The sequence below is a fragment of the Mya arenaria genome, chromosome 8, assembly GCF_026914265.1.
Source record: "Mya arenaria isolate MELC-2E11 chromosome 8, ASM2691426v1".
Taxonomy (NCBI): Eukaryota; Metazoa; Mollusca; class Bivalvia; order Myida; family Myidae; genus Mya; species Mya arenaria.
Genome location: NC_069129.1, coordinates 74,305,100 through 74,377,188, shown reverse-complemented (window position 1 = coordinate 74,377,188; position 72,089 = coordinate 74,305,100). Strand labels below are relative to the sequence as shown.

The 72,089-nt window shown below is 32.5% G+C and overlaps 3 protein-coding genes and 1 long non-coding RNA gene across 5 annotated transcripts in view; 1 reads left to right on the top strand and 3 right to left on the bottom strand.

The window, feature by feature from the left end:
* Positions 1-4,920, top strand: part of LOC128244944 (uncharacterized) — a 12,710-nt gene extending 7,790 nt beyond the window's left edge. The window contains exons 1-5 of one of the 2 annotated variants that reach the window (XR_008263014.1): positions 186-254; positions 675-767; positions 858-934; positions 1,510-1,662; positions 3,183-4,920. The gene's annotated coding sequence lies outside the window, so the exon portion shown is untranslated. Of the gene's footprint in view, positions 1-170; positions 255-674; positions 768-857; positions 1,008-1,509; positions 1,663-3,182 lie in introns of those variants that run through there. The other variant, XM_052963110.1, reaches the window with a different exon arrangement.
* A 27,062-nt stretch (positions 4,921-31,982) lies between these two features.
* LOC128244875 (uncharacterized) lies at positions 31,983-46,451 on the bottom strand. Its single transcript, XR_008263004.1, has 3 exons — positions 45,990-46,451; positions 32,844-32,993; positions 31,983-32,627 (listed from the first exon to the last, which is right to left on the bottom strand). It is a non-coding gene; the product is annotated as an uncharacterized LOC128244875 (long non-coding RNA).
* Positions 46,452-58,734: 12,283 nt separating this feature from the next.
* Positions 58,735-62,967, bottom strand: LOC128244561 (uncharacterized). The gene has a single exon (XM_052962557.1). It carries the CDS (start codon positions 62,965-62,967, stop codon positions 58,735-58,737), a length of 4,233 nt encoding a protein of 1,410 aa, XP_052818517.1.
* An 8,950-nt stretch (positions 62,968-71,917) lies between these two features.
* LOC128244560 (uncharacterized) overlaps positions 71,918-72,089 on the bottom strand; it is a 4,896-nt gene continuing 4,724 nt past the window's right edge. The window contains exon 3 of the mRNA XM_052962556.1: positions 71,918-72,089. This exon is cut by the window's right edge and continues 3,409 nt beyond it. The gene's annotated coding sequence lies outside the window, so the exon portion shown is untranslated.

The window sequence follows — 72,089 nt, the reverse complement described above, 5'->3', positions numbered from 1 at the left end:
GTCTTGCGTTTTAGGGAAAACCGGAGCACCCAGAGAAACCTCACAAGAAACTAATGAATACAATACTTGCCCATCTAACTGTATATTGCGCTTAAATTTACAATTAAATAGTGTTACTACTGTTTTATTAATTAAACAAGATTATTTTGATACAAAAATTGTCTTTTAAGGGTGCATGTAAGAAGAACTGACAAGATTGGTCGTGAGGCCAAGTTCCATGCATTAGAAGAGTACATGAACCATGTGGCTGTTTGGTGAGTATATCTTAAACGTCACAGTTTGGATAAGTAGGCCTTATATGAATCAATAAAATAATTAGAAAATTTGTACATGCAAGACTAAATTGAGAATTTATTTCTATATTGACAAGAACTCATAAGTTTCCTTAATGTTTTTGCATTCGATCATAATTATCTGCATGATAACGCTTCAAGAATTTGTATGTAAACACAGATCGTGTATATTATTTAATTTGTGATACATATATGTAGCTGTCTATCTAGTGATGTATAATTTGACAACATATAGCACAAATTTTCGGCTAAAGTGATACATATGTGTAGCATGCAATATATTATGTATAGATTGACGTACATATTACACAAATAGCAAGATTCAGTAATACATTTATGTAGATGTTTACCTATTGACACACATCTAACTTAAATCACTAGGTACAGTGCATACGAGGCAGTTAACGGTCGTGTAGAGCGCAAGGTTTACTTGGCGTCGGACAGCGTCAAGGTTCTCGATGAAGCCGAACAAAAGTTCGTAAATATTGGCTTTGATCAATCGTCTATTTTGTTTTAATCACCTCTTATTTTATAAATCCTATATGTGAACTTTACTTTTTATAGATACCCTGAGTATGCGTTTCTATTCAACTAAACCATCACAAAGTATTCAACTGATGAGAAAACACATGAGTTCCAATGTAAGTACACTGTATATATCAAATAAATGTGGACTGACATTTCAAATGATTATTGTTTGGATTGTAGTTTTGATGATTGACCCACTTTTAAGTCCGTGAAGTAAATATATGTTTAACTGAAGGCCGACCCATTTCATGTGAATTGAAATGTTAACCTTTTATGTGTAGCAGCGAAATATGCTCTTAAATTCAAGTCAATACGTCATGGTAAATGGCAGTAAATTCCTAATGTATAGAGTAATATTTTCTGAAATTCTAGCCAATAAGGCTTGGCTTATTGAGTGTGTACTACGCATTATTCACAAATGCATATGCTTTCAAATTTCAAAATACAATGTTTTATCATATGATTAAAACTCAGAGTATCAAGTTTCCATATACATCATGTTCTCTTAAACTTTCAGCTGATATGCTCGTTCCTGCGCATGTGTACTGCAAGTTTGAGCAAATTTATTTTTTATGAACTTCATTTGTGCCCAAATTCTAAAAGAAATGATTATACACGAGTAAGAATGAAGTGACATTCATAAGCATTTATTTTATAGAAAAAAATACATGTTTACATGGCTTAACAGGTATGTCGATTGGCGTATGAACTAATGCACGTACATCATGGGGACGCTTTCAACAGAGTGGTTTCCGTAGATGTGGACTGGTTTTATTCTTCAATTATTTATACTGCAATGTTGCCCCATATTTATCCAGTGCAAAGGGAAATTAGTTTTAAGGTAAGAATTTAGATAACAGATGCAAAGAACATATAAATACATAACGAAAAATATTCAAAATCATCTAAATCTCTTAGATGTTCACTAACCTTTCCAATACTGTTACCCCCACATATACCAAAGACAATGTTTTATTTCATTTAACGTTTTGTCTTTTGTTCGTTGTTTGTTTGACCTTGATTATGTTTAATTTAATTATGATTTTCGCGGCTCAATTTTTAAGCTTCAGGGCCTCTTACTGATGTTTTCATTGTTTTATCTGATTCGGAACTAAACAGTATTATAAAATGCATGTGATGTCACACAGGGGGTAGTTCCCTTATCGGTACAAAATTAAAGCTGATTTCGAACGTGATCTCCTCAAGAGTGATCAATTCATAGGTTTTTATATAGGTTCACTCATGGCTTTAGTTTTCAAGCATAATTACGAATAAAATGAAACAAACCACAAATTTACTTAATAATACATGTTCAAAGGTGAAAACAAAACATCAAAAATTTAGGTTAGTTTATACCTTTTTAATTATTTTAGCTCAATTACACAAAAACAGATTTTTTTTTTGTATATATTTAATGGAGACTAGAAAGGTGAATACAAAATAATTCAAGAAATTGGACCGTTCCAAGGCGGTACCTAACAATCCTTGAGAAACATACCTAGTTTTGTTATATATATTATGTATGCACTGTGCTGTTTGTGGAGTTTTGTGCTGTTTGTCCATGTTTCTTGTTTGTGATTTTATGTTATATGTCTTTGGCGTTTACCCAGTGCCACTAAACCGGGGTTATGATTAACCTTTTTGCTACTGCGCTTGTTTCTGTAGCTTTTCGCATAAACATAGTAATCAATATGAGTGATCAATTGCAATGAAGATAAACACTTCCGAAAGACTCGTGATTATATTTCAACTCGTGAAGTTGACATCGTAAAATAATGAAATTGTGAATTTATGAAGTTATATTCTTAAATTTATTATGTTGCAATGATGAATTCGAGAAGTTTTAATCGTTAACTCGTGAACCCATGAAGTTGAAATCGTAAAATTTGGAATTCAAGAAGTCGATTTCAATAAATCGTGAAGAAAAAATCGTAAAATCAGAAATTTATGTAGTTAAAATCTTGAAATTGTGAAGTTTATATCGTCATTGAATGAAGTTGAAATAGTTTGAAATAGTACAATGATCCCACAAGTTACAAATCTTGGTTTAATTGAGAATGTTCATTCGCGTTAATAAAAGAAAGGTAGTGCTACTTTGTAACGGTACTTTTATTTAAGTATCACAATAAAGGTGTTGCGGTATTAAAGACATTATGGATTCGAAATAAAATAGGGTCATGTTTTTTTGCTCTCTACAATGATACAAGTACGTGTAAACAGACTCTAGATTGATTCATATTAGTCCCATATTATCTTCACAGTTAAGCTAAAATTATTTCCTTGTATGTTCTAAAGCATTTTGTTATCTGCGTCACAGGTGTCATAAACGAAACTATCAATAAAGTCGTTCTTCAATTAAAGGTTGGTCACGTCATCATAACGGACACCAACAAGCAGAGTCAAGTTCAAGAAAAGGGATTTATTATTGGCAAGAATAGAAGGACCGGACAAGTGGGATTAGTGCCAAAATACAAGATTGTTGAAGTCAATGTACAAAGACAATACCCGCATCAATAAGTGTTACCATGGAAGTTTTTCAATATTACAGGTTGAAAGTTAAAAGACTCACAATTCGCTCGCATGCTTACTTCTGCAAACATGCGTGAGTGTTGGTGGGTTAAGTCGATCACTGGCTTTCAATTCTTTTTGACAAATAGATAAAACGATAAACTGCATCGAACAGACTACTATTTTGCTCTGCAGTCAATCTGTCATCACCATATAGTAAAAAACGGAGGGTTACCTCAGTTAGAGATTGAACAGTATGTTGCATTTGTTCAGTAAAGAGAGGACACATAAAAAGAAAGTGGTATGTAGTCTTCTTTCTTTCGTCCCTACAAAATGGTGAGGGGACAATCTTTTTAACATAGAGATTGCGTAGGCGAGTGTGCAGGACCTGAAGCCGACATTACCAAAATAGGCTAAGTGTTTTTGGCTTATCATTATAGGTATGATTTAAAACCAGCAATATTGTTTACAGTCTTTGGCTCAACTGGGAGAGAATTACATGCAGATATTATAGAAGGAAGAAATGAATTCAAAAACAAGGATGTGCGGGTTAGAAAACTAGATATAATGGGTGAATTTCTAAGTGTTTTTGATGAGGCTTGTCCTACTGTCTGGGGAACCAAAACCGACAAATAATTTGTTCGTATTTTAACAAGGGGTAACAGGGTTAAACAATCTAAAATGGCCAACAATGTCCAATTTATGGCGGTTTTTGCAATTGTTACATGTAACAAGCGCCAGTCCTCACAATTTCAGTTGCATACTGATATCATTTCAGTGAGTCTCCACCTTCCCGCACATACATATTGATAATTGGTTCAGACAAATCGGTGATTCTCTGTTTCAACTGATATCGCCATGGACTTTATCGTTGTATGACTGTATAGTTTGTCAATTTTCTTGTTGAACAAGAATACAGTTTATTAATTTAGCATTCCTTTTAAATAATGAAAGAATATATTATAATCTATATTTTATTAATCCTAATGATATCATCACTACGGGGAGAATACATGCTAGAGAATTAAATACAATCAAGTTCATGATTTTCATTCATCTACATCTGTAGAACTAAAATTTCAGAGTTTAAGCAAGATATCATACGTTTCTAATGTTGACAGTCAATGTGACGTAAAAAGCCATTAACATGATTTTTGAGAACTATGATTGAGGTATCAAAATCTAACACGTACTTTGGAATTATTCCTTTCCATTCAGCTACATTGTCGTAATTTTAATATCAAAAATGGTACTTGCTATTTGAACAGAAAGTATGTCGTAAGACAAAACATAACCAATACCGTTGAAAAATACGGATAGTGTGGGTGATTTTACTGGTTGAAAGAAACGTACCATTTTCATCTCTTATTTTAAATTGGTTTATATGGGCCCTAACACTTCCTGATCAAAAGCCTTTGTTTGGGAGCATTGTTTAAGTACGCAATCAGACTTTTACATTTTCAGATATGTCATGGTCTGTTTACATTAAAAACTTTATTTTTGCATAAAAAGTAAAAGACCTAGTGTAAGCCTTCCATATGTGCCCCCCCCCCCATATCCGTGTATAGTACAACGCTTTTGTGAATTGATCTTTATCTTAATTGCCTTCTTCAGTTTATCAGATCTCCGATCTAAGTATCCTGCTGGAGGTTTTAGTATGGACATGAACAATACATCTTTTCTTTGATTTGTTGCTGTTGGTTTCAAATAATATTAATATTATTACTATTATTACAATGCCTTAGACTAATAATTATAATTATGATATATATCATAGCCCATTAATAAGATGTAATCAGAATGTTTAACAATGTACACTGCTATCTAAAAACCTATCACTCTTGTTTGTACATTTATTATTTCCAATCGGTTTAATTAATAAATACATAAGCTATGTTTATTTTCAATTTGTATTAGTGAGACAATGAGATTATCTACTCGAAAAGTGTCAACCCTATATGACCCTGAGCCAAAAAACAAATACACACTAAATGCACATATGTACAGTATTGTGACACCAGTGCAATTAACAGGAGATGCACAGCAGAAGATTATCATACCAAACATTCCTTTAACTAGGCCTTTAAGCAAGAAAGAGTTAAACAAACTGGTTTAAAACCCCAGTAAATAAAAAGGGTTAAACAAACTGGTTTAAACCCCCAGTAAATTTACATTTTACTGACCGTTCGAAGGCGGTACCTAACAATCCTTAATAAACACCCCTAGTGTTTTTTTTTAAAAATAGTTAGTATATATGTACAGAGCTGTTTGTGTAGTTTTGGTTCCATGTTTCTGGTTTGTGATTGTTTTTGTGTTCATTGTCTTTGGCGTTTACCCTGTGCCAATAAACGGGGTTAATGTTTCATCAAGTTAATGCATACGTTGACAAGATTTGCAATTTATTCAGGATTCTTGGGATAAGAGTGAGGTTGTGCACACAAACTGGTTTAAACCCCAGTAAGTTTACATTTTACTGACCGTTCCAAAGCGGTACCTAACAATCCTTGATAAACATACCTAGTTGTTTATACATAGTACGTACGCCCTTTGCTGCTTGTGGAGTTTTGTGCTGTTCTTCCATGTTTCTTGTTTGTGATTTTATGTTCAATGTCTTTGGCGTTTACTCAGTGACATTAAACCGGGGTTATGTTTAAACTTTTTGCCCCTGAGTTTTTTTGTAGCTTTTCGCATAAATAGTGTTCTCTTCAATAGTTAAATATTTGTATAAAGACTTCATATAGAAACCATTTCTCTACGGATGGATTCAAAATGAGAGTGTCAAGTGGTACAAGTGTACGCCTATCACTCAAGACGTCGTGGATACCTACTACGGATACTTTCTGATAATCTCGTAAATAGTACACAAATACGTGTTTGTACACAGAAATATGGATTCTAAAGAATAAAACAACACATCGCGAATTTCCACTGTTAAGTCATGTTTTGAAAATTGAAAAAGACAGTCATGACATGAACATGGATTTCAGTAGACCCTTGCTGTTTTAAAAGAAATGTTTATATTTTTTATGAAAAACTCGTTTTCTCTGATTGTGTCGATTATATAACTTTTTATATAAATAAACCTGTTTAACAACTTGCAATATACATTGGATTCCAGTGATTGAATGTTGGAGACTTTCGCAGTTCAAACATGTAACAAGCATAATTTTAAAACATGTTGACGTTTTATTATCATCTGTTACTCATTTAACATCAACTTAACAAGGGTGTAACACTCTGTAACCAGCCCAGTTACATCTCTGTTACATCCCATATGTAACACTGTATATCAGGGTGTAACACTATAAAAAAACATTTGCCCATTTTTGCGGTTTCTGCAACTGTTACTTGTACAAGCGTTATAAGGTGAACAAATTAAAATGTTTACGTTTTTTATCATCTGGCACTCATGTAGCATCACCGTAACAAGTGGGTAACAGCCTGTTGCAGGCCTCACAAGCTCGTTTTTATAGTGTTTTGACACATTACACGTTATACCAATATTTAACAAAGTGTTACCGGGGAGAACAATCTTTAAGATGCAAGTTTTATTGCAGTTATATACAATAATTATTAAGGTTTGTGGCGTGTAAATGATTCATTAAAAGAGCGAAATCATCGTTAATTGTCATAGTATTTAAACAACTGCCTTGAACTGACGCTTGAATTTAATTTCCATACAACATTGACGATAATTATGTATGAATCTGTATAGTTATATGTATCATATTGAGTCAGTTGGTTTGTAGTCAGAAGATTACAGTGTTTCTGATGAAATTGTCACCGACACTGATAATATCTTTGTTCAGGATTTCTGTAACTATGGTCTCAAAACTCTTTAGCCAAAACCCTATCCTTATTTTATCAGCAATGTACAGTACATTTCCCTTTAACAAATGATACAATTTATGTATAATAGAGTGAAATATGATTTTAACTATAGTTGTATAATGTTTGTAACCATAGAAAATCATTCATCTGTGAATATTTTACCGATTGCCTTATGCTTAAATCCTTACATTTATATTGAGCTAGATAATTTTGAAATTTATTTGTAAGAAGTCTGAACTGCAATGTCGACACAACATATATATTGAAATGTGTATATTTAAATTGTTTATTAAGCTACTAGTATTTGTGAGTCGTGTTATGCAGTATTTTCTAAAAATGTTTTAAGAATTGAAATGTTGATTCCTAATATGTAATGCATTGTAAAGGATACTTGTTGTTGCCATGGTAACAAATTGATTGTTACTTTTGTAATTATTCATTATATATAATATTGCATTTGGTTATAATATGTCATTGTGTTGTGTAATAATGCTGTAATTAAGATCAAAAACATGTAATCATTGTTATTTATACGTATTTGTTACGTTTATTGTTAGTTTAGCTATATTTGTAACTTTTTGAAATTATATTGTGTTTAGTGAGCATAGCTACAAATTGCCTAAAAACAAGACATTACCTGTACATTGTACTACTTTTCAATGTCTTTTAAGAGTCTTTGTGCACAACACAAATCAACTTCGTAATTCAATCGCCATGGCAAAGTTTTAATCATTCTGCATCATTTTTCCCAATATATATTTGTAAATGACTGCGTATAATTAGGTGATTCGAGTAGTGTTTTTAAGAACTGTATATTTGTAACATGTAACGCCATATTGATTCGCATTGTAGTGTAGCTGTCATGGCAACATTTTATAATTTATATTATCATGAATTTACTAGAACTTTGTCATCAGTTAAATAATATAATATTTATAACCATCTCTAAAATTCACACCGAAAAAAATATCGACCCTTGTGCTTGAAATAGGCATTACATTGAAAGCACGAACATTTTCGGCAAAGGTTTCTTATTGAGAATTCTTTTCAATAACTACCTAAGGCCACACCAAATTGATAACTTGTTCATCGGATTTTTTTCAAAAAAATAATGGGGCGAGCGAGCGAAATAATAATAAAAATATTTGTTTTGCAATTAGCAAAAAAGAGGAGCGAGCGAAGAGCGAACAAATATATATATAGTCATCTAACTCACTTTTGTTCACATTTTATTCACTTATTAACTAAACAATGACAATTTATTGTAAACAGTACATGGATAACATCCAGTGAAAGAATGATAACACTAAAAGATAATTCTATACAAATATTAGTTTTGAGATCAAACAAATGCTATTTGAGATCAAGCAAATGTATTTCTTTAAAATATTCAATGAGAAAACTCAAAACAACAGTTTTCCATTTTTTTAAACCTTTTTGATTTTTTTTTTCAAAATACCCTATGCATGGCTAAGTTAAAGCCCTAGGAAAACGTGGTTAAAAATAATTCTCTATTAAAACACATTGTCATATCTCATACCATAAAATTGAATAGACAAGGTGACTTGAAAAATAACTCACAAAATAAATACAGGCATTTGCAATCAAATATAAACTACAGCTATCACTCTTGCAATGACTACACGATTGGCCTTGGTAGCCATCTTAGTTCTGGAAGAGAATTTACAAAAATTCTACACCGTATTGTAAACCATTTCAGCACCAAATACGTCACAGAAAATTCCAGCCAGCGCCAGATTGATTTTAGGCTTTCTCAGAATTTAACACCTATCTTTTTTATACTTGCAGATATTCCTTAAAATTCTTTTAGATATCTTATTTAAATTTAGACAAGTAATAGAAATACAAAAGACACTTTTACTTCTTTTTTACTGCAAATACTGATTGTGTCATAGCGAAAAATATTTGAAGAAAATACAAGAATATGCAATATTTTTTCATAGACAAAAACCAATCAGCATAAATATTTAACACTTGAATGATTTCCATATATAGTTTAAATATACACATGAACATCAAATAATCTACAAACATTTACTCGCAACAAAGTGTGATTAATACCTTTTTCCAATCAAACAGTCTGACACCATTTTTTATCCTTTTTGACTAATATTTACAAAATATACACAATCCGGCTTGTTTGATGGGTTTTTTGTGAATGGTAGAACTCATGGGATTGCATGAAGCACATAGGAATGTCAGTCAGGTTAATTTTTAGCATCATCCTACTGTCCACGAACATTGACTCATCGGCGACCAAAGTATCCACCACGAGCACGCCCCCGTTGCCTCATGGGGACAGGAATTTCATGATCCGCTGCATCGGAGGAATCTGAATTTTTAATAAGATATATTATACATAAATGTTCATTGAAGTATAATGCAATATGCATGATGCACCAGTTAATTGTAACCACGCCCCCCCCCAGTTCCGGGGAATAGCGGGGACTTTGACTTTTGGTCCAGCCAACCCCGGCTAAAATCCCCGCCCTGCAGGGACGAACAGGTTGTAAAATCCCTGCCAAATAACCCCGCACCCCAGGGACCCATGTAAGGCTCATTCCCTGCTATATTTAAAGTGAAGACAAAACCACACTCCACAGCATTCACCAGGCACTGCGGGGCAACTTGAAATGTAAAAACAAGGCCCATTTCGCTGGCTATCCCCCGGACCTGGGGGGCCGTGGTTACAATTGACTGGATTACTGAAACAGTTTGATGATAACACAAAAAAGGGGTGCTCGTTTCTTGGCCAAACTTGATTTTTCTATACTGTACATGCATTGCATATGAATAATACATTCGTTGTAGTTTTAAAGAATATTTTGACTTAGAGATTTCATTCAGTGAGAAAGAGAGAAAGTATTTAAAGTAGAGTATTGCTCAATTCCTTTTTTTATATTTGCACAAAGTTTCATGAACACATGTCTAGAAAAGTTGTTTTTACGAATAAAAAGATAACATGAAATCTTTGCTTGTATTATTATTTGGGACATTTGAATATGCTCATTTTAGCTTCATTTGATTTTATTCAAGAAATCATTTATTTAATTGATAATATTTTAAGTCGGTAGGTTTTCAATATGGTTAGAAAACGTTCACAAGACTCTGTGAATGCCTGAGTAAATCTGTTGCGAGCTATATCGAAGATCTCGAACATCAGAGCTATTCATGAGCCTAGGTGAGATAACCTATTTAATCAGTGTCTGGTAGCCGGAAGAAACAACGCATTTATGCTAGTACTCAGTCTCAGTCTCAGTGGTCGGTACACGACTGCTACAATACTCTATATTCATTAAGAACAATGTTCTGAATGAAAATGATATGGAACATTCACATATTTATTCCATTAGAAAATATCTGCCCTGGTACCATACGACGTTTAAAAGTTAATAGAAGACAAACTATCGAATATAAACATTGTTTTTCAGCTTCGGTTCATCTAAAAACCTCAAATAGTCAAACCATCGAACACACTTTGCATGATAGTAAAATGTACGTTTCCACTGAATCTTCGCCGGGAAGGTCCTGTGCTTATAAAACTTGATAGTCTTAGGTTAAAGGCCTAGTTTTAGGAATGTTTGGCATGACAATCCCCTGCTGTACATCTCCTGCTCACTGCAGTGATGTCACAGTAGGGGCCAATTTTCTATTTATTTGTTTATTGGCTGAGTGCCATTTAGGCACCATTTCTTTAATAAAAACTCCAAAACTGCACAGCAGGAAATTCAGATCAGAGATCTGATAAGACGATTAGGCAATTAGATTAATATCAATACACAGAGGTTGTGTACATAACACGGTTCTGTTTGGGAGGGGTGTCACTTATAGAAGTATAAAACTAGGCCTTTAAGCTTTTTTTGGCCAAATACACGAAATGTATCAAAAACAATTATCGATGCTAATTGTCAATAAAATAAAATCGCACAATTTTAGCAATTAAAATTTGCTTCGCTAGGTATTGAGTTGAGAGCCGGCATATTTGTCCGCAAAATTGTAATTTTCTATAATCAATAATATTGCCAATGGGTTTTGTATTTAAGGAACATAAAGTAAATTCGATGTTTATACTTCGATGAATTCTTCTGAATATATTTGACACAAAACTGATAGGATTGTTCAATGCAACGAATTTCTTCTTGTGAGTATAATGTCCAGGTTTCACATCCGAATCGAACATTAGGAATTACAATGATTTCATTTATTATTTTCAAAGTCAGTTGGGATACTGACTTAGGATGAAGATCGCAATTGCAACCATTCAAAGCATCCCCATCAATTTATAACAACCTGCCTTCAAAGAGTCTCTTTACGGACTCTTGGAAAGCAGGTTCAGATGCCCTAATAGTTTATTCCAAGATAAGTGTAGACATAGGAGCATGATATTGTCTTATCGAAGCACACGTTCAGAACTTTGTGCACTATGTCTATTAAAACACGTTGACACTAAATTTGTTAGCATGGTAGTTCGCATCCTTATTTGCACAAATAAGGGTGCAAATAAGAGCTCGCAAATATACAATATAATTATTATTATTAGGTATAGTGTACACAATACACATTTATTTAACATATTGCATTAAAATAAACTTGAAAATGGATAAGGTTAAACGTTAACGTTAAACAATTAAAATTTGAAGCAATATGTATTGTTAAAATATGAACATATATCTGTAAGTGCAAATTTTAACAAGTATTAGTTAGTAATATAATACCATGCATGACATGAAGTGTGTGGAGAGTATATTTATGTATGTTTTTTTTTTGTCTTATAACAGATAAAAGTCTACAGTCAAGAACAAATCAAAACTCATATGTATGCGCATAACACGAATGACAATCTCTTAGCAACGGGCTTATCCATCTGCCTGCTTCTTCTTGTCATCTGCGTGCAGATAATCTTGTTCTCGACAAAGGCATTCTTTATCTACTTCGTCAAGGTATAACGAAATTAAAATGAAGATAACAGTTCTCCCTGATGAATCCTTAAAAAAAATCCACATACCATTGTCACTGTCATTTTACTGAAGACTTGACATTCAAATACATTGAATAAAAAATTATTCAAATTTTACCTCTTACACCAAGTTTATTGATTATACCATATCACGATTTCAAATGCCATGGTAAAGTCAACAGATGAAGTATAAAACTTTTATTACTATCCGCGAAGTAATAAATAACACTATGAAATACAAAAATATTATCAACAGTTCATATAATTTGTCTAAAACCAGTCCGGTCTTCTTTATATACATGATATTACTCATACTTATTTAATTAAGAATATAGTTCAAAATGCTAGTGAATAAATTATCTTAGACTTTTCGACAACGTTATGTCTCTATAATTGCTTTTACTAGTGACATCTTTCGTTTTGTGTAAATGACAAATGTATCCCTTTGACCATTTTTTTGGAAAATAACCAAAATCAAATTTGTTTATCAAATAATGGAGTTACAACTATATTATTTGATCCATCCTTGATCCCACTCATTAATAAAACAGCCAGACCACCTCATTCACCTAGTATGTTTATCGCAAGCCCCTCCAAATTCTTTAATTTTGAAAATATTTATTTAGTCCCTCAAACATAAGGGCTACAAAAGTACATTTTGTAAGGGTACCCCGACCCTACCTACGCTACAGTTTTTATAGTCAGTTGAAAAATAAATTAAAACCTAAAAAAAAAAGTGTGTTTTAATGATATTAGTTTAAACCCTTGACCTCTTTTTACAGAAGATTACTTTAACACATACTCGTATTATAAAATAAAACGTTTCTTATATAAAGCCCAATGAAAACAAGAAAATAAGATAAAAGACCTACTTTCCCCACCTATTTTTGAAAAGGATGTAATCTTAAACCAGCCATTTTTTAGACCTACATGCGGTTCCTTCAAGGTAACTTTCATTAAAAAACACCATCATGCTAGAAAAAACACTGAATCAGTGCCAAAAGTTGATTTTAAAAAATCTGAAAAATCATTTTATGTAAATGAACATGAATTGTTAATTGTTAATATCCTTTAAGCATTTTCCAATAAGACTATGCATTAGATTTTTGCCCCTCGTATTGGAAAAAATCGTATTTCAGAAATAATTATTGTGCATAATAATATATATCGTCACCTTAGTGCAAGAACTCAATATCTGCTTCTATTTCTATATGCAGTTATTGAGTTATTGCACTAATGTGACGATATGATACATGCCAGAAGATATTATATAAATCTTGTTAGCAGAAAGATATCTATATATGACGAATCAGAAACATATAATGTAAATGAGGAGTTTCAACTATTTACGGAATGGAGTAATTACTTGTCGCAAACGAAACAAAACTATTTCAAGGTGCTTTAAAATATTTATATCCTGATCATTATTCGATGCAACTACGAATATAGCATAAATTGAGATAATTTGAAAAAAATGTAAATAAGAAGATTGCATATTATTGCCATTGTTCAGCGAAAATAGTTTTAAAATGATATGATAAAATATTCTAATACGATGTAGTTGAAAATTTTTATTTTGTCTATAAGTTATTTCTTTCAATTTCTGAGTGTTTTAATCATTTTCTGATTATTATGTTTAATAATGTCAAATTATGTATTTATTCCTGGAAGAAAAACACAGTTAATTTCGCATTGGAAAGTTTTTGATAATGTTTATTTTATCTTACAATGGTATCATCTGGTGCCTAGTCCCTTTAAACGTATCAAGTACATTTTAATATAATAATTAGTACTTCATCCTTCGCATTGATATATTTCCAACTACAACGATAACCACCAAGCGTCCAATTCTAACCACTATTTAAAGACTCCACCGCTTTCTGATACGTACCATACTTTACTTCATCGACATGTTTTTCATTAACTGCTGGTACGTTAACGTAAAGCCGCAGTGTTTCGAACCATTCAAATATGTACTGATTGTACCGCGAATGAGGCGTGAAACCTCATCTTTTGGCAACTCCGGTCAAGGCCGCTATTTCAAACACAAGATTTCCAGCCCTACCTCGAGAGCCTTTGGAAGAAATATAGGTGTTACAAGATTTGTTTCTACAAGCAACGTTACACACTCGATGCGTTTCACCATTTATGTTCTCCCCCTTCCGTTTAGTTGATAGAATGGTTGTGTTGCAAGATTTATTTTTACACTCAACTTTACTGTCCGATTCTTCATTGATTAATTTACGTCGTTTTCCAGTAAATTTTCGTTCCCTCTGTTGTTCGTACTTCATCCAGAATATCTCAAAACATGTCATATTACAAACACCGTTCTGATACTCGCGATTGAAAAGTTTTTGCATTAGTTGCTCTGAATTGTATTCCTCCGTCCGCAGATAGAGTTGGGATCTCTAATCATAGAAGTACTTGTGGTTTACCTATAAGGAAATTACTATTTGTTGTATTGTTAAGTTTTCTCAAGTTAATGCATAATTTTGATGAGATTTCCCTTTACTGCGTTTTTTTCTTTATTTAGGATTGTTGGGATAAGAGTAAGGTTTGTGCACTTAAACTGGTTTAAACCCCCAGTAAAATTACATTTTACTGACCGTTCCAAGGCGGTACCTAACAGTCATTGATAAACATACCTAGTTTTTTTTATATATATAGTATGTATGCACTGTGCTGTTTGTAGAGTTTTGTGCTGTTCTTTGGTGTTTCTTGTTTGTGTGTTTTTTTTGTTTTTATGTTCTATGTCTTTGGCGTTTGCCCAGTGCCATTAAACCGGGTCTATGTTTAAACATTTTGCTACTGAGCTTGTTTCTGTGAACTCTGGGATGGGTATGATGCCTTGCTATGACTTACCAATTAGCTAAAGATCTACACAATCCAGTTAATACGTTTCAAAAAAGAAGAGTCTACATCACTGGTATCAATGAATTTTGGGCTACTGATATTGAGGACATGCAATGACTTTCCAGAGAAAACAATAACTTCAAGTACTTGTTGACTGTATTTGACATTTCTTCAAAGTATAGTTTGATCTTGCCACTAAAAGATTGGGTAGTGAGTTGCAGATGTATTATAACAAATGTTGAAGAACCGGAAATCGAAGAAAATAAATTTGGACATGGGTAAAGAGTTTTATTACAAGGATGTACAAAAACTTGTTGTGATCTACAATGCGGAGAATGGAGAGAAATCATCTGTGATTAGAAGATGGAACAGAACAATGAAGGGGATTGTGGAGGTAATTCAGCGCTAATTCCACCAGGAAAAAATTGATACATAAGATGATCTTGTAGATCAATATAACGACACATTCTTCGATAAAGAGCAATCCCATGGAAGCTAGTATGAAAAAGAATGAAAATCGTGTGTATAAAATTTGTACACGAATATGCATGCGAGTAACCTATAACCAAAATTTGCTATTGGTAATAAGGTTAGGTTTCCCAAGAAAAAAGAAACGTTTAGAAGGGGTACACATCGAGATGGACTGAGGTGGTGTTTACAGTATCAGATTTAGTATACCAACCCTGTAACATACACAATTAGATCAGAGGAAATTTAAGTTACAATCTTCGAGAAGGAGCTTCGAAAGACTGACCAGAGATGTTAAGAATTGAGAGGTAATTTGAGAGAAGGATAAAAAGGCTCTTGCAGCCAGAGTCACCCCCGACCCCGTCAGCAGCCACTTTATAAGTAAATAGATATATTTTTGTTATTGAGCTTCTATCAACCAACGACTTAAAGAAATAAACAAAAAGATAGTATCTATTACATGAACATATTAGTTGACAAGGTAGTCTTACAAATCGGTAAGCAATCTAGATTTGATAAATACTTTCTAGTTATTAAAAATAAAAATAATAAGTGCGATGTATATCGCAATGATTTGAATGTTCGTCTTAAAACTCGATTGGTATCCTCAACTAGATGACAACGACAACCTAAATTATCAATACTGAACTAGGATTCATGGTGGTACACATTTCATTGCATGGTTCAAAGATGGAACGAAAGCAAGATCTATTTTGAAAGCTTCAGCTTACAATCACCTACTAATTGATTTAATATCTAGCGCTGGCTAACTGAATTAGGGAAATTATAAAACAAAAAAGCTTCAGAAAGGCACTCAAAATTCACTATTTCACTGAAATATATGGGAATTGATTATATATACAATACCAAATTGTAATAAAAAGACAATATAGAATGTTCAAACTTTATTATTTATCTAGTTATTTTATTTAAAACACATCAACTTTTACAACTGTTTTAATTATCTTGTAATGATTTTTGTAAAATGATCTTTGTTTAAAATGTTGTATCTGTTTTAATTTACAATTACGTATTGGGAATTTATTTAAAGCATTATACATAAAGAATTGTAATTCCGGTATCATTTCATGTTGCATTGTTTGGCAATAATCTGTGATATGAAGTTTGAAAAGCGCTTTTGAACGTGTATTTTGTAAATGAAATGAGCGCTTTAAAATCTGGTATAGAATAATAACTGGTAAATGAATAACGAAATATTTAAAATATTAATAGAAGTTCCAAACATTATCATACATACATTATGCAATGACTGTTTTTACCACTTTTATTGAAGCCATTTAACTAGTAGGAGATGACGAGGTAGCACACAGCTTATATAGAAAAAACATTTAAAAACATAACATAACATATTAATACTTACATATTTTCATGTAGATACTATTATATATACCATATTATTATATACATACAGTATATTAAGTTACTTCATGGGTATGAATAATCGTTTTAACAACTGACCAGGTAATATTTTTGTTTTCTTTTAAGACATGCATTTTTATAATTATGCCAACCATATCCAACAAAAGATGGTCTTATTTTTTTCAATCTTAAAGATAAATGTATTTTTTGTTAACATAATAAAGTATATTGTATTTATCAGACTTTGCTCAAGTGGATCCAAACATAAAAATCTGACAGTCAAATAAGGGAGGTTCATTTCCAGTCAATAAAACATATTTTTCACAAGAAGATCGAAGGAAACAACAAAGATTTAAAATTGAAATGGAATATGACGGAGGTTAACCCAATTTTGAAAATTTTAAGACGTTAAATAACCAACTCGAGATGGAATAAGTGTAGAAAGATGCAGTAGATGTAGTTAATGCTCCGGAAATGATTCTCGCCGTCACTTCTTTATCTGCTACACTTATCCAATCACGACTTCGTACCCTCTTTCAAAGTCGTGAAAAACAGATTATTTTCGGAGTATTTCTTCCATTTACAATATCGTCATGGATGCGCTCCCGGAATCATTTTTTTCTCCAGCCTTGTCCTCCTTCATGAACCATCTGAATAAAACATCTGTTCTAAATTCTACTATGAGGATGTACGCAAATTGAAAGTCGATCATGCAATGCTAAATATGCACTATACAAATCTTAATGATTTTTAAAACAACAACTTTCCCCTTATTTCTTTCTGGTTCTTCCGTTTCCTCTACTTTCTGTCGCTTACCTTACCATATTGCAATATACTTATTCATACATTTATTATATATCCTTCACCGGATCAACCATAGTTTTTCAACGGGTTGGCTTAGGCCTATATTAATTAGGCAAGTAAATGTTCCGGATTTACTCATTATCTGTGCCCACATAACTCACTAAACTCGTGTTTAGTTTTGGTTTGAGATAGAAATGGTTGCATACACACATTATGCCTTGATTGTCAACGAAATTTGTTGGTTAACACAATATGTGTGTCTGTTTAGGTTAGAATAACTGTTTTATATTTTGTTATATATTTTAATACAAACAAGATAGAACGTTTTCGAATACATAGGTAATTTGATTATGCGTAGACAAGCAGTAAAACATTCATATGTTAGTATACAGTCAATGGACGTCCAAAAATCAAATTATGTAAGTACAAAAAGAAACTCTTTAGTAAAATAATTAAAAAAAACATTCATCAGATAAAGAGCCAAGGTATAAATAAATATCTGAAATAAGTATAAATGTGTTTTTGTATTAATTACGTACATCTAGATTTCTATAAACATTGCACTTTAAGAGGTTAAACATTCAACAAATATTATAACATTTGGTAAATTATTATTTCTTCTATATATGAATGTTTTTCTGATATCAGTATAAAGTTTATATACTACATGAAATGATCTTATTTTCGATAGGAGATCTCAAATAGCATACTTCATGTTCTAAACCGACCACTACTCGCTGTGCTGATATTGTTATAAAAATTGATATAAACACATATTTTCAAGCTTTACTAGACACTTCTGATTAACATATCCGTAGCTCACTGCTTACATATATTAATATGTCCAATTCCTTTATTTAACCATAAAGCATTTAAACCAATTATTTGTAATACGCTTTTAACCATATATACTTACGATTTATTATTTGCAAATAAATACAATATATAAAACAATGCGGTGACGATACAACATAAGTGTTCACTGGAGCTTAAAATAAGAAAAAAAAAGTCAAAAAGTGTCACATTATCTCATATTTATTTTCATAAATACCAAGGTTTACAAATATGTACTCATTTCATATAGTACATATTGTTTTTAAAGCCACAAATTTAGGATTAATCAGAATAGGCCTTTAACGAAGGTTCAAGAATGAGGCAGGGATATCGCACAAAAACATCACAAAATAGGATATAAACCAATAGGTAAATATTTAAAACGTTTGCAGTTTGTTAAATGGGCACCTATACTCTTTAGATGCATTATTTGGCACAAATAAAGAAAACATTATCACAGGTCAAATTTTTCCCGAATCTACATCAATACCAAAGTTTGACACGTGTGTAGAACATTAAACAAACACTTCGAGTGTAAAATCTCTCATGTCAATGATCAATTTAATAGTGAATTTTTTAGATAATTTAAAAAAAAAAAACGCAAACATTTTTAAAATTGATTTATTATCGCATTTCCATCAATACTAAACCTTTAACGCGTGCAATCAGTTAAATTGGAAATAATTCAATAGAACTTCAAGGACAAGCCGAGTTTTCGAAAATGGAAAGTATACCCTATTTAGAGGCAAAAGGCAAGGGCTAAAACAACAATGACCTAGGGACACGCACGTTTAAACTCGTCAAACACAAATTAAATCACAACAGACAGATAACAAACTCATCAACAAAGTCCTATCAATAAATGATGGTATAAATAAATATATTTAATCCAAGTTAAAAAATACACTCACGAACAGGATCATTTTACATTGATGTACATGTATCTATATTAAGCGAAAATTTAACACATGTGAAGTAAATTATCGGGAAACATGGTGAATCGGAGCATTTTTTGACATCCCTGGTATTTAATGCTGGTCGAAAAAAACACGATATTCAAATAATATAAAAATTGTCACACGAACCCTAAATTTACCGTACGTAGTACATCAGCATAAACTTTAATTACCTTTGTAGTTCATTTGACACACATTTGGTTAGATAACAGAACTAAAATATTATGTTTAGATTTCAAACAATATGGTGATTTCGCTTGACTGATCCAACACATCTCAAACTATTTAGTACGCTGTATTTTGGCCTTTGATTATGTGTTCAACATTAAGTTGCGATGAACTTGACCTTCATATATTCATGACGTAGTCCCAATACTAGTATTTGGAATAAAGTGAACTGACCCAATATATAGTGTTTACGTATATAACTATTACACGCGTTTATTTATAAATAGAATTAGGTTTTTGCCCCAATTATATTTTTGGGTCGGACCCAGGTGTTATTGTGTGTTTATAAAGCTTATATATTAAGTTATTAACATGAAATCACTCGTATATATTGCTGGCATCGCAAACAAAATACCATGCAGCAGCACTTTTGACAGGTTTTAAAGCTCTACGTGTTCTCCTTCTGTGTGGCACTAATAGTTGTGTTTAAAACGCAGACCCAATATGACGGCAGTTTTAAGTATATATATATATATATATATATATATATATATATATATATATATATATATATATATATATATATATTTATATATATATATATATTGGATATTTGAATTCAGCATCAAACCCTATAATTTTGATATATAGAGCTCGTCACATATATTTTAAAGTATTTGATGCGGAGTTCAAATTACCAAAACAAATATGTTCCTTGAAATATGAGCATTAGCTTTTTAAAAGAATATATAATGATTTCTTCCATCGTCGATTAAGCTTATAATTCATTTTGTTCTGTGATTTGTTGTTATAGTTTTGCATGTCTTTTTTTCAAATTCATCGGACACTTGGGTTCACTTCAGTAGACGGTGGGTGGCAATCATTGGATCCATAACGTTTAAATAATGTTTAAATAAACTCCAACGCGGCTACCGTTGCAGTGCCAATGCGTTTAAAATAAACGTAAACAACTGAGTATGGTCTTTTATTTTTTCCTATTTGTACGAGTTAATTAAATCATCGAATGAGTATGCGAAAACCTACAGAAACAAGCTCAGTAGCAAAAAGTTAAAACATAAACCCGGATTAATGGCACTGGGTGAACGCCAAAGACATAGAACAAAAAAAATAAAAATCACAAACAAGAAACATTGAAGAACAGCACAAAACTAGTACATCTCTGACAAATATTGTCTATGCTTAAATGGAGTATCATCTTTTATTCCGACGTATTGTTTATCTGGTATTTGAATTGCAAGAACAGAAATAATAATATTTACAATATAAGAATATTAAAAGCAAAGGAAAATCAAAATATATTTTCTTTCTTGCCCAAAACACGGGAACTAGTTATACTATAACACGATTTTGTTTGCCGTCCTTCAAAAGGTCAATCAACATTTCCTGTGTAAGTACTGCTATTTAATCATGTTATCATCATTCAAATATTTGAAGCCGAAGCAAGTTATAATCTATGTAAATCGAATACGTGTTTTTTTTTTTATTTAAAAAGGTACTTCGAATTATAAGAAAACTTTGAATAACGATAATCCTTTATCATAAAAACACATGCATTGCAGGAAAAGTATGTTGAAAAAGCTGAATCACTATTTTTGTTCCAAATTGACGTATTGTTAAATTTATTGGTTGATCTTATTCGGCAATTGTATTATAGAAACTAGCCTTTGTTTTCTTGTGTTCGTTTATATTTCATTGTATGTGTAAATTCTAGGGAATCGTACTTGACAAGTAAATTCTTTATATGGTATTAAACAATTGGTTTTATTTGTTTGTATTACTCGACCGAACTAACTGGAACTCTGTTAGCTGACAATTACAAATTAATTATTTTCCAACTATACTATTGGAGTATTACGTACTGGTCAATCTCATAAAAATAAGTGGTAAAGTTATAACATGGTAATTGATTTATACTTAATCGGTAACCACCTATCAGCTGCTTCAATATATAAATTGGTAAAACACTTGTACCTTGATATATATATATATATATATATTGACTTTGTTGATTCTAGCCTGTGAGTTAGAGCTCCACATTAATAGATCTTTAATTACATGTTTCGCTAATTGTTGTTTATCTGATGATTAAAAATATGTAGTATAGTCATGGTTGGATTTAGCTCTTTGTTTCTGATTTTCCTGTTTACAATTATCTGAAATATCCACCAACAAGCCTTGCATTTAAGTATATTGTTTCTGTTTTTTTAGTATAAATAATTAAACATACAGCCAAATAGCATAGAAAGTGTACATGTTTACTAAGTGTTGTTACATGAATATGTATTTTAAATTAAATTCTTTGTCAGTGCTGAATCTTTTTTCTTGGTTTTTCCTTAATAATTTAGTTTCACCTGCATGTCGAACCAGATTTACAAGAATAATGTTTGACTTCCCCTCCATTTTTCACCAATTTATCACTCATCACTTAGATTTTTTTTCTACAATACACAGAGAGGTTGCAAACTGTATTTGTTGTATTTTAAAACACTGAATAAAACTTAACATAATCAAAAAGCGACACAATCAAACATCTGAGATCATAAAAAAGAAATCAGTGATCGATTAAGATTTTCCCAACACTCGAAAATCACTTACAAGATAAGCGGAATCATATACAACGTATATCTACATAGTGTATGCATTTTATACAATAAACTGTTATGTCAGTATCTGGTGTGACCTACCAACATTCTTTAATGAACATCATGCAGTAACTTGGCTTGAAATTACATAATTGCAGAGCTCCCGTTGAGTAAGAAAGTGCCACTCATTATTTTAAAATGTATCGCTTTAGCCCTCAAAGATTGTACTAAATTGAGCACATGCAAATTCGAGTTTTAAGCTTAACATTTCATTTGATCAACAAAAATACAAGACATTTTAAAAGAAAAAAAAACATTTAATACTTTGAGCAAAAGGGCAATTTTATTTTCATGCTGAAATAACAAAACAGCAATCTCTGTAATGTAACTGCCAATCGTGTTAAAGCCCGAATAAATACCATTGACGCGACGAGGATGATGGACTATTTTCTACCAGTTTTGGTCTAATGTAATAAGGAATTTTATAAGTGGAACGACCTCAATACCTCGTGTAACAAGAGCACAAAATATCTCAGTTGTTAAGTTAAAATCATCGAAAAACATAAATAGAATAAACACTGAAGAAATGCGCCAATGCCATTCTAAAATTTGTAACTAATAATAAGGCGTTCTGAGAAATAAACTCACCGATAAATCGTGATGCGGATGTCACAGATCAAGAATTAATCGGCACCTTGACAAGTTACAACAGCGTTCTATTTATAAAGTGAATGTACTTCGAAATCTATAATCATTTTAGTGCATTTTGGCACGTTTACCTTTTTTTTGTTTCAAAATGCGACTACACAAAGAACGTTTTCATTTTCTGAATTATTTCTATAACGTCAATATTTGTCCTGAACCTTTCTTGATAACAAACAAAGCCTTGACTTTGCAAACTGTGAAATAGACCTAAGAAGAATCTACTTTTGTGCGGCTTGACTGATCAAGTGTAGTTACTAATGGGAATACTTACTCCTTGCCGATCCTACTTGTTGTATTTCATCATTATATCTTTAACTGACTGGTTCATTCAACGTCTAATGGAACTGCTTGAAGGGTTTTGGAAAATTTAATGTGTGCTGAAATTGCTTTCCTCTTAATCCATTCCGGAGTTCTAGCATTGCATTTATATTCGCACGCAATCAAATTTCAATGCTATTAACTTGTTTATTTTTTTCTGAAATTCAAGGTAGAACAAACGTTGACACAAAAAAGACAATAAGGCCATTGATTTCTATGAATTAAACACTAACCTGTTGTTATGGAGGACAAATGGTATACTATATGAAAGGGGGAGTAACTGATCATTCTGTTCACTATATACGATAATGAAATGGTTATTCTCTATCTAACTGAAAGTTTTTTTGTATTAAAAAGTATAAGAAAAAATAACAACAACAAGTAGCGAATCTTTCTTCGGGATTGGTATGTATTATGAATAACCATATCTGGACATGAATGTGATTTGCCTAACAATAATTGCTAAAGAAGAAATTTAAAAATGGCCGACCTAAAATGACAACAAGAAATACATGAGATTACCCTATATCACCTGAAAACTTAGTTTAAAATATATTATTAAGTTATAACTACATTTATAATTATATTATAACTTATTACCTAACTTCGCAGACCTTACCAATATTTTTAACTTAACAAGCGATAAACAACAAAATTAATCCTATCAATCTGTGATAAAGACCAATGTACTCATGGTATAACCATTTGATGAAAACCTATAACTAGCCTAATACATTGATTTCAATACATTTGAATGCATTCCCAATAGCAGCCAATTGTATAAACAATGGTAAATAATTACCACGGTAAGTAAAACCACCGGTAAATTCCGTGGTAATATTACCATGGCGGTAAATACGTTGTATAAAAAAAATTACCAAGGCGGTAAATTTACCAGGGTAAATTTTACCAAAATGTCCCATAATGCAATAGAGTGACGTCATTTTCCCGCATAGCTGTCAGATTGGAGGTATCTTTTTTTATAGAAAAATAAATGTCCACATTCCATTTTTATAAAAAAAAAACATCTAAAAGGTAGGTTTAATGACAAGATTAATTAAATCGGTCCAAAAAGTTACATGGTAAATATTCAACAAAACAGTACAAAGTATTTATAAACTACTCCGTGGCTAATCAATAAAACACATGCGACACATTAAGGGGTAGGTTTATTCTGTTTTAAGGGGTGTTACTCTTTACTTCATATAAAAAGGGTCAACGAATACCGCAGGAAAATGCGAACATTATTGCAATGATGTGCAAGTCATAATGACACAATATATCTGAATAATTTGAAAACAGAAATTAACTGAGTAGTAATCATACTTGCTTACACAAACTACAAAAAATATCTTTGAATAAAATTTAATAGCATCGTCCGTTTTTCTCACGCTGACACCTACGGAATTTTTAGTCAGTTTCTACTTGCTATAGAAATTATGCACTGAGTTTCATAGAATTGATTCTCATTAAAGTGATCAATAATTCATATCTTTAATCTTAAATGTACCATTGTTTCAGTTTTCCATGTATTTGTTAATTAAAGCTAGGGTCCATTGTTATATTTTAAACTGAAATATTGCTGAAGTTAAGAAAATATGTAAGCAAACACCACTGATTCTTTTAAGACACATATTTTAAGTGTACTTGATCTTTTCTATACCTCCTATGTGAAATGTCAATTCTTGAAGAATTTCATTTATTAAATGCTGCATCCAACCACTTTGCAAATTCATAAGATTATTAAACTACATGCGACATTTGTACAATTTATCAGTTATGATTATTATTAATGACCAAATGATCTTAAATCCTTTTCTTTGATCTTGTTTGTAACATATATACATATGTTTGTATAATTATCTTCCTACCCTAAGGCTTTTAGTAACCTCAACTTGGCACTAAAAGTGCAATCATGTATAATTAACATAATGAAATTATTTTTAGTGTCTGCTTATTTATGTAATCATTGTTTCTGTTTAAAATAGAATGAAACATGATCTCTTCATGTTGTTGTCACCACTAGTTAATTATAATTTTTAACAAATTAAAAAACTAAGCTGTCTCATTGTGGATGTCAAATTTAAGTGTTAGAAGTACTTACTCATATTGTCACCAAATCTCCATTTTACAGGAGCATAAAGTAAATATACAAGGAGTGTAACATTTATTTTCTATTTTCATTAAACTATAAATGGTTTTAAATTCAAAATCAAAGTCAATTCGTATGGAGATACCAATAACCAGAACCAGCAATGTTAAACCACATATAAAACACTAGCAGCTCCATGAAGTTCATTTTTGATGTTATCTTGACAGCACATTTGTCATACAACCTTGGTCCTCCACTGGTGGCAATCTAAAGAAAAGTAACATTATTTAGTAATCGTTAAAATTAAATGTTGTCTGTGAAAATCAGCTTCATATCTTAAATTGCCGATTAATGAATACCATTTGGCGCGGATATTGAAATTTGGGGGGGGGGGGGTGACGGCGTTCCGGAGAGGCCAATGTTTCTTTAAATTTGAAAGATAAGTTAACAAGAGCGTCGGTAAGAAATGATGGCTTTAACAATAAACAAACCAGTTATTAATATTTTGCTTTCACTCAAATGACAGTACTGATAATTTACAGAATAAGAAAAAAACATCTTATTATTACCTCACTGCTTTTGGTGTCTTCAATCATGTTTCTGTTATATGTTCTAACATCACACTGGCTCTGCTGGCTTCCGCTGATGAAAAGCTTAAAATGATTATTCACATTCATTATCACAAACTTTTATGAAATAGTTGTGTACAATTGTATTGAACATAAATGTGTTAATCACAGAACTGTACAGTATATGTAACAGTATAATTTATATACATTTTAACAAACTCAAAAAAATCATACTTCGGTATGTTGTCATACCACAGCTGTTGTTTTTATCAAATATACAGTTAACTTTTATATTATCAATGCACTCTATACAGTATTTGGTTGTGTGCCTCTATATTAAAGAAAACTGTAGAAATAGACTATAGACTGAGGGTATTCTTCATAGAAAATGACGTCATAGCTGTCATTTATTCAATGTTTACAGGCGGTTCAATTTGATAGTAAATATTTTTATCCTGTCACCTGCATACAAATCGGTCCAATAACAAGGTGCCGTGTAAACTTTAGTTTATTAGGATAGTAGACCACGTGATGTTTATCTACAGTCAGGTGGTCATGTGACCGCGAAAACGAACTTCTTTTATATATTCTGCAATGTCAGAAAAAAAGCAGAACTGCCGTTTCAGTATCTTATCAATGGACCACTAACAGCCGACCTCAGCAATCACTCGCCCATAAAGTCCCATCATTATGCAAAATAATGACACTGGCAAAACAATCGACCTGAAATCTTCATGAGATGTGAAAATCTTACCCCACCCGCAAATGCTGGAAACTGTGAAACAGCATTCAACGCTACTCGTCGATAGTTTATTCCATTTCTGTGGTGAATGACAAAATCTCACTTACAACAGAAATGAATGATCTCTTTGCCGGTGCAGTTATGATCATTCAACACTATCAACATCATTTAAATCCATTTAATATGTTGCGATTGTTTGTAAACACTCGTGATCTTGAATTTTGACCTGTGTACTGTACTCTGACTTGCGGAATAATTGTTACATCATCAGATAATGTTCAGAGACTGATCCATGCTTATGCACGTTTAAAAGTATTTTTATGTTTTGAATTGATATTGACGTATTAAAATGCAATGACTTTGAATATAAACGTACTAAAAAAGTTGAACAGTTTTACGAACTATTTTGGGGGCGATTTAAACATGGATACCGAGTGTGATGACGTCAACAGGGAAAAACAGTTGTCCCCCTTACTTTTAAAGATTCTTATTAATTCTAAGGTTTTATAGTGTTTAATTAAACAAAGTAACAGGATAAATAGAATACTAGGTTAGTGCCGTGGATGGAGAAAGTTTATCTGGCTCGGCTGCGGATTTTATCGGGTTCGCCTTCGGCTCACCCGATAAATTCCTCCACCTTGCCAGATAAACTTCCTCCATCCACGGCACTAACCTAGTATTCTCTATATTTGCATTATACTCAAAATATGTGCAAAGTGGGATACACTTCAACAAAGTAAGGTCGAGACCTGCAATCAAGTGTTGGTCTCGAACCATTGCATTGAAGATTTTGGAATTATTTAAACGCGAAACAAGGTAAATACATTCTTAAGCTTCCGATTTCTTGTGTCACTGTTTTTGTACATGAACTGTTTTCGTTGGAATATTTTTAATGCAGTTATTTGTTCAAACGGTGGTTATTGGCGATTTCTTACCTCTGTATTCCTGTCTTCTATTGATATGGATGTAATGGAACAGTTTTCTATTCACGAAGTTTCAATTTGTCATTAAATCGACAAAATGAGTTGTGAATCGAGCGTTTGTTTATGTCTGGTCGCCCATCTTGAATATGGTAACTGAGACGGTAAATCAATTTACCAACCTCTTGGAGGAGGGTAAATATTACCACGGTAAATAGCTTGGTAAAATCTTAATTTGGTTTTATACAATTGCTTACCGCCAATTTACCAGAAAAATTACCGCCGGTAAAATATTACCCTGGGTAAATCTGTTTATACAATTGGCTGCAGATGTATTTTAATTGATAAATATCACTGTATTTCGAAAAACCAAAACAATAGAAAATATCCGTAGAAGGTACTTGCAAAGAAGGAAACATTTTTTAAAATGTTTTGCTACAGAATCTATTCGCAATAAACACAATAAAAGAACTGTTAGGACATACTCGTCCTACTATGTTTGTATGGCTATTCTTGAATTCAATAAGTACCTTATGATTGATTTTCATAACAATTACTATTTAACGAAATATGACAGAGATATTGTAAATTTACTTTTTACAGACACTGACTGTCTTTGTTATGTGATACAAACAAATGTATATGAGGATTTGCTGAAAAATATAAAGACATTTTAATAACAGAAATTACCCAATCATATCAAAAACCACTCGCATCATAAAAACACTTATTGGGGGAAATGAATGTTGAGGCAACCGGTATTCCTATAACGGAATATGTTGGACGTCGGTCATAGATGGTATGAAAAAGGTATCAAACACCACTGCCATTAATCAGCTTCTGCACAGACGGTGACGACATTTCGATAAGTAACCTTTTTATTGCATTGATGACATTCTACACCGTTGATTAAAAGAACAGAAAAACAATACCAAATTGTATCCTATGAATGACTTTATGAAGAAAACTTTATTGCAGTAAAATATAATAAATGATCACTATACTTTCTAAGCAAACTTGATCGTTCTTGCGCAAACAACTATTGCGTTTCTCTCCGTTTCTACTCTCTATTTGTATAGTATTGAATTATCATTCAATTATTAATATTATTTATTTAAAATAAATCCTTGATTTATGTAAATGTATTTATATCATTTACTAAAAATATCATGGTCAAGTGCCATTATGGTTTGATGTGTCATAATCAGTGTTATATAAATTGAATACCAATATATCATTTTTCACATATTTGAATAATGAGAACCAGAGTCTCACTAGTAAGGTTCATGCTTTAATCGTCATATATGCTACAAACAGATCATTATGTATAATGTTTTGCTAGAAGTTTCAATTTTCACGTTATTCAAGTTTTTACTTTGATAGTGCATATATGCCATATAGTGTCAAGTTACAGAAGGGTCACCGATGATACATATTTAATTGATTGTTATCAAGAGTACTTGACAAGATGTCTTTCTTCTTTATTAAATGTAAACTATACAAATTCCATTTATAGAAGAATTGGCGGTGAACAAATAAACTCTTTCGTTATCAAGAGTGTTTCGAATTTGTTAATAAACAGTTACTTGGGCTCAATTAATATATTTACATAATTATGTGTTCGACTGATTGAAGAGTTTTTAAAGTAGAATATTACTTAACTTGAAAATGACCAGAGTTTGTACTTCAATGTCTTTAAAACATAATATAGCTCCGTAACAACAGCAATATATAAGTGACTCTTGCATGAAATGGTGTTGTTTGCAAGAATATGATCTTAACATAAAGTAAATGTGCTTTTTTCAATAAAATTCCTACCTAACCTGCCTAATAATTTTGGGGATGTTACCCTTTAAAAAAAAATGTTTTGACCATTTCAGTATAGTGCTGTGGTTTGGTCTTTTATGGTGTAGCAAATTGACAAGTGTTTTCAAGAAACGTTTTGTCTACAACCTTACAGAAGCCACATAATTCATCTGTTGATATTAACTTTCATAATATAATAAGCACTTCAGGAGCAATCGTCACATACCAGCAAATCATACTTGCTGACCAGTTCGAACAACCCTTCAGGAGCATACAGAGCCAGCTCTTCTAATAGTATCGCTCTTGCAAAATATATCGGTTACGTCAAATTTGAGTTTTATTCAAGAAGAAGTAAGAAAATTGTGGGATCTTCATGGTTTTGTTTCAGTTATTTTACCTGTTGTTTTTCTTTTTGGGAAAATGTTTATTGAATCATTTTATTTTATACTTAGGCCAAAAAAAACCTGTGCTTCCGGTTATATGGCGAAAAATAATAGGGTAGGAATAACCACTTAAAACTAAAAAAATTCTTTGCAAAACATACCCTCTGCCTCTTGCTATTATTAAAAAAGTATATACATGTATGTACATAGCAGTTCTACGTACAAAGCAGACTGACAAGCTTAAATATCTATTCTTAACATCGTGGTACTCCCTTATTGAAAATGCTAGCAATAGTCAATTTTATAAAATCTTCAAGACGTCATTTGGCTATGAAAAGTATCTTCATTCAACACCCAAATCATTATTATATCCACTTATCAATTTTAGAACAAGAAACCACAGACTACCAATAGAAACGGGCAATTGGAATAGAACACCAGTCAATGAAAGGAAATGCCAAACATGTAACAAAATAGGGGATGAATTTTATTTTTTATTCGAGTGTAACATTTTTGATAACGAGCGTAAGCAGTATGTAAAACCATATTTGAACAGACATCCAAACATATATAATAACTAATAAAAAGGAATTTTTTAACATGTGTAAAATGGTATCTGTTATTCTTAAACAATTTCGTTAAACATTACTATTCTTATATATTTTATGACATTTCTGCATATATTAGTTGCCTCTCTCATTGTACTTAACCCATTTTATAACTCGTAAACCATAACACTGCTTGAATCCAATGATCCATGTGCAATACTTATCCTGTTAAACGGGACTATCTGGTCTTTAAATATTTGATTCACTTGAATGTATGTTATGTACTTGAATCCTCAATTTGAGCCTCTGAAATGTATTGTCTTTATCAATTACCTCATTTTTTTCATGTTGTGCATGCATTTGAGTGAATAAATGTGTTAAATTGACTTGTTGACTTGTATCCGACTGACCGATTTAAATACAAACCATTTCCGCGTGCCTTTCATCTAATCACCGCTCGTGCTCAGGCGTCACAAATTGTACCGTTTGATCTGCAGCCGACTCATTCCAAAACATGTGTTAATAAGCTAACTTTTGCAGTTGTTTGTTTGAATTTTAGTTGATGGGACTTTAATTAGGCGAAAGAAATAGAAACTGATAATTGCGGATATGGTAACGATTAATGACATGTGTATTGAAACCTGGCAGTTAGCCAGCATGATACACGCAAAGCCTAATCGATAGAAAGAAGTAAATAAATAACACCGCGAACAATGTCCGAAAATTTGATGATAACGGCAGCAAAATGTGTATTCTGTAATCAATAACGTGTCTGGACCGATAACAAGCGTTTGCCTATAAGAAGATATCGGACAGGGTGAAATGTTCGCCGAACTCCGCTTAAAAGTTTAATGCTGTTAAAAAAAGATCCGCAAAATGCGGACATTCTATGACGTCCACAGACAGTATTCACACCGCTATTTTGTTTTCCTGTTGACAAAGCGTCTTGGTCATACATATCAGGAATGAAAGTTTATTCTCCGGATCGCAATGGATCCGGGACAGAGAAACAACGAACATAACGACGATATATAGTTTTGAAATTTTAACCTTTATGCCTAAAAATAAATAGGGTCGGCGAGGAAAAAATAAGGTCGGTCGGGTTATCGGAAACACTAGGTTTTTTGGCCTTAAGTAATGGGCTGTATCAAAAATGGACCTGTCATAAGTCAATTTGATTGTTTCTAAACAACGTTGACAAAGGTATCAGACACATTTTAAACATGTGCAAGTACGATCCATACGGGCATATCACTTAAGTATCATTTGAAAGAGCTTTTGCGCAGAAAAGAAAATATTTACAATAACATGAATATACATAAAAGGCAGGTTTTCTGGCAAAAAAATGGAAATAAGTATGATCAGTAAATGACATTTTAGCAACCAAGGACAGTACAAAATTTGTATTTAGAAAAAAAATCCTTTACAAAAATATACATAAACATGGCATGGTCATTATGTTTTTAAATCATATTTCAACATTTTAAAAATGTCTAGAGATCCTTGATAGTTTATGCAGAAGTTGTGTTCATCGAATAAACCCGACCTGGCACAAAGCCAGTGCTTAGTCCACAAGGATCCGGGAAAGTTTCCCAGATTCTCCATACACCAAATGAGGGATTTCCCTCCTGTCACAGCCCCAACATAACAATGCGTCCACAATATAAATGGTCTGTGAGCCTGTTGGGGGTTGGATCATCGCAGGTCAATAGAGTCAAACTGTGCCAGCATTTAAAATATCTTACAACTGTTTAATACAAGAAAACTGCCCATATTTCATATCTTCCAACAATTCAATTTGTTCTATCTGTGTGTGACTACATGCCTGTTAAGATATTTTAAGCCATACGATGATACTCAGATTGCTGTTCTTTGAAAATTCACAAGACTACGTTAGCAGTAATCAGTAGAAAATGTGTTCTCAGGTATCCATTTGTCAGTTAAAATCTCAAGAACTGACCAGCAGTATTAAACAATAGACAATTATCTTTTAATGACACATGACATTAAATAAAATTGTTTATCTATATCTACTTTACCTAACGTTTAGTTACACTCGTGTCTTAGATAAATGTTGAATTTTAGTTTCGATAAGATTTTAAAAGCAGTATAAGAAAAACGAGCTTCCCGACAAACTCTTTCTCTTTGTGTTGACATGTCCCGGCAGATGCCGCACACATATTAGCGTGGAGTTCTAATCCCTTTCTCGGGCTCGTGGGAACTACCTCCAAGTTGATTGCCTGGGGCTGCTAAAACAAGTAGCATGCACACTGGCTCCATTTCGATTGCCCTCGTAATTGCTGCCTGAAGTTGCGGCTTTGTCAGCTTGCTCACTTGTTTCTACAGATAATTTTATAAGATAACACGTACAAAATTGCAACTGAAATAAGCGACTTATAAACAATTATTCCAAAATAATGCTAACATTTTCATATTTCGATCGCAAATTCGGACTCTACTTGACCTATGTGGAAAAGAACCCTAAACACAAAACGAAGTCATTTTTGTTGAAAGAGGCAACAAGATTATGAATTATAACTATTCAAGTACAAATACCATACTGTCATCCTTCTTTCGCTAGAACTTTCCTGCTGTCCTTTCCGATCGCTGGTGTTTTGGACCGGAGAGTACCAGTTGTTGTGTTTTTTTTTCTTTTGTAGGCAGCACTTCCGGAACTTCTCTCTTTGCAACGCCTAGCAACAGTACCTGATTATATCCCTAATATATATATACTATCTTTTGAAATAATAATGGATACATAATTAAGGGGACAATAATGAGTAATTAGTATGAATCAAACTGATCTTGTCTCAGCAGTTTGATTTCACATCATTTAATGTGACATTGAAGAGGCAAAATCCAAATTGTGACATCTTTACATCAGATTTAATTCATCAAAAACACTATTGATAACAATACATTAATTATGTTTCAACACAAACCATGTTTTTATATATGGCGCATATTCATTACCAAAAGAGGTCTTCCTAAGTACTATTGTTAACGATCATTTATTACGATGCATCGGTGACTCTTCGGAAACTTGAAGCTATTTGGCATAAATTCAATATCAAAGAAAGAGCTTCAATTACGTGCAATTTGATACTTTAAGCAAATATTAGTACAATATGATATTTTTTGTTTATCTCATTATGTTTATAATAGTAAAAATGCTTTTGGAACATGTATATGGCGATTAAAGCATACATTTCATATGTTATAGGCTGTTTAGGTTCTCATTATTCATTTTTGTTGTAAAATGACGTGTTGGTATTCACTTTGAATAAAACTGATTCGAACACATCAAACAATTACTGTACTTGACCAGATGGAATGTTAGAAATTACTACAAATACATTTACAAAAAGCAAGGATTTATTTTAAATAAATGTCATTATTTAAATTGGATATAATTCGATACTATGAAATAGAAAGTAGAAATGGAGGGACACGTAGTAGCTCTCGAGAGATAAAATAAACGAAGTTTATAGTCGTATGGGCAGGTACTGATAAGTTAGATTATAAATAAGAATAGTGGTTATTTGTAATTTATTAGTACGATATAGTTTACTTCATAAGTAGCAACAACAGTATGCCGTTGTATTTTAGGCTTCCATATTCTGCACAATGCTAATACGACCCTTCGATCCAATGAATTTAACTCCCGCAAACATTTATACTAACTGCTGAAAACGGTACCAGAATAATCATGAATAAATTATCTATCAACTGTAGTACGGTGTTTATTTCATGCTGTGAGTCAATGTAATAGGGCCTAAGTTTCACAAGCATTTTTTTTTTAATTTGCCGTTTTTCCGTCGGTCTTGGGACATTTTGACTGACATTTTATACTTCCGTTTTCGGCTATTTTAAGAATCGTTTTGATTGTCAATGACTTTACAAGCATACGTTGTCGTCTTCTGCATCTGTGGGTATAACTTTTATGAACTAGGTTTTTCTGTTTCTATTTTTTTCAAACTAAAACTTAGGATCAAACATGCTTATTTACATGTCCAAATCAAAAGAAAACACTTATGCATCATTGACTTTCTGAAAATTCAATCATTATATCTACAAAGTGATAGCATCCATTTGATTCAGTAATCTATCGCATTTTTCCGCAACGGCTATTTATAAACTCATCGTTTCTGAGAGTGGCCAGAAGTAAGAACAATTTTATGACTCACAAGGCATGCAACCTTACAAGCCAAGATCATCCAAATTAACCAAGGAAGTAATTCTTATTTACTTAAAATGCCAACCTCTGTAAATAGTTAATTATTTAGAGTAAACATTGAGGTAGGTTTAAGCATATCATTGTTTTATTAAGTTTAGATTGCTTTTTCTTAGGTGTTGTCAATTCTTGTGCATGACATTTGGTCAAATGCTTTATAACTCACATACATTAGTCAATTGCAATTGTTTTTATTTTCAAATTGGATATTGTGATCGGTTTTAAAGAAATCAACAGACCGGGTTCTTTATCTATCTGGTCACTTTCAGTTTTAAAACAAGTTCCTGCTTCAATTTCAAAGAATAATAAGGCATATCATGATGAATAGTGCACAATTATATCTTATTACAATTTTAGAACAACAATCAGGTGACTGCCCAAATGTTTTTAATGCTAGACAGGATGTGTGCTTGAATGCTTAAACACTAATTGATGACTAAATGGAAATTTGCAGTTATTTTTATGTGAGCCATTCTAAAACATACATAAAAATCTGTCTAGTTATAGTTAGTTTGTTCAGTTCTATGCCTCCTCCAATGATCCCAATACCAGGACTTGTGGTTGAACTACTCAAAAATAATTTAATGACTTAATGAAGATTTGGCGGTTATTTTTTTAAAGCCATTCCAAATAATTCATCTGAATAATACATAATTATCTTTAATATGTTTCGTTTTACTTTCAGTTTCACTCTGACCTGACTGATGCAGATACAGTACCTTACTTGTATGTTCAAATTGTACCTTTTTTGTTCTATTAAAATATAATATGGACCTTTATGAGGAATAAGCTGGAAAGAAAAATTAAATTATAAAGTTATAAAAAATCATAAAAGTAATTTGCTATACAAAAAGTGGACAAAAATGTTGAACAGAATGAAGTTTTAAATTAGAAAATCCTTACTCATCTCTGTATGTATGTCAACTTTATTATGATGATATGTGGTAACATGATGTATTCCATTAATTAATTGTGTTAAAACCTTTTTTACAATGTATGTTTACATTTGTGTATGTATGTTGCCATATGCACTGAATTCATATAGTTCTTTTTGTATACATGTGTATTGGAATCAACACATTCCTTTGTTATAACTTCAGGCTCATGAAAAAAGGCCAAAAGGTTCCAACATTTAGCCTTACAAAATCAACTTGGTGTAATTTGACAATATTCTTCAGAATTTGACGGTGGTTGTATTATGCAGCAGTCATACTATTAGGTGTCTCACAGATTTATTTTCTAAATTCTGCAATATTGAAGTACAGTTTAGCGCAAAGAGGATTAATCTTCTGGCAATTAGAAGTAACTGTTCTTTTAAAATAACATTAACAGTTCCTGCATTTTTTAAGTGATTATAGAGTGAATATGTTTCCATATTAAATGTTATATTTTACGTGTAATATTTCACATGTTATGAATGGTTACAAATACATGTACGCACTTTTTGGTTCTAAATATATGCACATTTTGATTCCAATAATTAAACACTTAAGTATATTAAATTTGGTTTGAAACAGAAATGTCGTCCTGTTGTTTGTTTCTAAACAATTAGTAGTATGTATTCGTTTTTATAGTTACAATGTCAATTCATAAATGAGTAAATTTCTTAAACAGCTACCAAGGCAGCCAGAGTCTAGTGTTCTAGGGAAACTGTCATTGTTGTCCTGAATTTAATTACCCTTAAAATTTGCTGACAATGTCTTTCTTATATTAAATTGTTAAGAATTGCTTGATGGTGATAAGATCACGTTTTTAACAATTGTCAGGAAAATAATCAAAGATATACTTACAGAAATTTCCTTTTTAACATAAAGTGATGTTTCTTAGCATTTTTTTTATTTTTATTGAATGGTTACCATGGCAACTATTTTTTTGTTTGCCTTTAATCTTCTTATTTATAATACTATTTATTGTGAAAATGCAACTGTTCATCAGTGAATGTAAGAAATTAAATGTTCTGTAATTTTTACTTTATTGCTAGCTCATGCTTCAAAATATACGGCATTTTTAAAATTTCCTAAAAATAGGTTTGTGAATTTGACCTTTTTTGGCAGAAAAAAACCCCATAAAAATGCAAAATTAAAAGGGCCATAATTCTGTCAAACTTTGATGAATTTTTAAAAGATATACATATTTGAGATTGTTATGTCCAAACCTTTAAAATGATACACTACACCACATTAAATTATTTATTTACGTTGTTATTGCTATCATACGGTTATATAGTGAATAACATTTGATATTGTTTTCCTGTACTTTGAACTAACGATGAAGAATGTATTTAATGCAACAACCAGGTTACTTATCGCAATGTGTTATTTGTGACTGTCTATATGTGCATTAATATAACCATTTTTAAGAATCTATTAAATCAATTACATAATGGTTGAACTTTCGGACAGCCTTAAAACAAGTGCCTATTTTGTAACAATAATACTTTAATAAAGTCCTTGAGACTTTAGAACGTCAGTCAGTTTATATACATATTTCCTTCTCCATATCATTTGATTTATATGGGTTTGTAGTCATTCTATGGGTTTTTAGAGAAACGTGCAACACATTGCATTTCAACCAAAACAAAATGATGAAAAGAAGCACTAAATTTTAAAGCTGAAAACACACAAAAATATAATAAATCAGAAAATATCAATGTCTTTTATTTCATCGTATTTTGGTCAGTAGCAACAATTGAACACATTTGTACTTAGTTATTTGGGAAGACAGTGCGTAAAACCACACAGTTTGATAAAACCTAACACATTTCTGTATTTCAGAGCGAAACATTTTGAAAATAGTCCCAACAATTGCACAGTTATGACAGAAAATGGGTTAAATTTCGTGTCTTGGTCAAAAATAAAAATTAGAACATGCTCGATCAGATAACTAGCATACATAGTATGTGATTCAATTATAAATAATGTTATCGAAACGTCGTAAATGTGAATACATGTCACAAAACGGTGTCCAAATGCAAAAGACTAATGGTAAATACGTGTATAGTAAGTTCTATTTGACAGACATAGTTTGTAACATCAAATCATTCGATGACAAATAGCCAGTGTCGTTTTGTTTTCGCAATGCGTGTGGCTAAGGTAAGACCTATAGGTGACACGTATGTAATACATTAATTTATAGTGTACAAAACAAACTCATATAAGGGAAGAACGAAGATTTTAATTGTAGCTCGAACATTGTGAAACGCAGCCAAAAACTAATCGAGTTAAGATAATTAGTCGAATATAATATGCAAAAGAAAGCCTTTTTTCAGAACCTAAACATTTGCGAAAGGTTTCAACAAAAAAGAAAATATCAACACATAATTCGAGGGAAGAAAGGTATTTTTAAACATAAAAAGCATATGAAAATCTGTTACTTACACATTTTTTGTATGTATGTCAAAACAAAAAGTCAACATTTTTAAATATGTTCACTGGGCAGGTATAACTTGCAATACGACAAAATTTTGTCAAAGCGTACTAATTCTACTTCGCTTTTTAAAGTATTGTTTGTTTTTGTTGTGTATTAAAAATAATTGTTCGTATGGTGCCTTTTTGCACTTCTTATCCTATCGCATTTGTTTACGATAAGAATGCACTTCGGGCTTACTTCATATTACTTCTATTTTTTCAATTTAGATATCTGTCAAAGAACGATTCCTTTTTTCCCTCTTAAGTCATCTATACTTAAGAATATCCTTATATAATGCAACACAGCCAAATAATTATTCATATTATATCTCTTAACGTTCAAGGTTTATGGGATGGTAGTAAACGTGCCCGTTTAATTCAATGGTTAAAGAACCAAAAAGCAGATATAACCTTCCTACAAGAAACACATTTTACTGATAAAATCGACAAAATAGTTAAATGGATTCATTGGATGGACTTATAAATAGTTATGGTGAATCGATTTGATAATACATACACATTAGTGAACTTTTATGCCCCAAATGGTAAAAAAGAAAGAAATGACTTTTATACTAAATTATCAAATATCATATATGAAAATAGTTACAAAAGTCCGAGATCAATACTTTTAAAAACTTATCGAATCTAATCAAAACGCATAAATTGTGTGATATTTGGAGATTACTTAATCCACAGAAACAACAATTTACTTAGAGGCGTAAAAAATGATATTGAGAAAAGTAGAATAGATTTCTGGCTAATTGAACATAACTTTGTATCCCAAATATATTCCACGGATATAAGACCTGCCATCATAAAAACAATGGATCATATGGATATCTCAACGAAAATCAAAATACCTAATAAACGAGGTCCTGGGTATTGGAAATTTAATAATTCTCTCCTTGAAAATAATGAGTACAAAACTATTATCGGCATTTCTTTAGATACAATAATTCAACAAGATATTAAACCTCAGATAAAATGGAAAATTTGCAAAATAGAAATTAGAAATCGAACAGTTGAATTTTCGAAACAACAATCGGGAACTCGCCATAACCCTATTAATGAATTAGAAAAAGAACTTAAAATATGATATGAATCGAATGACAATCACCCTGTGGCGGTGTTTTTATTTTAGCCACATTAGATTTTAGGTCTTAACTTTATGAAAGACCACAAACACAATTTTTTCACTGTTTCTTTCTTTATTTATACAGTTTAACAATTTTAATTCCAATAACAATTCACAGTAAATGTCCTAATTAGTGAATAGTAAGTACTGAATTTATTTCCAGATGTCCTAAATAGTGAATATTAAGTAATGAATTTATTTCCAGATGTTAACACTTTCTAACTATTAAAATCTAACAATTTGTCAAATAATCCAATTTATAATTGATAGTCCGATGTTATAAACCTTTTTAAATTCTTTTTATTTAACTCCTTTTAAATCACTTTTAACTCTTTTTAATTCTTACTCCTTTTAATTCACTTTTCAACTTTTTTTAATTCTAACTTTTCTCAACGCCCAACAAAGGCCTTTTATACTATTATTTACCGCCAAAAAACATGAAGTGCACGAGTATTGTGAGTAGCACGAATTCATGTGTTATTCGTGCGACTCCACCGGAGCAATGATACCGTTGAATAACACCGGTAGATTCATAGCGCTTAGTTAAAAGGTCAACGGTGCAAATGAAAAAATGTTATACTTGTAAAAAGCTTAAGGTAATACAAATTAAAGTTTAAACAATAAGAATCATTCTCAAAAGTATTGTATATTTAACTAACTCATATTAAAATAAAAGTCTGTTATTTCGCGTTGTTCGCGACACACCCGGACGTTGAAATTTCCGCACGTATTATTCGAATTGAAGGAGAAATAAAGCGAAATATATAAAAATGAAGCCATAGGCGCAAAGATACGGTCAAAGGTAAGTTTTATTGAAAAAGGAGAAACTAATTCAAAATATTTCTTTAATCTTAAAATATCACGTCAAAGTAAGAAAGTCATTATTTCACTCAAGATTGAGGGGACCAGAATACTTATACTCAAGATATACTAAATGCAATAGTCGAATTTTATAAGAATTTCATCAAACTTTAAAAAAGACGAAGATTATAACCAGTTTTTAAATGATATCGAATTAGATTTAACATTGGATTCTCAATTAGCCGATAATTGTGGGGGAGAAATTTCTTATGAAGAAGCTACAATAGCACTTAATGATATGAAACTTAACAAAAGTCCTGGACTCGATGGTCTTACGGTAGAGTTTTATCAAACGTTTTGGCATTTAATTGGAGACCTAGTTATTTCAGCTTTAAATGAGAGTTATGAAAAACGTAAATTATCTTTTACTCAAAAAACAAAGTGTAGTTTCGCTTTTATATAAAAAAGGAGACCCAGAAGATCTTGAAAACTGGCGACCTATTTCTTTCTTAAATATTGATTATAAGTTAGCAGCAAAGGTATTAGCAAAACGACTTCTATCCGTTTTACAAAGCATCATATGTCAAGACCAACAAGTATACATAAAAATAGAAATATATGTTTAACATTAGGCAAATAGATGATATAATGGATTATACGAATTTAACTGATTTGGACGGTGCTATTTTATTTTTAGATTTTAAAAAAGCTTTTGATACAGTCGAGTGGCCTTTCCTGTTCGAAATTTTGAATAAATATGGATTTAAACCTTCCTTTCTTAATTGGGTGACAACTCTGTATTGTAACATAACATTGCAAACAATGGATGGATCACAAACTCAGTTAGACTACAACGTGGTGTACGGCAAGGTTGTCCCCTTTCTGCGTTGCTTTTTATTATAGTAGCTGAAGTCTTATCAACACAGTTAGGAAAATGTGAAAATTATGAAGGTCAACTCGCTGATGACGCAACTGTCTTTTTAAAACATCACAATGAAATACCAATTGTTCTTGATATAATCGATCAGTTTGGAAATTATTCTGGACTGAAATTAAATAGGCAAAAAAAAACAAGGCCGTTGGATTGGCAAATCAAAAAATAATATAAGTAATATTATGAATAACATAAAGTTTACGTCAAAATACGTTAAATCACATGGAGTATATTATGGAAATGATAAACATGAATGTATAAATTTAAGCTGGAATGAAAAAATAGATAAATGCAAACAATTGATAAATAATTGGAGTAAAAAAAACTGTCTTTGGCAAAATAACTGTTATAAAATATTTGCTTTTTCCAAAACGTGTGTATCTTGCTCAAAATATAGTAACGCCTGATTCAATTATAAAGACTATAAACTCCATGGGTTTTTTAATTTATTTGGAGTGGAAAAAAAGATCAAATCAAGCGTAAAACAGTTATGGGAAACAGATATTAAAATGGGTGATTAATCTGACTTATACAGTTGATGCAAATTGGAAAATTATACCATCAGTAATATTAGACCAATTTGGAAAGAATTTTCTTATATTTCATATGAATTTAGACTCCATTAAATCTATACCTATTAAAACAAACAAAATCACTTTGTTCTATAAGCATTTGTTATTGCATAATCTTGTAGCAACGAATTTAGATTTATTTACTAAGAAGTTGAAGGATTGCCCTTTATGTATTTATTGTAATGAAGTAGAGGACTACGAACACTTCTTTATTAAATGTCCATTTTTGACAACTCCTGGAATGCTACACATGATATCTTTCAAAGATGCAGAGTACAGAAAGAAATTAAGAATTTAAGATGTATAGTAATAGGTTACAAAATTAACCAAAAAGAGTATTATATCGTAAACATTGTTTTAAGTAACATTGCCTATTGCATCTATAAGACCTACTTCATTTGTTAAAGGAGATCAACAACGAGAAATATTATATACAATTTATATAATGATTTGAAAGTTCTTCAAACACTTTTGAACAATTAAAGCATTTATAACTTTTTTTTAACGATTTTGTTAATAAAATAACAATATAATGTTAAGGCAGTTTCAAAATGTTTAATAATTGCCTCAATGGTTAAATGATATTGTTCCACTTCGATATATATATATATATTTATATATATTGTATGTAATGTTTGTTTTATAAAATAAATAAAATAAACGGGTTGTCATGAACTGGCAATTCCAAAAAAAAATAAAAAAAATAAAAAAAAAATAATAATAAATGCATTTAAAATAGTTATATATGGCATCCATTTAATATCAATGGAAGAGCTTAAACACATGAAAATTGACACCGTAGGCAAATGTGTGTAAACTATGATGTCTGTTTATTAATAATAAAGGTTTCATTATCATTTTAGCAGAACGTTTTGTAAAGATTTCAAGAGTGTAGGTTCGAACTTAGGCCCATACTATTTAAGAATGGTGATTTAATCAATGTCCAAAGCTGTGATTTCACTTTCTAAACATTGATTATATGTGTGTATGTCTATATTAGCTTTTGGATTTATAACAAATGAAACTCCATTACTGTGTGTAGCATTTCTACTGAAAAAAGCAGGTTATAATAGATCATTTTGAACGATGTATCTCTTGTAACAATATGATATCATACTTATTACTAAAAGTCCATTTGAGTACTTGTTTCCGTTTGTCTATGTTACCTTAACCTGGAACATAAATGATACATGTATTTGTGTTTCCATTTTACAAACTTATACAGATGTCTGAATCCTACGACACATTCTAGTCATAACAAAGAAAGGGTTAATATGTATGAAACAAAAGTGAATGACATTTGCAAAAATGTTTGTAGTTGCAAACAAGTTAGATCGATAGTTATGTTCATTTGTTAAATTGTGTTTTACATATATGATGTTTTTGGAAGTATGATGTATGTGTAATAACATTCATTAATGAACATAGTATTTTTGTCATAATTTTGACAATGGTAATAAAATACAAACTTACAAACATTTATGTTTTGTGCCATAGGGAAGTAGTAATATTTATTTAAAAAAAAAAACGAAAATTGTTATTAACTATTGGCGAAAAAAACATGTTCACTTTTCAATTAACTATCCAATTGTTTTAATTGTTTACATTCATTTACAAATTCATAGGCAAATGTTTATAACATTGGATTTATATTTCTCTCTCTTTGATAACAAATTTAAACCTCCTTTAATATATTACGAATTACGCATATACATCACAAGTAACGGACATTATTTGATTGTTTTAATAAATTGAATATTGAGGTTTTTTTTACAGATATTGATAAATTACAATACAAATAAAACATATCACAATGGTATTTCATTTTATCAGATGGCATCTTAAGTTGCTTATACATATATTTGAAGTAAGGATTTATTTCTAAAGAGTTGTTTTTCATAATTGGACAAAAAATCGAACCTAAAAAGAATGATGGACGGAAACGCCAAAACATCCAGGGATATTATATAATCGAAGTTAAAAATTGGTTGGGCAGGTACTGATATGTTTTAAGAGAAAGTTAATTAGTCATTTATTATCTATCACTGCAATTCAATTTTATCTATTCAGTGTAAGATTTTGTTAAAATTGGTATCATCTATTTTATAATTTGAACCAACAATTAAAATTCTATCAAGGTTTTTTTCATCGCATTAAGTTTTTCGTGAATGTCTATTCCGAGGCTAAAATCTAATCATGTTCATTCTGCATCAATATAGCAGTTTGTAAGAATCGACGTATTTCATTCAATAAATGTGTACTTTTTGGAACCTCCTTCTATTCTGATTAATATAAATTTGGCTTATAACTCTGTTACATTAAACGGGTTGTTAGTTTAAACATTCGACTACTGTGGTTGTTTCTGTAGTGTGTTTTTTTATATTAATATTGGAGTTATTGTTTGTTTCTTTATAATTGTATGTTATTAGATGTGTCTTATAGTATGGGGTATAAAGGAGTGTTGTATATTTGGAACAAATATTAGAAATAGTATGTTGATTTACTTCATAGTTTTATGTTGTGGTTTTAAATAGGACAACCATAGCTACAGTGGCAAGCCCTGTTTTCTTTTCAACCAAACCTTTATTAGTTGCCATATGTTTTTCAGTCGAACAATGTAAAAATGATTATTTTTCATCATAAGAACCATTAGTTAATGAGTGAGTTTTTAGTTTAATTTGGATACATGTTTCTACAACCTTCAAATTACGAGTAAATTTCTAAGATGATCTTGATATGAGAGGAAGCAAATCGCTATATCCTAAATATAAATCAATAGGTACCACAAAATTGGATTTTGCATTTAGGCAAGTTGACATACCATAGTTAAACTGAACAACCAGCATCAAAGTTAATGAATAAACAACATAAGAAAATAGTATAGTTAGAAATGCGTTTGATTTATTTAAATGAAACATGATTAGGATAGTTGACTAGGTCTAGGTGAAGTCCGGTCGTGAATAATTATTGATTCAATTTAATTGGGAAAAATCTAACAAATACATAGTTGAAAGTTACGAAGTCTCAATTATTACAATTAATTGAAGATACATGACTGTAAAATCACATACCTCGTAGAAAACAGAACTTGTATTGAGAATAAATTTTTGAGGTAAAAAATAATTATTTGATAAATAATCTAATTTCTTTTTTAAATATTACACATAAAACATTGTCACACAATTGTATATTGATCGAATTTAAGTTAATGCACAAAACTAGCTTTGGATAAACAATTTGATTTTGCACGTATAGCTTGACAAACCAGAACATTCGGTTACAAAATAAAAAGGTGATATGATTGCAGCAGGGAAAAAAATGAAAGTAATCCAAAACAGTATAATGTTTTCGCGAAACATTTTTTGGAGACTTTGAAGTGTACAAAAGTGTACAATATTTAAAAATATAATCAATTAAAGTACTCATTTATCAGTCGCAGATATGTTATGCAAATGATTGAAGTAAGCCCGAGCAACCGATGTAAATCATCCAAAACATCCGTGATAACGATAAAGTAAGTATGTTTCAACGACAACCTTTCTGTAACTTGAAACAATATGGCGTGCAGCCAGTATCATAAAAAGAGCTTGAATAACGTGAAATTTGATACCTTAAGCAAATGTGTACACTCTTTGCTTCTGTCATCATGTTTGTATGAATCAAAATACCTTTGGAACATATATATGACGATTAAAGCATAAAATTCATACGTAAGGGTTTTTTATGTTCTTATCATTTAAATGTTTGTAAAATGATCATTTGGTACAGCAGATTTAATTGTAAATCTGACACCATATCGGTATGTATCTGTAAACCCAGATTTCTATATGTCAAAAGAAAGGCTTAGTCTGTAGTTTATAAAGATGCATTTTGTAGTTGTGAAAACAGTGGTACAACATTGCTTTCCAAGCTGATGTCCAACACGGCCGCTAAAATTTATGCGAAGCTTCAACTATTGCCTACATATTCATAATGACTATAAAATGCAATTAATACAGTCAGAACAACATAATAAAATGCATTTATGCATAACATTACGCTAAGTGCATGTGGGCTCAAGTTTTGAATATGACCAGACCAACAAGGGAGGTGGACTATTTACAGCAAAATTTTCGATGGCAAATTTAACGATATCTTGCTGAACTACACTCTGAAAGCTACAGATAATAGTTTTAAAGGACACCGGCGGAATCATTGGTCTAAGATTTAAAGAAGGTGCTTTGGCACAATTGTTTCTCTCAGCATCATTAGCATCCAGATACACAACTGTGTGCCAAAATAATTTCTGTCATCAAATTGAAAAGAAAGGACCACATCATGCAGACACCCAAGCGAAAAAAACTATTATAGAAACGTGAACACAATTGTATCAGTGTTTGACAGTTCGTTTGTTTAAGACAAAACGTTTACTCGAAGCGGCGTGTTGTCGAAAATCAATAGCATTTATGAGCCCTAAGGCTTCAATGCACTTGTAGTAGTGCCAAAAAGACTCATTCTTAAAGAACTTATGCAAAAGACGATTGATTGGGATAAACCTCTCTCGGATACCAAAAAACGGGAAAACTTGAAAGTGTCTATCGAGAGTTTACAGAACATAGAAATACCTCGGATGTACTTACCAGTTTCTCTAAGTGTTATCAGGAGAAAGGAGCTGCTACAAGTCAACTCCTATGCTTCAGAAAAGCTATTGCTGCAGCTGTCTACTTGTTTGCGATGTCAGCTGATTGTACATTGTCTCATTATTTAGTTCTTGGAAAAGCCAAGGTTGCTCCAAAAGGTAGACATAACAATTCCCAGATTGGAACTTTGTGCGGCAGTTTTGGCTGTAGAAGTATTTGATATTGTTTCTTCTGTAAATGTGTCCGTCCACTTTGATAGTGTCTCATTTTTCACTGACAGCAATGTTGTTCTAGGATAGATTAAAAACAAGACTCGTTGATATATGTTGGCAATAGCATTGACAGGATTCCCAGAATCTGAGAGTTGTTTTTATGGCAAAACTGATAGTAACCCAATGGACTGTGCTACTACAAACTTTGAGACTTCAGGAATAGTTGATAGTTTATGGCTTCGTGGTCCAGTTACAAACAATGTTAAACAAGAAGATGTACCGGAATGCTTTCCTTTGATAAATCCTGATGTTGACAAACACGTTCGTGCTGAAGTAAACACCTTCGTCACTATTACGTCTGAAAGTGTTTCAATTAGTTCTGGATGGAGCAGACTAGTCGTTGTTATTGCTCTCTTGAAAAATGTGGCGAGTGAGGTTTGTGCCCATAAACTGGTTTAAACCCCCAGTAAATTGTACTGACCGTTCCAAGGCGGTACCTAACAATTCTTGATACACATACATATTTTTTTATATATATAGTATGTATGCACTGTGCTGTTTGTGGGGTTTTGTGCAGTTCTTCTATGTTTCTTGTTTGTGATTTTGTGTTCTATGTCTTTGGCGTTTACCCAGTGCCACTTAACCGTGGTTATGTTTAAACTTTTTGCTACTGAGCTTGTTTCTGTAGCTTTTTGCATAAAAATTGTTTTTATTCCAGTCGTATGTCTCCTTGTGCTCAAACTCGTGACTTCACGATAGACACAGAAACGTTCATTTAACAGCAAGTACAAACGTTGTAAATAAGGAAAGGTTAGATTGCTTCATAAACATTACACCAATTCAGCAGGATAGTTGTATTATTAACCTAACATTAAGGTGGGTGTTATATTGAGAAAAAGTAACCTGTCGAACCTTGAAAAACATCCAGTGATTCTTCCCAGAACATATCCTATTTCAAAACAAAGAAAAGTTATTTTCTCGAAAAGTGATAAAACGAGTATGTTCACTTTTTGTCGTTTTCAAGATTTCTGTTTCTTATTCTGAGGTTGGTACGTTATTAAAGCACTTTAAGTACTAACACTCTCTTGAATTGACAATGCATTTCTAGAAACTTTTTATGTAGACCAATTCTACATGGTTATTTGATCAAAAATGTCTTTTTTAAATAGTTGAAAATTCACCGTTTCTGTTCTTTATTCCTTATTCGACTTATTTTGCGCTATAAGTACTTGAAACACTCTATATCTTTAAATAAGTCAATGCATTTATTCAAATAGATTAATAAGATCATTTTTTTATATTTCGTCAGAAAAGGAGCATATAAAGCACTTTGAAATCTAGTTCTTCTTTCGTGGATTATGTTACTTATTCGGATTTTGGAGCGTTTTTAAAGCACTTTAAGCACTAAAACTCTCTTTAATAGACAATGCATTTCTGTAAACTATTTATGTAGACCACTTCTGCATAGTTATTTGAAATAAATATATTAATTGAAAAAAGTTATTCCTTATTCGAGTTTGAATAAGGAATACGGAACTAGTTCTTAATTCCTTATTCTATTTTTTTCGTGCATTACTTTATTTAAAAAGTTGTTTGACTTTCAAAGAAGGCAGGTGTCAGATATATCTACGCCCTATTTCTGACTGTATTAAGCTGGTTTCAGAGTAATGAGTGTACTGTGGCAACCCTTTAAGAGATTTCTTTGAAAGAATCATGACATTCACACATGATTTAATATGAGACTGTATTGTGGAAATATTGATAAAAGATCATTGATCATATTTGTGCAAAGATCTTGAAAGGTTTGTAAGGACAATTTTTAATTAATATTTTAATTCTTTTATAATTTCAGCTAATTTATACAGTGATATTTTCAAAATATCAGATGGAGGGAGTTATTGTGGACCATCAATCTCGGATACACTCAAAAGATAATTCATGCTATAGACGTTTAAAAATTCCGTCTGGACTAGTTTCGAAATATTACCAATAGTGTGCTGAATTAGGGTAAGGTTTAAGGTATGTATGCAAATCATACCAAACTTATCCAGTTTTGTGACATTTACCGATTGTATTTTACCCCATAGTGTTTTAACTTCATTAAGTATATATATATTGATTTTCAAACAATGAGGGACAATTGTTTTGTCTTCGAGGTGATACAAATATAATCTATGTGACATTTTTCGACTAGTTTGTGATTTTTTACCTATTATAAGTATATTTGTTATTATACCATTGCATGTTGTTGTTTTACACAATGTTTCTGACCATTAATGTTACTACACACGTGTCAATTTCTATATGGATATACATACAGAAACATATCCATTTGCGTGACATTTTTCGACTTTAATGCGCTTTCCTCTGCATATTACGACCAGCAATGGCTTTTGTTGTTTAGTCATCCATTTGATTGTCGTCTTGTCGCAGTTCCTATCCGTCGGTTAAATAATTGAACAAGTATAATATTTATTTCATCACTTGCATACATAAAAAATTATGTTATCAGGTCCCGCTGCTTTTTCAGATTTAAGGTGTTTAATAGAAAGTCTCACTTCATCTTCCTTATTGTCAGTATTCAATATAATATTCTTTAATCTCATCCAAATCTTCATCTGTTTCAACATCTATCAAATGTTCATTTTTGTCCGCCGCTTTATCATTTTTTAATAAACTACCAAAGTGCCTAACCAATTCTTTGGTTGATATGTTGTTATGGATGTCTCGACATTGTGTTAAACCATCAACGTCGATAACCTGACATCATTAGAATATATTATAGTAACAAATATCTAAAAATTATATATCCTAAAAGAAATGGATATCTTACAGCCTCAGGTGACAATAATGCGTGAACTCTTGTGTATAAAGTGAATTGGGAAGACATAATATGTCAATTATAAAATTGTTAATTTAAAAGTGTTAAATATGTGGTTAAAATCACAAAACTCATAAAAAACATTGTTGAAAAAAGGATAAGGGCCGAAAGTTATTCGAGGGCAAAAACATCACAAAGAGCTCGAAAAATGTCACAACGTTGCCTATATGTCGAACCTAAGTCAAAACCCAAGTTTAACATTGGTCGGGAAATCATAACTTGAAAACAATCGATGTGAGAACAAAAGATGCTTTTATTAAAGCAATAAAAAGGGTTAAATCAATCACCAGCAAAACAAATTAGTCAACAGGATAGTTTTAAAGACATTGAATCATGAAGTCGAATCAGTTTTAAAAGCTATAATCAATTTTAAAAACATATCAATCAGTCCTAAACATCGTCTGTAAATGTATGAATTGAGCATGAGCAACTGTTCTAATTTATCAAAAACACACTTGATAACCAGAAATCAAATATGGTTCACCCGTCTATAGCATGAAACTATATAGTGTACATGCAATAACAAAGAAACGAGGTGTGCGAAGTACTCTTGATGACGATCAATTAAATATAATTCATGATAGTCCAGTGACCCTGTGGCTGAAAATGCAAATAAAGGAAAGAGAAATGCACTGAAATAATTTTTGCACAATTTTGTTGTTTGATATCTGCTGTGTGTGAAAAAAAGTGCAAAATCTTTCTCTGAATCAAATGTGGATTTAGAAATAAAACCCCAAATGTAACTCTATTTAATAGATATTTTACAGCATCATAACATACCTAATATTAAGTCACGTCATAACGTTGTTAAACGTGATTTTGCATGTTAAAAAAATCCCTATTTAATACGTATTATACAGCATTATAACATACCTAATAATAAGTCACATCATAATGTTGTTAAACGTGATACAGAGTTAAAGAGATCAAAGTTAAAAACTGTAAACATAGATATGAATTTCTAGAATTTGTCTGTATCAAAAGTGGATTTAGCAATAAAACCCCTAAAAATACTCTATTTAATAGATAATATACAACATCATAACATACCTCATATTAAGTCACATCATAATGTTGTTAAACGTGATTTTGCACGTTAATTTTTTTTTGCTATTTGTCTATATCAAAGTATCCTTTAGCAATAGAAATATCAGAATAACTTTATTTATTAGATAGTAAACAGCACCATATCATATCTAATGTATAGACTCATCATATTTTGTTAATTATTATTTTTTGGGGCAAATGTTTAATGTAAACAAAAGTATGAGTTTCTGGGATTTGTCTCTATCAAAATTGGATCTAGCGATAGAAATATCAGAATAACTATATTAATTAGATATTGAACAACACCATAACATATCTAATGAATAGACCCAACATAATTAAAATTGCTAATTGTGATTTTTTGGATAAAATGGTAAAAAAAGTGAAGTATGAATTTCAGGGATTTGTCCATATCAAAATTAGATATACATATATAAATATCAGAAAAAAACTATATTTATTAGATAGTATACAGCACCATAACATACGTAATGTATCGACACATCATCTGTTGTGAAATAGGAGGTAAAAAGTTAAAATATGTAAGCAAAAGTATGAATTTCTGGTAATTGTCTACATTGAAATTAATTTTAGCAATAAAATGTACCTAATAGATAGAATACCTTATATATTGACACATCATCTTTAATGAAGTATAAGTTTTTGGGAAAAAAATAGAGTGGGAATTCCTTGAGTTTGCCAAGAACTGGACGAAATTAAGCTGAAAGGGTACCTAAGTAACTGTATTAAACTGCTCTACAACAAACTTAAGTTGCAGATTATCATAGAATGAGAAAGGTGATTATTTGGTTAAAGTGTTATATACTAAATAAAAATGAGCGTGAGAATTTCATGATGGAATTATGCGTTGACATATCAGAATAACTTTATCGTATAATTATCTTATACATGGATATAAATTGTAAAGTAATATTGCTAACTGTGAAAATTAACATTTAGGGAAAGAGGTTAAAATTATAAACAGAAGCTAATATTTCTGGAATAATTATTATTATTCTTATTCTTATTAGTATTATTTAAACTTATTCATCATTAGATATATAATCAATCATGACAAGGAAGTGAAGTCAACGTCATACAATGTTTAATATAACGGCGCATCGTTTTGCAGCAAAACCAAAGACGTTGAGATAAACAGAAATATGATATACGCACAACAAATTGGACTAAAAAACATTTATATGATTTTTAATCACGAGGACTTAGTTATTGCGTGGATGCTCACGAGAAATGAGCATATGTTAATGTGACGTCTGAACGTGTTAGAGGTTTGACAAGTGGTCGGGGTATGAATAAGACTTTAAATGTTGTTGGGATTCTGTCGCGACCTACATGCTGTGACATAAACAAAGATAGAAGTTTGTTACAATGCACTTGCAAGAAACATAATGTGAAGCAGATACGAAGAGAATAACCAGTGTAGTATCATCATATCAGGGTAATGCTAATGAAGCAAAACAGATTGGTGAAAATGTGGTAGCTAGAGTGTTTGGCAAAACTATGAAAGAATTCACGCTTATAAAGAAAGACACCGTTGTGCTTATGAATGACAATGTTGGTGTCAAAAGTTATGATGAAGTACTATTTGTTAAGTACGGTGTTGAATGTCATCAATACATAAAAGAGTTACTTATCGCAATGTGTTTTCATGACTGTCTGTTTCGTAGCTGATAAATAGTAATGTTCCGTTTGCTCGAATATAACCATTTTTTGAAGAGTGGTGTCCCCTTGACAAATACACAACTTTTTGTAAACAAATCTGTTTTGGTGATTTAATAATGAAAAATAGAATGGAATACTTTCTTCTTTAAAATATAAAGGACCCTTAGTTACAAGGTAACAATACAAACAAAATATTGGTTTGAAAACAGTAAAAATAATGACTTTGTAAAGCATTTCGTTAGACGATTAGATCGAAGTCACTGATGCGAATCGATGTTGTAAAACAGCTTACGTAGCAATTGGTTATCGATAAAGTTTGTTCAGTCTAGCAATATTATACTATAAGTATACGAGAGGGTGAAAGCAGCGTGAGTGAATTCGATAATAGCACAAATAGTATCAAACATTGTCGACAAAACGACGCAAAAAGAAAGCGAAGAAAGAAGGAAGCTAACACGGGAATACTGGTGAGATAGACGAAGCCTCAGAAATGACGAGAAACCCCCCAGAAAAGTCCATAGAAACACAAGAAATAAAAACTGTTTTAGAAAATGACGATTATGGAAATCTTACGGATTCACAACTGCTCTCTCTATTAATAAAAGTCAAGCAGAGCTGAAACATATGAATGAAAAATTGAATGAAGATGTATTAAAAAAAACCAGGCGTTAAAAGAGATTATTAAAGAGAACGTGAGTGAGGTGAAATCGGAACTCACCAAAGCGTTTGACGACAAGAAAAATCAAATAGTAGTTGGCTTATTGCTGGAATAAGAGTGAGGTTGTGCACACAAACTGGTTTAAACCACCAGTAAATTTACATTTTACTGACCGTTCCAAGGCGGTACCTAACAATTCTTGATAAACATACCAATTATTTATATATATATAGTATTTATGCACTGTGCTGTTTGTAGAGTTTTGTGCTGTTCTATGTTTCTTTTTTGTGATTTTGTGTTCTATGTCTTTGGCGTTTGCCCATTGCCACTACACCGGGTTTATGTTTAAACTTTTTGCTACTGAGCATGTTTTTGTAGCTTTTTGCATATATATTCAGAACGAAATACCTTTCATAATACATGTAGTTACCACTAGAATTCTTCCGGGCTATTTTTAGACATCAGAGCGTAATACCCTAAATGATGCATACAAGTAACACTAAACCCAACAATCCTTGATAAACATACCTGGTTTTATATATATAGTATGTATGCACTGTGCTATTTGTGGAGTTTTGTGATGCTCTTCCATGTTTCTTCTTTGTGATTTTTTTGTTTTTATGTGCTATGTCTTTGGCGTCTATCCAGTGCCATTAAACCGGATTTATGTTTAAACGTTTTGCTACTGAGCTTGTTTCTGTAGTTGTTCGCATAAACATTTAGAACATACGGTGTTTACACAAGAAGGTAGAATAAAAAAAACTTAAACAATACTCTAGAAGAAACAATGTTATCATTACGGGCATTTAAGAAAGCAATGAACCTGAAACTCCAGAAACAACAACACAATCTTTTGTAAAAAATTTAAATGAGAAACTTGAAAGTTTAAATTTACATAAAAACTATATTGATATGTGACAGCGACTTTGTAGGTCTGGACCAAAACCAAGTCATATTATTGTGAAGAACGTCTCAAAAATAAAACGCAATGACCTCATTAAACGCAGAAAAGAATTCAAAGGGACGATTAATTTTATAAACGAGTACCTCACAAGCCTGAATAGACACCTCTTGGGTACTATTAGGAAAACCCTACAAAACCCTGAACGTGGGACTGAAAGAGCATGGGCATGGGAACGGAAACTCTTTCATAAAAGACAAGACGGGAATATTCGCCTGATACAACACCGTTTTTGCAATAGTTGGATAGGTATCAAGTAGACTACACGCGTGAGGAAAAGTATTGGGAGCCACTATCTGTGACGCTCAGTGTACTCATGGAGGCTATCGATTGACTATCAACAGCAGTACGCTTATAAATACATGTGATTTAAACCGCTTAATATATTGAATAGTACCTTTTGATGTTATAATATAATGTTATTAATTAGGTGATTTCATATTGGCCTAGTTATTTGTCCGTGGTTAGCTGACCGAGGACAAATAACTGGGCCAATATGAATTTACCTAATTAATAAGTATTTTATTAATTAACTATTACTATTTTGGTTAAAAACATTCTCATAACTTACCTTTAGTCAACATTGAAGTCGTATTTATCCCTTATTCATTCATGGTGTCTGCAGATACCTATGAATAAAGCACTGTACATTGTAAGGAAGTATGTCTTTTCGTCTTAATTTCGTAAATCGTTTGCCACAACGTCAAATGTTTCACCTTCTTCGTCCATGTTGTCGGTGTACAAACTCATGATACTATCAAAACAGTAGGAAAACGAAAAACAAAATGGCTACCTTTAAAAATATTTTCCAGCATATTTGTCAAGTAAGGCGAGTTTCGACAGCCAATGAAAATGGCCCATTTTTCAAATCCTATATGAGGCGAGTTTTGTAGCCAATCAAATCGGAGGAAACTCATATTAGCCGACTTTTATTGATAATGGCCGAGTTTGATCGATATTGAGCGAGTTCTAGCATATATTGCCTTCAGTTGCCTGGTATTGGTACCGCACTTGTCTCGGTATCTCGTCAAAAAAGTGATACTAATATTTGATTAATAATATACAATACAATGAATGGGCTATAGAATTGTACGCGTATACAACTTAAAAAGGGTATTCAAAAATGCATGTGAACGTGTAAATGTATACAAGAATGACTTAACATTTTAATATATTTTTTTCGATACTTTTGTTTTTACCCATTATTGATTAACAAATATGCATTGTGCAATCACACACACCCAGCTTTAACTTTCCTTTTTTGAAAGGTCATGCTTAATTTAAATGAATATAGAATACGCTTATTTACTGACTGCAAATGACTTTCTAAATATAACACATTACAAATGCATGTGCAGGAGCCATACATGAGTACGACCTAAGTTATATGGACACTACTCTAAAAATTAACAGATAGACATATTTGAAAACTGTGGTTATATTCTTTCATCATATTGTCAAGAAAACCTTTTTCTGTGTAGTTTATAAAAGGATATACAAATGGTTTATACCAATGCCATATTGTAAGAAATGTTAGTTGTGTAACGATTCTGTGACAATTTACACTACCTTTCGCAAGGAATAGACGCAAAAATCAAAACCTACCTCGCATTACTACGTATTTATAATGAATTTGTGTGTTTACATTCTTGTACATGTTGTTCATTGACACACCTTAAATGAAAAGGTTATTTTACACAATGCATGTAATATGTTTTAAATGTGCAATAGAGCATTATATACTAAAATGACATACTTTTGTATATGTATTTCAGATTTTGTCTTTATGATTGAAAAAACTTAAGAATATCATACATTGCATTTTTTTCGTGCGGCAAATTAACAGCCCACATCCATTTTTCACCTATCATTTTTAATATAAATACATGAACATACTAAATGAAAACTAAAATATAACATCTTATCTAGAATTAAGGTGTTATTACAACAAACGCATCTAAATCAATTTGCGCAATGCAGTAAGCATAAATCAATCGTATTTAATGATTTCTAATACAACTGTGATGTAATTGACATGCAGAGAAATACACAAAAAGTATATAAATTAAAAAGTAACACAGTATTCAATCTGATATTAATTTGACACTATTATTCTCACACTATTTTTAACAACACTACATCGTGCTTTCTAGTTTACCTTTTTTGAAAACCCATATCATACTTCCTTTTAAATGAATATAAACATACGTTTACATACACCCTGAATAGATATCAATAAAACTCACCTTATCTCTTATATAAATAGCTAATATTTGTTACGCATAGTTTAAAAAGCAATTAAAAATAAAAAAGGATCTAGTGGTTTTAAGAAAAAACACTAATACATACAATCTACATTTTTTATAATGCGTTATGATTTCTTATTACAATGATTTTGAACTTGATATGTTTTGGCATATGGAGACGAAAATAGCAACACTTAATGTTTGTGGTTTAGGCAATTATCAGAAACGGAAACACATGTTTGAATGGCTTAAGGGGACTGTACACCAGATTGGCACAAAGAAAAGTTTTTTTCTGTAATGAATCCCAGGACAATTTTTAAATAAAATGTTTTCATCTTTGATATCATAATTGTAAAAAATAATACCAAAATGTAAAAACAATCGTGTCGGACACCGGGTTTGAACCGGTGTCGCCAAAACTGCAATCCAGTGTTGTATCCACTGTGCTACGAAGGCTTACCCGTAACGTTTGGAATACTTAAGCTATATACCTTACTTGGTAATATTACGTGATAACATCGACCAGCCAATCACGCATAAGGAATGAATTCAACTAGGTAGACATACCTTGTAATATATTTTAATGGAAAAAATACGAAAAAACTGCGAAAAATGAATTAATTGTAAACTATGTGGTACTTCAGTTAGTAAATTTCAATGCATTGTACACATCGATACCAAGTTTATGTCAGTTTTCGATAATTTTCATTTGTTTTCGCTATTTTATCATCTGTGAGACAGGCCTTCTGTAAGTTCATTCACACATCTTTCTCGCTATTTCATCGTACGGAGTACAGCCCCTTTAAAACAAACCATTATGATATATGTATGCTTCATGAAGTACAATGTCAAAAGGAATAGATTCAAATAATGAGAACAGAATGGGGGCTGATTTCATATTCAGCGGAAACAACTCAAAGAGTAAGGTTGTTACTTTTATCTTTAACCCCCAAAACAAGATTGAAATAAAACCAGAAACAGAATTGATAGAAGGTAGATTTTTTATTGTTGACAAAACAATACATGACCCAGAACTTTCATTGATAAACACATATGGGTCAAATAAAGATGAACCACAGCTGCTCTTACCGCTTGAAAACAATATTCTTAACAACAACGACAAAACAGTTATTATAGGGGGAGACTTTAACACAGTTTTAAACGAAAACTTAGAAAAAGAAAAATGGCAAAACTGGAACTCATTATAAATGCAGAGCAAATATATTCGAAATGTTAAGCTCCTCAAATTTAAGCGATGCATGGAGACTAAACCACCCCGAAAAAAATATAATTTACTTGGCACTCGAAAAAAAATCCCCACATCCACAGTAGACTTGACTAGTTCTTAGTTTCTGCTGACTTAATAAACATTAAAGAAGAAACCACTATAACGCCCGCCTATAAAACAGACCACTCACAAGTATCAATTAGATTAAACACGTTGAAGTTAAAACGAGGCCCGGGGTATTTCAAAATAAATAACTCTGTCCTATTAGACCCAATTTATCAAAACAGCATAACAAACAGCATCAAAGAAACGGTTAGTAATAACACCGAATGCAATATATATGCAAAAAGCTACAGAAACATGCTCAGTAGCAAAAGGTTAAAACATAAACCCGGTTTAGTGGCAATGGGCAAACGCCAAAGACACAAAATCACAAGCAAGAAACATAGAACAGCACAAAACTCTACAAACAGCACAGTGCATAAATATTATATATATATAAATAATTGGTATGTTTATCAAGAATTGTTAGGTACCGCCTTGGAACGGTCAGTAAAATGTAAATTTACTGGTGGTTTAAACCAGTTTATGTGCACAAACCTCACTCTTATCCCAACAATTCTTAATAAAGATAAAATGCAAAAGGTAAATCTCATCAAAGTATGCATTAACTTGTATAATGCCACCGCATCCATGGGAAGACGACGCATCTAGTTTAACCATTTATTCGTCATAGATATTGCGGTTAAAAACTGAAAATACACAAGGATACACTTAACAATATGACTGAAATCTTATTTAGGATACAGCATATCACATAGAAAAGAAACTTCTTAATAGTCAAATCAAATAATAGAAATTACACGTAATAGTATAAAATAACCTAGAGTACGAAACGAGTTACGAATTGAACGAGGTTGGGTACGAATCCAGCTTCGGAACGAATGTGAGGGTTTTCAGAGTATACGGTCAAAAACTAACTATACAGAAAGTTATAAGGAATAATATAAGACATATTGATACAGTAAACTTACACTGTGAGGGGCTATAGGACTAGAATTTGCTTGTTTTAGACTCGTGGTGCGGAGCGCACCCGACACGACGGAACGTCAAAAACCAAAACAATCGAGTAGCACACAACAGTTTACAAATCGACAGTGGTCTGTAAATAACCAGTAAAACTTAGCCCCGAGTATAACTTCAAATTATCAAATTTAAACAAGAAAACATTACTTAATACTGAATAAGGATTAATACTGAATAAAGATAATAGAAAACAAACATGGAACTTCAGTTCCAGTACACTCCCCGTCTGGTATTCTAATACCAAAATTTTAACCTAATACAACAGCATATATAGAGATTCACATATTAAACCTAAGACAAAAAAGCTATATCTTTGAACTTAATCACCTTAAAGTACAAGCCCTAATTAAACAAAACAAAATGACAAAGATACAAAGCATCAGTAAAGAAACTGAAATTATAAAGTTCCTACATTAGTGTTAATTTTAATAAAACTTCACTAACAAGTGTATATGAAAATACAAAAAATTGACCTACTTTTACAAAATAAAGAAATATAATATTACTCAAGTTTCTTAATATGAGAGTAATTATAATTGACTTCGACAGTTAAATATTGACTTTTAAAAACAATAGATGCAAACCCTAATTATTGCTTTAAACAATATTGAAGCCAATACATGTATCTTATAACAAATGAAAGCATGTATGCAGAACAATAAGACATATTCTAATCAGCACTCAAAATTGTCTTACTTTATGTTTGTGTATGTAGATAAACTGACTTATTTTGAGAAAGTACATCAATCCACTAGGAGTACCAACTCCGTGATTGGTCTAACATAATTTACACATTTTTTGTCTTTAACGATGCGTACTTCCACTGAACGAATGTTTGAGTCACTTCCACTTTGGAAGACACGAACAACGATCCCCAATGGCCAATGGTTTCGATGTTCTTCAACATCCTTAACAAGAACAACGTCTCCGGTTTTCAAATTTTCTAGAACACTTGGCCACTTTCGCCGTGTTTGCAAAGTTTGAAGGTATCCGTTACGCCACTGTTTCCAGAAAGTGTTTGCCATCACCTGAACGTACTTCCATTGCGCTTTGTATATGTCCCTCATACTCAGGGTTGAGTCCAATCCTTCCAAAGGTTCCTTCTTCTGGGTTAGCAGCATTCCCGGGGTCATCATTTCAGGATCGTCTGGGTCCGTAGAGATTGAAGCAATAGGTCGGGAGTTGATAATCGCACACACTTCACACATGAATGTACACAAAATGTAATGAGTCAACTTTTGCGCGTGTGTCTTCAAGAGCATAGAGTCTAGGATTCTACGCGTGAGTCCAATGATTCTCTCCCACACTCCTCCCATGTGTGACGAGTGTGGAGGGTTGAATTTCCAAGTTATCTTCGAGTCGTGAAGGTATTTCTTTACAGGTCCATCTTCTACACAAATGCCTTCGGCTTTGAGATCATCAAGCGCCCCAATGAAATTCGTACCACGATCTGATCGAACCTCTTTGACTGGTCCTCTTATGGCTACAAATCTTCTAAATGCATTTATGAAGGCTGAACTGCTTAACTCTTCAATAACTTCAATATGCACTGCCCTAGTACTCAAGCATGTGAAAAGCATGCCCCATCTTTTACTTTCTGCAAATCCGCCTCTGGTCTTGCGGGCAACAATGTGCCATGGTCCAAATGTATCTACGCCAATCACTGTAAAGGGAGCACTTGGAGTAACTCTGTCTTCAGGTAGGTCGGACATGTATTGACTTTGAAATTTACCACGCTGTCTTTTGCAGATGACACACTTATGAATAGTACTGGAAATAAGTCTCTTCGCACCAATAATCCAGAAGCCATTGTTACGCAAAGTGGATTCAGTAAGTAGTCTGCCTTGGTGTTGAACTTTCTCGTGGAAATGTCTCACAAGAAGAAGAGCTATGTGAGACTTCTTCGGGATGATGATTGGCTGTTTACTGATAGACGGAACATCTGCCTTTGTTAATCTGCCACCAACACGCAAGACACTTTTCTCGTCTAGAAATGGACTCAATGTAGACAGACTGCTACTTGCAGGTACAGCTCTCTTGCTCAACAATAACTGAATTTCCTCTTCATAACTGCTCTCTTGAACTATACGTACTATGAAGTTTTCTGCTTCAATGTGACTCGTAACCACATCAGGTTTTGCTACTTTTTTGTGATCTTTACACGACCTTTTCAAGAGCGCGAATGCTCTCACCAAAGACTGCCAAGTAGAAAACTTTTCAAACTTGCTAGTTATACTGGATTCAACGTTCACTGTTTTCCTTGTGAGAACTTCAGGTCGAATCTCACTGTCATTTTCAGGGTTGATCAGGTCATAGTTCTTGGACTCTTCGATGTTATCCTCTATCTGAAGCTCTTGATCTTTCAGAAGAGGAGGACCTTTAATCCACATACTGTCGCTAACATCTAGGCAAACTGGTCGACATCTGGTTGCACAATCGGCAGGATTACGGGTCGTTGAAACGTACTGCCATTGCTCTGGTGTAGATACATTCAATATTCTTTCAACACGATTGCTCACATACGTGTAGAACCTCCTAGTTTCGTTGCAAATGTATCCTAGCACCACTTTGCTATCAGTAAAGAATGTCATGGAAGCTATCGGTATGTCTAACTGCTTAGATATTATAACAGCTAACTCAGTGGCTAAAACTGCGCCGCACAGTTCTAACCTAGGAATACTATGTCCTTGTGTAGGGGCTAACTTAGCTTTTCCTAACAGAAACCCAGAACTGGATTCACCAACTTGGTCGATCACTTTCAAATAAGACACTGCAGCAATAGCTACTTCTGAAGCGTCTGAGAAGATATTCACTGAACTCTTCTTTGCTGTACTGAAGGAAATCGTAGTGTAGGCACGAGGAATAGCAATTGTCTCTGTGTTTTGTAAGGACTGCTTCCATTCTAGCCATCTCATCTCATGGTTTGGTGGGAGAGGAGCATCCCAGTCTACACCGGACGGTGTAGCTTCACGTAGTAGTATCTTGCCACTTATGGTTATCGGAGCGATGAAACCAAGGGGGTCATAGATACTGTTCACCATGGAAAGTACGCCTCTTCTGGTGAAAGGCTTGTTTTCCATTTCGATATTGAAGATGAAGGCGTCCTTCTTCAAGTCCCAGGCCAATCCGAGACTTCGCTGGGCAGGAAGAGGATCTACACTAAGATCTAGTGATTTTAAATCACCTCCAAGGTCTTCCTGAGGGAAGGCGTGCATTACAGCGACATTGTTTGATGCAATTTTATGTAGCCGAATGTTTCCACCATCACGTAAAGCTGTCTGAGTTCTTTTCACTGTAATTATTGCTTGATCAACAGTAGGCTTAGACGTTAAACAGTCATCTACATAAAAGTCCTTGTTAACCAGATTTTGAATGTCTTTTTCAGCAGTTTGTACAGCTTTGCGTAGACCATATGTAGCAACAGATGGGGAAGCACAGTTTCCAAATACGTGAACACACATTCTATATTCAATGAGTTCTTTGTCAGGATCATTATCTCTGTACCACAGAAAACGAAGGAAATCACGATGCTCATGAGTGACTCGAAAGCGATAGAACATCTGCTCTACATCGGCCGAAACAGCGACTTCGTCTCTACGGAATCTGAGAAGAATTCCTAGCAGGCTGTTTATCATGTCAGGGCCTGACATGAGAACACTGGTCAATGAGATATTCTGGTAGACTGCCGACGAATCGAATACACCTCTTATCTGCCCAGGTTTCTTCGGGTTGTAGACGCCAAATAGTGGAAGATACCAACACTCTTGTTGAATAGCACAGGGTGCAACTTCAGCAGCTCCGCTATCGATGACCTTGCCCATAAAGGTGACAAAATGCTGTCTCTTCACCGAATTGTTCTTCAAGCTATTATCTAGGATTTGAGCTCGGCGCCACGCCTGTGCTCTGTTGTTAGGTAGCTCGGGTCTGTCATCCTTGAACGGAAGAGGTGCAGTCCAGAAGCCATTCTGGTCACGTTCCATTTTAGAGTCCATAAGTTTTACAAACTGTTTGTCTTCTGCAGAGAGTCCAGTCGTATCGTCATCAACTGTTCGAACAAACAAGGTATCATCAAGCGACTGAAAATCAGGATCTTGATTTTCCTTTATATTCAGGTTGAATTGGCATGGTTTGATGTGTGTGCCTCTGCCATCGGGCATGATGTAGGTCTTGTACACGGAGACATCTTCGTTTGTGTGCACACGCCCTGAACACACCTCTCCCACTATAACCCAACCAAGCGCTAACTTTTGAGCGAACGGAGTGCCACGGGATCCAATGGCTTGGTCCATAACATGGTGGGCTTCAGGAACATCACGTCCTATAAGAAGCTGCACCTTGCAGTCTCCTTGTAGGTTAGGAATTGTATCCGCAATGTGGTTCAGATGACTATACGCTCTTGCCACGTCTGGAGTGGGTATCTCTGATAGTTCGTTTGGAATATCATCGCACTCTATGACTCGAGGAACATCAATCTCTGTGGAACCATCAATCGATTTAATACATATATCGTTAGTGCGTCTACCAAACTTTGTAGCACGGCCATTGCATGACGACAACGTGTACGGAGTGGTCTGTCCATAAATACTCAATTTATCAAATAGTTCGCCAGTACCCAAGCTACAGTTGCTTTGATCGTCAATGATAACATATGCCCTGACAGCCTTTTCAAATTGACCTTTTGGATATATGTCGACAAGAACAGTTTTACTACACGACCTTCCGATGAGTGTATCGCCACACAAAGTCGTGCACTTTGCTGTAACGTCCTGTTGGTTCTGCGTCTCCCCGCCGTGAAGTGCCGCAACGTGACCTTTTCCACAAATGGAGCATTTCACGGCAACTCGACAGTCCCTTGCGTAGTGTTTAACTGAATCTAAACACTTGAAACAAATGTTCTTCTCTCTAACAAATCGTTTTTTTCTCTTCCAATGTTTTTTGAAGAAATGTTCTACATTGCAACAAGGAGTGCTGTGCATTGTGTATAGGGCAACGTTTTATGGTAACTGCATTTTGATCAGTGTTGGTTTCCTTTTCTTTGGGTAGAGATTGGACTTCTTCAGTTTTTCTTGCAAATACTTTAAATGGTTTGGAAATTTCAGGCTTTTGTTCACACATGTATTGGAAGGCTGGATCGTTTTTGGTTCTGCTTATTTCCCTCACAAAATTCACAAAGAAGCTGAACGGTGGAAACATAACTTGGTGGTTGTGTTTGTACTGAGATGCTCTATTTGTCCATTTATCCTGTAGGTTGTATGGTAGTTTGGAAACTATGGGATTCACTCCGGACGATGAATCGAAATATGAAAACATCATTGTGTACACAGGATTAGCTTTTAGATATTGGATCTCACACAAAATGTCTAACAGGTCGTAGAGCCTTTTGTAGTCTTTTGATATTTTTGTGAAACTATTCAATTTCTTTTTGATAGAAACCTCAACCAACTCTGGCCTTCCATACATTTCTTCAAGGCGAATCCAAATTTCGTCCCTAGCATAGCTCGGCTCATGGGCATTTGCCGTTTTGATGCTTATGGCATATTTGGATGATTCCGCACCAAGATATTTGATAAGTAGATCTGTTTCTTCTGCAGGTGATGCGTCCAGTTCATTCATTACTGATTTGAAAGTACCTTTCCAAGATTGGAATGTCTCTGGTGCATCTCTGAAATTAGACAACCTTGCAACTAAAAGGTCCTTTTTTAACAAGAATTTTGTTATGTCCATGGGAAAGTTTACATAGCTTCTTGTGGCATGTGCATGTGTCACAGGATCAATGTTAAGGTACCGGACTACCTTCTCTTTGGGATTTTCAAACTGAACTGGTAACTGTTTATCTGATTTACTAGTTTCACTGCTTGAGTCACTTGTGTCTGCATTCTCTTGTTTGACTTTAAGCAGATTTAACTCAGCTTCAATCTCTGTTCTTTTCCTGATTTCACTTGCTTGTTCTATTTGAAACCTTTCTTCTATCGCGGCCTTTTCTCTTAATAACTGAAATTCTTTTTCCGCATATTCCATCTTTCTCCTGTAGACAGAACTTGAACTTTTCTTCGAACTTTTAACAGACATTTTTTCGCTAAACAATACAATCAAGTGGTCAATGTGGTTCATAAATTGAGTTATAACCTTTCTTATCTCTTTTCCATGTTCATGTAACTCTGTAAATTGTTTTGTACTGTCTTCTGTGCCAGTTCGCGTCAAATACTCTTCAAATTCACCATAAATGTTTTCAAACTTTGCTGTTAAGTCTAAAAGTTCCTTTTTCCTTTCTGTCAAAACTTTAATATCACTTTCATCAATTTGTTTTGCTATGCAAACGTTTATATTATCTTGCATCGACTTGATCTTAGCTGTGTAGGCGTCAACTTTTTCTTCATATTGCGCCATTGCTTTTGGCGTAAGCGTTCTTATTCTTTTCATTTACAGGTAGTAGAACTTGCGATGACTTGCCAATACTCGAAACAGTTGCAAACTCCACTTGCCAACAGTTTTTTAACTATAATGCCACCGCATCCATGGGAAGACGACGCATCTAGTTTAACCATTTATTCGTCATAGATATTGCGGTTAAAAACTGAAAATACACAAGGATACACTTAACAATATGACTGAAATCTTATTTAGGATACAGCATATCACATAGAAAAGAAACTTCTTAATAGTCAAATCAAATAATAGAAATTACACGTAATAGTATAAAATAACCTAGAGTACGAAACGAGTTACGAATTGAACGAGGTTGGGTACGAATCCAGCTTCGGAACGAATGTGAGGGTTTTCAGAGTATACGGTCAAAAACTAACTATACAGAAAGTTATAAGGAATAATATAAGACATATTGATACAGTAAACTTACACTGTGAGGGGCTATAGGACTAGAATTTGCTTGTTTTAGACTCGTGGTGCGGAGCGCACCCGACACGACGGAACGTCAAAAACCAAAACAATCGAGTAGCACACAACAGTTTACAAATCGACAGTGGTCTGTAAATAACCAGTAAAACTTAGCCCCGAGTATAACTTCAAATTATCAAATTTAAACAAGAAAACATTACTTAATACTGAATAAGGATTAATACTGAATAAAGATAATAGAAAACAAACATGGAACTTCAGTTCCAGTACAACTTGAGAAAACTTATCAATAAAAAAAATAATAATACTTTTTATTTTGCCAAACCTTGAGCAGAAACGCGCTGAAGGAAAATCAATAAATACTCTAAAGGTTAAAAATGAGAGAAAAAAAGGTATAAAAAAATCATAAACGAGAAAGTGCGATATGATACAAAATTATACCCTGAAGATAATAAAATTAAAAAATACGACATGAAACCCCTTACAGAACACTTAAAGAAAATTAAAAACATGCATGTGAAGGCCTTTTGACCAGCAAGGAATGTGAACTAGCCCTAAAAGATATGCAAAACAATAAGAGTACGGGTTCTGATGCATTAACTGAAGAATTTTATCAATCCTTTTGTAAAGATTTACAACAATACCTTATTAAATCACTTAACTTTCACTCATTCACTACAGGACAATTAACACAACTTCAGAAACAGGGGCTAATAACACTCTTACCGAAACTAAATAAGTACCTTGATGAATTTAGTAATTGGAGACCCATTACTTTACTAAACGTAGATTATAAAATAGCAACTTAACCCATACACAGTCGAATATTAAAAGTTTTACCATCAATTATAAGTCATAAACAATCTGGGTTTGTTAAGGGTAGATATATAGGAGAATAATTGGTGGGTAATTTTTGAAATCATAGAATATTAACAAGAAAACAAAAAACCAGGACTCTTATTTTTTGCCGACTTTGCTAAAGCTTTTGACGGCTTAAACCACAGTTTTATCCTTGAATGCATAAAATCATTGAAGTTTGGACCAGATATTTTAAAATGGGTAACCCTATTGTACAACAACATTTAGAGTCTGATAAATAATAATGGACGTATATAGCAGTCATTTGGACTAGAAAAAAAGGCGTTCGACAGGGCTGCCCGTTTTCGGCGACATTGTTTATAATTTGCTTTCAAACATTATCTAACTATATTGCACTAAACTATGACATAATAGGAATTAAAGTTAATGCCAAAATTATAAAGAAAACCTTTTTTTGCCGATGATTCAACATTTTTCAATAATGGTGACAAGAAATCCTTTGAAACACGTTTACAAACCTAGAAATGTTCTCAAAATGATCAGGCCTAAACCTGAACACCAATTAATCAATCATTATGAGGTAGGGATCATTAAAAAACTCAAATATACAATTTTGTAATACCAAAACATATGTATGGACACCTGCATATGCTACCATTTGGTTTAAACAATATTTAGTTCGATATAATATTTACAATTAGTTTAGTTCTACAAATTTGAGCATAATCCAAATACAAAGACCAAATACGTAATGCATTGAAACAGAAAAACATGTAAATTATGCACAAAATGATAGTGTACACAGAATTGAGAAGAAAGCCTTGAGGCTTATACTATGTCTCTCTTCTGTAAGTCATTCACGCTGCTAGGCTGGTGCGCAAGTTGAAGTGACTTGAATAAATATAATCTTATAGTCGTATGGTGCAAACTATGCTGTGTAAAAACAAGTTGTTTTAGTTTGTAATCAATTAGTTAGAAGGAAGAAAGGATAAAGGTTGAAGAAAAAGAAGGTGTGATAAGCAAAGTGGTATAGGGACTGGTCAGATCGGGATCGGGATAAGGTTTGTTGGAAATTGTACTCAAAAACGTTTAGAATGGCGTATATAGTTCTAGAAGTGGTCAAAGATAAGTTTGTTCGTTTGATTTGAAGCTTCCTTCGATCCAAAGAGTAATAGTGGAAGAGACAAATGACCAACGGTGGATAACTGACCAATGAGATAATTTCGTTGGACGTTATACAATGGACAGGTGAAGAAAAAGTGGAAAGTGTCCTCAATTTCACCGCATTGACAATTAGGACTGTTGACAATTTTTTTTGAGAATAGATGCTCGTTAAGGTTACTACAGTGCATACGCAACCTCGCGTGATTGGCACAAGATTTGCGGTCACCTTCGTAGTAGAAGTCAGGAACTTGCTTTATGTTCTTATTAAGTTTGTATTTGAAAGAGGGCACGGATGGCGATGAACGAACTTCTTGCGGGAGTGCGTTCCATGCGGATATAGTTGATGGCAGAAATGAACTCGTCAACAGCTGTGATTTGCATGAAATGTTTCGAAGGTTAGCTGCATTTCGAAGGTTATACGAAGTAGTGTCGCCAACTCTTGTTGGAATCAGAGTAGTTAGATATGCTGGTGCAAGAGAGTGAAACATCTTGTAAAATAGGATAAGTTTATGTTTACGTCACCTTTCTTTGAGTGGCTCGATTCCAGTTTCAACATAAAGATTTGTCAAAGATACTAAACGAGTTACACCGGATATAATTCTGGCCGCCTCATGTTGAACTTTTTCTAAGTCATCCTCGTCAGCTTGCGTCAGATTATTCCAGACAACATCGGCATATTCCAACAAAGGCCTAATGAATGTGAAATACAGAACCTCAAGCGATTTACGATCAAGAACGTATTTGAATGATCGCATGAAGTGAATTCGCTGCCAAGCCTTCTGTTTGACGGATTGAATATGATCGTGCCAGGAGCAGGTGCTAGAAAGCGTGACGCTCAAGTGTTTATGAGTTGTAACTTCAGATATTTCTGTATTATTCATGAATATTGAGGGGTGTATATGCCTATTAGACTTTCTGGTGAATAATAGCGATTTGGTTTTTGCAGGATTTAATGTAACAAGCCATCTCTCAGCCCACATATGAATTTTGTCTAGGTCATTAGTAAGTTGCTGTGCAGCAGATACGGGGTCTTCGACAATTATATATAAGGTTGTATCATCTGCGAAGAGTCGAATATGTGATTGTATATCACCAACAATGTCGTTAATGTAAATCATTTTAGGAATGACATTTACAAATGATAAAAATGCAAATATTACAAGAAATATTGATTAAAAAATTCAAGGGTTTAGAAACGTATTAAAACAATGGCACCACAGAAAACTGTCACTGATCGGAAAAGTTACGGTAATTAAAACATTTGCTTTACCTAAGCTCATTTATCCATTTACTGTACTAGCTAATCCAACTGAACAAATTATAGATGATATAAAAAAATACATATTTGATATTATGTAGGCTGGAAAACCGGATAAAATAAAAAACAAAAACAAATATCCTTTACCAAGACTATGAACACGGTGGTCTAAAGCTTGCAGATATAGAATCATTTTTAAACTCAATTAAAGCATTATGTATGAAAAGATATATAGACCCATCAAATAATGGAGACTGGAAAATATTCTTCCATAGAAAACTAAAGAACTACGGTCATGAACACCTACAGGAATCAGATTTTGATCAAACAGTTATAAATTATATAACACCTTTCCTAAATGATGTACCAAAATCCTGGTTAAAAATAAAATCCACATTTTATGAAGAGAAGTCGAAAATAAATGTAAGTAAAACAATAAATTGGAATAACAAAGAGATAAAACAAAACGGTAATACACTGTATTTTATGGAATGGCATCAAAAAGGCATACAATTCTTCGACTACCGGGTAAATGAGTTTTACAGTTTTGAAGAAATACAACGCTTATACAACAAAAATAAAAACGATTTCTTAAAATATCTGACACTAGTTAATTGTATCCCAAATCATTTGAAAACAAGATTAAATCCGAAAATATCAGTCAAAACAGACCACCAAAAAATACAGATAGGATAAAGGAATCGAAACAAACAAATAAATTTCTATATTCGATACACAAAAAAAATAAAATAAAGCCATCATCAGAAACTAAATGACAACTTACATTCCCAAATATAGAAATATAGAAAATATCGGAAACCCTAACCCTAACCCATCTTCGGGCGATTATCGCATAATGGTTAGCAGCAACCAATCATTAACCTCTAAATAGTCATTTTCTAGGATTCAAAGAAGCGCAATTGTTGTCTCGCACCTTGTGAATCTATGTTGGCTAACATTACTTAACAAATAGCTTCTCCTTTTTTTTGACCAATTTCATTTCCAAAACAAATGGCCGCTCGATACCTACACCAGAATAAAAAAACCTGAAAAACACCGCTCAAACCACTAGGATATTTGAAGATCTAACATTGAATGTGTTAGGATAAAAACAACGCCTTCTTGTGAAATAATTCAACATTGGCACCTTCAAGACTTGTAAGATATTAACATATTTCTCTTAAAACAACAGGGTCTCAAAACTTTTCTGCAAAGTTGTCAATTTTCCACTGGTCGTAAAGTAAACATGACATTTTGGTTACTGGTATGTCATTGTTGCCCATAAAAGCCATCCAGTCCGTAGGAGTTCTTGTTTCGGGACCAGAAATCAAGAATGTTGGCGCAGTTCTTTTTTTGCATTCAACTTACTTGAATAAATCAGGGTAATCGACGAGCTTTGAAGTGTTGCATTGCCGACAAATATATGTGCAACATCCTCACATGGTTTTAAAAGGCACTCTATCAGCAGTTTCTATGGACCATGAAACTTGACCATAGGAAAAGGGCAGTTTTGTTCACAATTAGATTGTAAATGAACCCTTCCATACTTGCCTGGCCCGTAACATGAGCTCAATTTTAAATCCAATTTATCTTACAAAATTTAGTTCCCCCTTATTTATCAATTTATGTTTATGTTTGTAAACTGCATTAAAATGAATTTTCACGCTGTATTGAGAAAAAATTAAAAATATATATTTGATAAACCTTTTTACAATATATGTTGAACAAATACATATGTTTTCATATTAGTGTGCTTTAACATTAAATTGATTGCAAATCTATTTGATTTAACTCATTGTATACATGAAACTTAATAATAATATTCAAATCTCTGTCTAAGAAACGTAATCATGGTTACGTAGGTTTTATCACTGGTTCAAATTAGAAATGAAACCAGACTATAAGGTGTGTATAACTAAAGTGATTTATTGTGTAAAGGGTATTCATAGTTTACCAGCATCAATCGTTTTTATGCAAAATATAGCTAAAAGTAACGTAAATTACACTCGCGTTATCTGCACAACCATATTAAAGTTTAGGGATTTATTTATGAAATTGTCTAATACGTATTTAAAATATAGAATACCTCTTTCATCAAGCAAAATATCATGACCTTATTTGTATAAGCACTCTGTGTAACATATTATTTCCATAAAAACGTTGCTTTTTATGTTATGTTTTAACAGTAACGTAATTTACACCGATTCGCGCGGTATGAATTAATTAGAAAACCTTCATAGAACTAAAGAACGATGATTTACCGATTTTAATCTGATAAACAATCAGAATACATGGAAGAAATAGTACAGATAAAACTTAAAAGTAACGCAGTTAAATAGTCCGTTACTCACTTATGCTCGCTCCCCCAGAACGTAAACATATCTCATTGTGTGGCGTTTTGCTTAAGCTTTAAGAAAATCTCCCTGGGTAGAGCAGAATCAATTGGCAGCTTAGGGTCTTAATCTTTTTATGATTTATAATAAACTGTTCAACACATTAGTCGCACCCATACTAAACCATGGCGCTGAAATAATTGGATATCACGAACGTAAAGACATCAAACAAATCCATAACAAATACTGCAGAAAACTATTATGTGTAAAAATCGACAAATATAGACGCATTAAATGGCGATCTAAGGATACTTCCAATGGAAATACAAATGAAAATCATTCTGAATAAATACTCGTCTAAATGACTTAAAAGTGACTAAAACTCTATATTATTCAATTCGTATAGAATGTTAAAAAGTACAGTGGACAATGGATCGATAAATAAAGTCAACTGGGCATTTCATATAAAACGCATGCTACAAGAATGCAGAATGAATGACATATAGGTAAACCAAACGAGAACTTAAATTAACACTACAAAATTATTCAAAGAATAACAGATATTTATAAACAATCATGGTACTCAAGAATAACAACTCAAGAAAAAAGTTAAAACATACTGTCTATTTAAACACAATTTTGCTCTTGGAATCTAAACCGAATTAAATGTAAAAAATACAGAATAGCGTTAACAAAATTTAGAACCAGTTCTCACACACTACAAATAGAAACGGGGAGATATAACAATGTACCAAGAACAAAGAGAATTTGTACACACTGCAGACAAAACCAAGCAGAATCGGAATACCATTTTCATTTAGTATTCTCAAAATTCTGGGATATACGTAAACAGTTTCTTAAATCATACTATTGCCACTGGCCTAATATACACAAGTTTGCTAAATTAATATGCGAAGAAACCATTTACACAACCATGAATATGGCAAAATATATATACGATGCAAATAACCTCAGAACTTAACACACATGACATCATTATTCAGTTTCACCAGATTTACCGACCGACATACAGATTGGTGCCCTAGCATTTTGCGACAGTTGATGCTCTTGTTTATTTTATTTTTAAAGTAATCTATGAAATGTCTCGTTTGCTTTTTGAATCGACATACGTGTCATCACAACTAAACGTGACCTTAAACACCATAATATAACCGCAACGTCCAGTCACATCTAGATAACGGCTGCCATAAACAGCATGATATACAAGCCGATCTGGATGCGATATCCCATCTCTTATCGAATAGACTTTTTTGAGTGTAAAGCATATATACACGGAAAACATGTTTCCGATCGAATTGTTCGGCAAAAAAAACTTGACGCCAGTCAAAAAAGTACTTTTTTCAGTTTCGTTCGGTACGACGCGGTCGGTATGACGCAGACGGTATAACGGCGTCGGGGATTTTAAATTTGGTACATTCCGCAACCAAGCAGTGGTCCAAGTCATATTTTAGCTGGGTGAACGGCCGTATACTGATATGTAGTTTTCATATCATCTAATTATTTATATCAGCTGCTTTGATCTGTAATAAACACACATTTTACATTTGGACCTAACTAGTATTTGTAATGCGCATTGAATTAATACACAGTTGACAACAGGAGTCTGGTAATTTATTTAAAATAAAACTTAATTAAAGAACTAGAATAT

What these genes read in the sequence shown, in the direction of transcription:
- LOC128244561 (XM_052962557.1), bottom strand. Translation starts at nt 62,967, where the DNA reads ATGCACAGCACTCCTTGTTGCAATGTAGAACATTTCTTCAAAAAACAT.